The sequence below is a fragment of the Benincasa hispida genome, chromosome 8 (assembly GCF_027475165.1).
Source record: "Benincasa hispida cultivar pf3 chromosome 8, pf3_genome.v1.1, whole genome shotgun sequence".
NCBI classification, from domain to species: Eukaryota; Viridiplantae; Streptophyta; class Magnoliopsida; order Cucurbitales; family Cucurbitaceae; genus Benincasa; species Benincasa hispida.
Window position 1 is genome coordinate 6170729 of NC_143485.1, and position 72089 is coordinate 6242817.

At 36.0% G+C, this 72089-nt stretch overlaps 1 protein-coding gene and 1 long non-coding RNA gene across 16 annotated transcripts; one reads left to right on the plus strand and one right to left on the minus strand.

Annotated features, from left to right (window-relative positions):
* Positions 1-3605: 3605 nt before the first annotated feature.
* LOC120083707 (uncharacterized) lies at positions 3606-28734 on the plus strand. 2 transcript variants are annotated; one of them, XR_016531582.1, is made up of 4 exons: positions 3606-4270; positions 4345-4613; positions 5165-5607; positions 28260-28734. It is a non-coding gene; the product is annotated as an uncharacterized LOC120083707 (long non-coding RNA). The 2 variants fall into 2 exon arrangements; XR_016531583.1 differs by lacking the exon at positions 28260-28734 and adding an exon at positions 5752-5925.
* A 13584-nt stretch (positions 28735-42318) lies between these two features.
* Positions 42319-47494, minus strand: LOC120083084 (Phospholipid/glycerol acyltransferase family protein). Of its 14 annotated transcripts, none has more exons than XM_090316439.1 (8): positions 47064-47475; positions 46935-46968; positions 46797-46857; positions 45462-45706; positions 45145-45272; positions 44626-44711; positions 44055-44192; positions 42319-42680 (listed from the first exon to the last, which is right to left on the minus strand). In XM_090316439.1, the coding sequence occupies exons 4-8, from the start codon at positions 45668-45670 to the stop codon at positions 42654-42656; spliced, it is 588 nt and encodes a 195-aa protein (XP_090172565.1). In that variant the 5' UTR covers positions 45671-45706; positions 46797-46857; positions 46935-46968; positions 47064-47475; the 3' UTR covers positions 42319-42653. The 14 variants fall into 14 exon arrangements, with proteins under 14 accessions (XP_090172565.1, XP_038894552.1, XP_090172561.1 ...); XM_039038624.2 differs by having other exon boundaries at positions 42319-42709; XM_090316435.1 differs by having other exon boundaries at positions 42319-42709; positions 45462-45782; positions 47064-47424.
* Positions 47495-72089: the final 24595 nt, after the last annotated feature.

The window sequence follows — 72089 nt, forward strand, 5'->3', positions numbered from 1 at the left end:
AGAACACAACCAACTAAAGAGAGAAAAGAATAACAATAATAACAAGCATACACTGGCTTGTAAATTAAAGGGACTCACCATGATGAAAGAAAACAAGTAGTCTCTGAAATTGGGATCGCCACTAAATTTTTGGGTAAATATCAACTTATACCTTTAAATTTTGTGGATTGTAACCGTCTAAACTCTAAACTAAGAATTGTATAAATTTAAACATTAAACTTTGGGGGTTATATCAATTTAAACCCTGAACTTTGAGAGTATTAATTTAACCCTTAGACTTTCATAAGTGTATCGATTTAAACCATAGACTTTCTTATATGTATTAATTTATGCTTGAATATTCATAAGTATATCTAAATAAAACATAATAGAAGGTTTAAGTTAATACAATTATAAAAGTTCAATATTTAAATTAATACACTTGTAAAAGTCAAGAGTTTAAATCGATACAATTATTAATTTGAGATTTAAATTGATACAATCTCCAAAATTCAGAATTTAAATTGATACAATTATTAGTTTAGGATTTAAATTGATACAACACCCAAAATTTAAAGGTATAAATTGATATTTACCTTTTGTGAAAATAAAATGAAAAGTTGAAGTTTAAGATGTTGAAAGCTACATTTGGGTATGAAGTTGTAGGAAAATAAAATTGAAGAGGGCTAAATGAGCCCTTTATATATATATGTATATATATATATATATTTTTTAAAAAAATCTAAATGAAAAAACATACTTTGAATAAGGACAAGAAAAATTAGGATGTAGAGGTGGTAATTCAAACTGCAAAAACCAAATCGTTTTTAAAAATCGAATCGAACCGAAAACTTAGTGAAACCGAACAATTGAGGTTCGATCCGGTTTGAAGAAATTTTGAAATCGAATTAATTCGGTTCGATTTGATTTCACTTTCGAAAACCAAATTTGAAACCGAACTGAACCATTTTCAACTAATATATATATATCTATCTCTCTCTATATATATTTATATAAAAAGTAAAACCGAATCGAACCGAACCGTTTTTAATTAAAAAATAATATAACATGGATTTTTTTTTTTAAATGCGAAAACTGATTTTGAAACCGAATCGAACCATGGTCCGGTTCGGTTCAAACTAAAAAATCGGTTTGGTAGTCAAATGGAACGGAACCGAACCGCTTCCACCCCTACTAGGACGGTTTGGTAGGTGATTTGAATTATGTTTTATGTTTTTAGATAATTAAGTTTAGCGGATACACGTTTGATAAATAGTCTTAATTCTGTTTCTGAAAATTGTTTCAAAATTTTGGGATCCAAACAGTGTGAAATTTTGAAATTAACATTTTCATATTTTGTTTGAGTGTATTCAAATTTTGAATTTGAATTTTGAAATTATAGAATTATATTAGAAAAGATAAAAACATTAACAAATATGGTATTTAATCGGTAAACTCAATTATTTTTGTTAAATAAAAATATGTGTTAAATATATTATAAATTATAAAAGGTTACAAAACAATAATTATACAAAACTTTTTACAAAAAACGAGTTCATAAATTAATTAATAATATTTTATATTCAATTTAGTGTGTAACTTTAATTTTTATAATTTATAAAATAGATTATTTTCAAATAAAAGAAAACGAGCTAATTTATTTATAAATATAGCAAAATATCACTGTCTATCATTAATAGACTATAATAGACATCTATCAGTATTAGTGATAGGTGTCTATCGTGGTCTATCACAATATCATTGATAAACATTAACATTTTGCTATACTTGAAAATACTTTCAACACTTTTACTATTTAAAACAATTACCCTTATAACAATAATTTAAATTATTATTTAATTTCCAAATTTGCTACAAAACACATATTTAAAAACATGAAATACAATTTTTTTAATTGAATCCCTTGTTTTTAAATTTGTATTTTATTGACTACCAAACACAACATTTATGACATGTTGGAACCTCATGATTTTGAGGGATTTCAATTCATAACGGATTTGAAATGAATTATATTGTTTGGTACGACACGAAATTGAATGATTTTGAAATCAGAAGTGATTTGAAATCTCATTTTATTTAAAAAACTTTCATAACTAAAATGCTCGATGATAGAATTTGAAAGTAAATTACTCAATTAATCTCATCAAATTCTAATTTTCAATCAACAGATCATAGTTAAAAGTTTATATTAATAAATTTTTAACTTTTTTTTTTCTTTTCTGATTATCATTCAAACACAAAATTTTAAATATATTTATTTTAAATCTTTTCCATTTCGAATAATGTAATTAATTTAAAATCATTAATCAAATTTCAAATTCTAAGATTTAAAATCATTTCTTAAACTTTCGGGAATCCAGTCCAACTAAAAACCATTTTTTTTTACTAAACAACCATTTGTGTTTGATTGATTGATTAGGGGAAAAGAAATTGTAAAGAAAAGGCGTTGGACAAGAAAGTGGGCAGAAACTATAAATTGGCTCCCATCTCCTTCCTGCGTAAATTAGGGCTCTGCTCCTTTCACTTTCACATCTTCGTGGCGCCATCTATACCTTTAAATCCCGGTAAGAGCATTCTCTCTCTCTCCGTTTTTCTATCTACCATTTTCTGTATACCAGTTTGTTCCTACTCCCGATTCATGAACATGAAATTAAAGGAATCTGTGTGCCCCTTTGATTCTTTGAAAAATAGACACCTGACCCAGATTGCCAATTGTATATATTTTTGGGATGAAAAATAGACGTGTTGGCCTTCTTCCAGTGTGTTGTGCTTGACAATTTGTGCCCATTTGGTTATAATCTCTGCAGTCGAAGGGTTTATGTTAGATATTATAATTAAATTTACCCTTATCAACTAGCTAAATTGGTGATTTAAGAGTTTAGTTCATTGTGTCAATTCTGGCTGTTACCTGAATATAATGAGATAACAGTGTTGCAAGGGAAAAACTTCGTTTTTATAAATTCATTACCAACTGTTTGTTCAGTATATTTGAGCTATGGGAGGGCATTTCACAGGCTGTTTGGTCACATTCTTGGTTCATCTTTTCAGTTTTTAGAAACAGAATCATTTAGAAGCAGTAACAGCTCTTTTTTCTCATATCTCATTTGTCAGAAACGCCCTTCTTTTTCTTGTTATTGCAGTATTTTATCCTCTTTTTTACTTATCAAATGCACAATAAATATCTAAAAATAAATAATCATAAAAATTTTGGGTATTTAATTTAAAAAAAAATAATTTTCATGAGTTCAAAGAACAAGAGACAAGAAGTGATCACCAAACCTCTTTCTATTTATCTTTTCGATAAAAAAGAAAGAGCAAAAGACAAGAAACAGTTACTAAAATTGGTTCTATTTTTCTTAAATAAAAAAAGTAAACGGAAACAAGAAATGAGAAGCATGATTCGAGAAGCAAGAAATGAGAATGTTACCAAAACGGACTCTTAATGACTTAGAATGTTTTATTGCTTCCTGAAAATGAAAGAGGAAGAATTGCTTCAGATTCTTAACATAAAAACAAAAAGTGCTCAATCTTTTGAACTTTTCATTTATGGATAAGTTTCGTCCCATTCTGATTCCCATTTGTTGATTTCTAAATGCTCAAGCCAGGGTCTTAAGTCGAACTTGAGAAGTTAAACGAGATATAATGCCTGAAGACTGGACCGTTGTTGGTCGTATATGATGATCCCTCTGACCAACAGTCCTTGTCTTTAGATGAAACCGGCAGCACGGAGGAGTTACCTGCTGAAACCAGGCTGTCCCTGGATTCAAATAATGATGCAACTCCATATATAGGGCAAAGGTTTCCTACTCATAACTCTGCTTATGAGTTTTATAGTGAATTTGCAAAGAGATGTGGCTTCCCAATCCGAAGACACCGAACAGAGGGAAAAGATGGGATTGGGAAAGGCCTTACAAGGCGCTATTTTGTTTGCCATCGTGCTGGGAACACACCTAATAAGACACCAACTGAAAATAAGCCTTAAAGGAATAGAAAATCCCTCGGTGTGGATGTCAAGCATATATGAGAATAAGCAAAACAATGGAACTAGGACCACCAGAGTGGCGTGTCATTGGTTTTGCAAACCACCATAATCATGAACTATAGAACCAAACCAAGTCCGTTTCCTTCCAGCATATTGAACAATTTCTGAGATAGACAAGGGCCGAATTCTTATGTATGCCAAATCAGGAATTTCTGTGCAGCAAATGACGAGGTTCATGAGCTAGAGAAAGGTGTGGAGCCAGGATATTTGCCATTCACTGAGAAGGATGTAAGAAATCTACTTCAAACATTTAGAAAATTAGATAATGAAGAAGAGAGCATTGACCTATTGCGAACGTGCAGAAACATTAAGGAAAAAGATCCGAATTTCAAATTCAAGTATGTGATCGCCAAACAACAGGTTAGAGAACATTGCCTGGTCATGTGCCTCATCCATTCAAGCTTATGAGACATTTGGTGATGCAGTGATCTTCGATACCACACATCGATTGACTGCATTTGACATGCTACTCGGGATATGGGTTGGAATTAATAACCATGGCATGCCTTGCTTCTTAAGTTGTGTACTTCTTCGGGAGGAGAATTTGAGATCATTTACATGGGCTTTGGAGGTACCAGAATTTTAATATTATTCCTTTGTCAATCAGTGTATCACACTGAGCATGTAACTTTTTCTGGTAATTATAATATTACTTATCCTTGTCTTCAACTCTAGACAATAAAACGAAGTATTCTCAATGGTAACATAATCGGTAGAAGATTGCAAGTATTTGATTGTTTGATCTGAATTTGAATAGTTAGGCAAGAAAATGGATGCACAACCCGTGACTTCAATGATGTATACAAAAGTCATCTTTATCAATTTTAATACTAGGCTTTAATTCTTGCATTATATCTTCTTAAATTAATTATAATTAGAAGTTTTGAGGAATCTGAAATTGTCAATGCATCTGCTTTCCTTCTTATCTTATGTTAGTCAACTTGCAAGCTCTCAGGTTTCATCTACTATTATGAAATAATGAAGTTTAGTATCCATGTCATTGCCATTTTTAATATCAAATTTCCTTCATTCATTATGGCTGAGGGGGTGGACATGACATCTATTTAAATAGTTCACCACTCTCAATTATTTTATTTATTTGTTTCTTCTGTGCTACGAAAGGTAATTCATGGGGTTCATGAATGGGAAGGCTCCACAGACAATATTAACCGACCGGAATGTGTCTCAAAGATGCCATAGCGATGGAACTGCCAACTACTAAGCATGCACTTTGTATTTGGATGATTGTGGCGAAGTTTCCATCCTGGTGTAATGCTATTCTTGGAGAACATTACAATGAGTGGAAAAGTGGATTCTGTCGATTATATAATCTGGAGTTAATTGAGGATTTTGAAATAGGGTGGAGGGACATGGTGAATTCCTTTGGTCTGCATACTAATAGGCACGTAGCCAACTTGTACAGTCTGCGTTCTCTTTGGGCATTGCCATTCTTGAGAAACCATTTCTTCGCTGGAATGGCAACCATTGGCTAATCAAAAGCAATCAATGCTTTTATTCAGCGATTTTTGAGTGCACAGACTCGACTTGCTCAGTTTATTGAACAGGTATGCTGATTTATCTCACTGTTTCCATTGCGTTAGATATATCTGACCTACCGTGACAATATTTATCCAGTGCAGTTTTGGAATTCATAGCTGTTTGTTTGATAATTCATCTCTTTCATTTCCTCTTTGTGATTAAAAATGTAGGGCCAAGTTAGCCTATATTGAGCAATGTCAGTGCAATGCAGGCAATCATCGTTGATGTTGGTTTTCAGTGCTATTATTATTTTCATATCATAGGATTTGAAGATTGCTTTCATGTATTATGAACAAATATTGAGTCTATCCTTGGGTATTGTAGAATTACCAAGTTTCAAAATACTATTTTGGAGTGTGATTCTTTCAAACATAAAAAATCCATAGGAGAAACGTTAAGTACAAATAATGAAGGCAAACCTACCGATATAAAATGAAACATAATTACATAAACAACTGTATAATCATAGTCAAAGTTCTCTTTTGTTATATGTATACATATATATTCATTGAAAAGTGGGGCTATTCGGAACCTACTCCTTGGTTGGATTATGCTAATAACCCACCTCACTTACCTTCAAGGAAGGTTTCACGGTCCAAGACCAGCTGTATGGGACAAAAGTTTAAGGATACAACTGCATAAAATAACCAAACCCAAAAAAAAGGGAGCCAAATTAAAGAAAAAGGTTTCATCATCATTATTATTATTGATAAGAAATAAGGAGTATATTAGTAAGGTGAAGAAGAGACCACAAAAGAGCAACTTAGGGTGAGGTTGGGAAACCCCCACCTAGCAAGCTAACGAATAAGGGTTTTCCAATTGTTTAGGATTAATAGAATGACTGTAGTTATAAAAGAATTTAGGATTGTTTGAAACCCACCAAAAGAAGCAGTATGTTTTGTCGAAAATAGCATTTTACCCTAGGGTTTTTTTAGTAATTTCATGTACCCTAGGACTTCCCACTGTCTATTTAGTTGGCTTGTTCTCTTGTACTTTGTGTATCAAACCAATAATAAAAAATAAGTCTCAATCGTGGTTTTTTCTCCCTATTCTAAGATTTTTCACGTAAACTGTGTGTTCGTTTCTTGTTTTCTCTTTTCATCATGGTATTAGAGCAAGGGGACGAAACCCTAGCCGTCATCGACGAGAATCGACCATAACCTTCTTCAGCAGTCATCGTGGGGATCAGTGGGGCTGCGAATGTTGATATCACAGCAATCGTCCTCCAAGCAGCCGTCGAGCGTTACCTCCAAGCCACGTTGCCTCATCTTATTCCAACTGTCGTTCATGTCCAGCAGTCGGTCGAAGGAAGCCAGCCGAGTCGTTTGCCTCAGATCGGAGCGTCGATCAGTGATCAGAACCGTTCAATCTTCGAAGCCCAGCCGATTGGAGTCGCTCCTCAGCAGATCGCGTCGAGCCCAGCCGATGCGTCGTACCCAGAAGTCGCAGCTGGATACCCTCGATCGCGTCTTCCACCTGCGCAAACCCTAGTCGATGGACAGTTTCAGATGATTCCGGTGCAGTCCCTTCAGTCGAGATTTTCTCTAGTTGAGCCGAGCCAAACAACTTGTCGGTCAGAGGTTCCTCATTTAGCCGCACCAACTCTGGCCCTTCTTTCCCTTTGGCTCCTTCCGCAACGTTTGATGCTCGGGGCTGGGCTCCCTCAACCGATCTCTTCCAACCAATGATGGGATCGGGGTCTAATGAACAGAAAATTCCAGTCGCACCTTGTAGCAGCGGCACGACTTAATGTCCTAGCGAGATTCAACATTGTTTGCCTATCTCCAACAACAAGTAGCAGACTTCGGAACAATCCTTGGCACAAATCCACAACCAGAATTCTACTTTGAGAATCTGATAACCTCTTTCTCTGTTTTACCCAATACGAATTATTTGTCTGGTTTGATGGTCAATTTTGCAGGGTTCATCATTGGAGAAAAGTTGAATGACCAGAATTATTTTTCCTGGTCACAATCAATCAGAATGACACTGGAAAGGAGACATAAGTTTGGGTACTTGATGGGGAGATACTAAAACCCCAACTGAGTGATCCACAAGAACGTATTTGGAAAGGAGAAGACTCTTTGTTATGGTCAGTTCTTGTTAACAGTATGGAAACCTAAATTGACAGACCATTATTGTATGCTGCAACCGCCAAGGATATTTGGGATACTGTGCATAAGCTTTACTTAAAAAGGCAGAATGCGTCTCAACTGTACACTACGCAAGCAGGTCCACGAATGCAAATAAGGGACCATGGATGTAACATCCTATTTTAATAAACTACCCCTGTTGTGGCGAGAAATGGATCTTTGACGAGAAATAGTTTGGAATTGTGCACAAGATGAGGCACAATATTTGAAGATTGAAGAAGCTAATCGGGTCTATGACTTCTTAGCTGGGTTGAACTCTAAATTTGATGTCGTTCGAAGTCGAATATTGGGCCAACGACTTATACCCTCTCTCATGGAAGTGTGTTCAGAGATACGGCTGGAAGATGACAGATCGAGTGCTATGAACAACCCAGTTAGCACTTCAACTGAGGCTGCGACCTTTGCTACAAAATCTTCCAGCTCTGACGGCGATAAGAAACCCACCCCTGTCTGTGACATTGCAAAAAGCCGTGACATACAAAAAACCAGTGTTGGAAGCTACATGGACGACCTCCGAACAGTAAACGTCGCCAGTCACATGACAAACCAAACCTTGGACATGCCCTTGTGAGTGATTCAACAAATGAGAATTCTCAGCATCAATCCCCAACAGATAGTAAGACCAATCTAAGTACAGTTGGGGTCAGTGCCATCACATAGTTATTCAATCTTTTGGCTTTATTAGTATTAATGATAAAAAACCTTGGATTGTTGACTCAGGGGCTACATATCATCTTACTGGCTCATCTGATCAATTTCTTTCATACTGTTCGAGTGCTGGTAATGAACGGATTAGAATCGCAGATGAGTCATTTGCCCCTGTTGCAGGGAAAGGATATCTGTCTCCGTTTGAGGGTTTGGTACTGCGTGATGTATTGCATGTTCCTAAGATCTCATATAATTTATTGTCTATAAGTAAAATTACAAGAGATCTGAGTTGTCAGGTAGTTTTTTCACCCGACTCTATTTTATTTCAGGATCTGAGCTTGGGGACGACGATTGACACTACCCAACACGATAGGAGGCTCTACTTCCTGACTGATGATACTTCCTCTAGGAATGATTATAGGACTAGTCTCGTTTCTTTAAATTTTTCTACTTCTGAGAATGACTTTTTGTTATGATATTATCACTTAGGACATCTAAATTTTCAATACATGAAATATTTGTTTTCGCAATATTAATATATCTTCTTTAAACTGCGATGTTTGTATTCGTGCCAAACAGAGTCGTGTCTCCTTTCACTCTCAGCCCTACAAACCGTCCAGACTCTTCACCTTAGATCATAGTGATGTCTGGGGTCTTTCACCAACCACTACCTCCATAGGGAAACGCTGGTTTGTCACCTTTATAGACGACCACACTCGGCTTACTTGGATCTTTCTTCTCATTGATAAGTTCGATGTGTCGTTTGTATTCCAATAATTCTATGCTACTGTGGAAACCCAATTTAATGCAAAGATTGGTATTCTGAGAAGTGACAATGGGCGAGAGTTCTTTAACACCTCTTTCTGGGACTTCCTCACCAAAGTTCCTCACTAAAGGGATTATCCACCAAAGTTCGTATGCTTATACTCCCCAGTGAAATGGGGTAGCCGAGAGGAAAAATCGTCATTTGGTGGAAGTCGTTCGTTCCTTAATGCTATCCATATCTCTCCCATCTTACCTATAGGGGGATGCTATTCTCACTGCCGCTCACTTAATCAACCGAATGCCCTTTCGAGTTCTCAACTTTCAAAACCCGTTGGATTGTTTTAAAGAGTCATACCCAACTACTCGTTTAATCTCAGATGCGCTTTGGGTATTTGGCTGTGTTGCCTTTGTTCATTCCCATGGTTCAAACCGCACGAAATTCACCCCTCGTGCTAAAAAATGTATCTTTGTTGGGTATCCTCTCCATCAGCGTGGGTAAATGTTAGCACCCGTCATCTCGCAAATATTTTGTTTCCATGGATATCATCTTTCTTGAGGATCAACAATTCTTTCCCATTAGACATCTTCAGAGGGAGAACTCTAGTGAAGAGGCTAACTGATCCACGTCTATAGTTCCCTTAGAGTCATCTCCGATTCCTAAACATATCGACCCTGTCCTTCCTACCAACCAAGTCCCATACTATAGGAAGAATCTTAGGAAGGAAATAGCGCCACCTGTCGCATCTCTGGCTCCAGTCCATGAGTCAAACCCAGCATCAGGTACATGTATTCCTGAAATTAATGATATTGATACTTGTGCTGAGACTAATGGTTGCAGAGAGAAAAAAGGTGAAGAAGGTGCTGACAGCACCACTATGGCAGATAGAGAGACAACTGCGAATAATGATCAGGAAACAAGTCCGGAAAATGAGAATGATACTAGAGATGGTGATGATATGAAGGGGACCTCTGAAGGTGAAACCCTAGTTGAGGAGACAATCGATCACAATAGGAAACTTGACAGTATGGAAGAGCATGATGCATCCCTCGATCTCCTGATAACCTTGAGGAAAGGCACTCGATCATGTACGAAGTACCCTATGCACAGTTACATGACGTAGAGTAACCTGTCACCCGAGTTTAGGGCCTTTCCCACCAGTCTAGATACAGGGATGGTACAGAGTAGCATACAGGATGCGATGGAAACTCCTGAATGGAAGGCTGCTGTCATGGAGAAAATGAGGGCATTTGAGAAAAACGGAACGTGGGATCAGGTGATTCTACCCAAAGGACACAAGACGGTTGGGTGTATATGGGTCTTTACTATAAAGTATAAGTTTGATGGAACGATTGACCGATACAAGGCCAGGTTGGTTGCCAAAGGCTTTACTTAAACCTTTGGTGTGGATTACCCCGAGATGTTCTCTCCCGTAGCTAAGCTTAATACTATCCGGGTATTACTGTCAGTTACAGTGAACAAAGATTGGCCTCTGCATCAACTGGATGTAAAGAATGTATTTCTCAAAGGGGAACTTGAAGAGGAAGTCTACATGAGTCCTGCCCCCGAATTTGAGGATCAATTCAAACACCAGGTATGCCGACTAAGGAAGTCTCTATATGGGTTGAAACAGTCTCCGAGGGCCTGATTTTGCAGATTTACCACCTTTGTCAAAGGACAAGGATATACCCAAGGACACTCAGATCACACACTGTTTACAAAGAAGTCAACTTTAGGAAAGGTTGCAATTCTCATTGTGTTTATCGATGATATTGTGCTTTCTGGTGATGATGATGATGAAATTATGAGACTTAAAGCAAAGATGGCCAAAGAATTCGAGATTAAAGTCCTACTATTGACTTACTAAAAGAAACATGAATGACTGGGTGCAAACCCATTGACACCCCGATTGAGTATAATTCAAAGCTTAGTAATACAGGTAACAGTGTCTCTGTCAACAAAGAGAGGTATCAGCGGTTAGTTGGGAAATTGATCTACTTATCTCACACGAGACCTGCTATATCCTATGCAGTTAGTATTGTTAGTTAGTTTATGCAGGCTCCTTATGAGGAACATATGACAGCAGTTGAATGCATTCTACGATATTTGAAGGGAACACCTAGTAAGGGTTTGATGTTCAAGAAGTCTGATAAACGTTGCATTGAAGCTTACACTGATTCTGACTGGGCAGGGTCTGTTGTTGATAGAAAGTCAACATCTGGGTATTGCACATTTGTCTGGGGTAATTTATGGACTTGGAAAAGAAAAAAACAGGGAGTTATGGTAAGAAGTAGTGCTGAGGCTAAATATCAGGCCATGAGTTTAGGGATATGTGAAGAAATCTGGTTGATGAAAGTGTTGTCAGATCTTCATCAAGGTAGCGAGCTTCCAATGAAACTGTTTTGTGACAATAAGGCAACAATAAGTATTGCAAATAATCTAGTTCAACATGACAGAACAAAACACGTTGAGATTGACAGACATTTCATCAAGAAAAGACTAGACAATTGAAGTATATGCATTCCAGCAAGTTGCAGATGTGCTCACAAAAGGGTTGTTCAGACAAAACTTTGATTATTGTGTAAGAGTTGGGCCTTATTGATATTTACGCCCCAACTTGAGGGGAGTGTCAAAAATAACATTTTACCCTCGGGTTTTTTTAGTAATTTCATGTACCCTAGGGCTTCCCATTGTCTATTTATTTGGTCTGTTCTCTTGTACTCTATGTATCAAACCAATAATAAAAATAAGTCTCAATCGTGGTGTTTTCTCCCTATTCTAAGGTTTTCCACGTAAACTGTGTTCGTTTCTCGTTTTCTTTTTTCATCATGTTTCACATTGTTACAAATGAATCAAAAGGTAAAAACTCGTCTTAAAAAACCTGTTTGGTTTATTTCTCTTCAGATGTGTCAAAGAAGTCATCTAGCCGCACAACTCCAAATAACCTTGGCTTTTTCTTTGAGATTCCACCCACCAAGCTTCATTCATCAACCACTCATCTATTTTGGTACGAAGGCAAGTTTGGACCCTAACTTCAAACTCCAAAATTCAATCTTTTAGGCCATAGGGAAATGTAAGAAAAGATGGTCTACGTCCTCATCCTCTTTGAAACTGCAAACACAAACCGAAAGAGACTAGTCCCACTGAGGGATTTTTCTTTGCATTGCAGATTATCCATTCCATTGTATTAAGATTTGTGTAAGTTAAGCATGAAACGAACAACTTCACCATTTTAGGGATCCAATACGTCTAAATCAAGTCAATTATGGGTGAACAAACTCCTCTAGGGGTGGTTAAACTTTATAAAGGCTGACTTGGATTTTAATCCCCCCGAATCTTCAAGGCTCCATCTCATTTTAGCATGATCAGTGTTCATGATTATCCAATTAAGCTTATCAACCAAGGATAACTGCCCAACGCCCAATCATACAAGCCCTTTCCCAGGTCGGGGTCCCAAGTCTGATGATGAGGAACTCAATAATATGTGACAATGATTCTCTTAAATGGAGATAGCATACAAATCAGGGTAGGGTAGGTAAATGAGCAAATGGATTAGGGTCAGCCCATTTATCCTCCCAAAAACAAAATTTCCTCCCATTTTCCACTTTGGAAGAAATTGACTTGAGAAAGCCCGCTTTGTCCTTATCAATCTGTTAGGATCCCACCTAACAAGAGGGTACTCAAGAACACATTAACAACTAAAGGACACTGAAATGTAAAATTATATGGATTAACAATATACTATAATATCATAAGAACGGATAACAAGATAAACCCTAGCCTTTCAAGAGGGCTAGTCTCTCCCAAATTCTGAAAGGAAATTCCACAAAATTCTTCATCCCTCCTCTCAACCCACTCCCTCTAATTATAACCAAAACCCTAACCAAATCACTATCTAATTACTAATTTGCCCCGTTTAATACTTATCCTAATATTTACTAATAATCCTACTATTCCTAGAACTAGGGGTCTTACATTATTCTGCCCTTCGAAGACACCTTGTCCTCAAGGTGTGCTTACAAAACACAACAAAAATTTAAGTTTGTTTGTTTGGTTTTTTTTTTTTTTTGTTTTTTTTTTAAAATTTATTTATTTAACATAATGAAAATAAAGAACCTAAACCAGCAGCCTTTTCATCAACCTTGACCACAAATTGGGTTTCAATTTCTTCCCTTGGGCTCAACCAGGCCCAGTCCTCAACCCGTGAATCCATATTCTTCTTTCTTCATTTCCACTGGCGTTGTTCTTCTCTAATGGGCTAGGCCCATTCTCAATTTGTTGCCCAAAACAACACAGTAGCCTTTTCTTAAGTAATCCCCACTTTCTATATAGAATATAACAACCCCTTATTGCCCCAAATGTTTCTTCAAACGACGGGCCCATACATCATTATCTTTCTTAAATGTAACCGTGGACTTCTAGTCATCCCAATCCATAATCAAGCTCAGAACCATGCAATCTTTTGTTTTTTGTTTTTTTTGTTTTTGTTTTTGTTTTTTTTTTAAATTCCGTGGCCTTGTCTCCAGATACAATTTCCTTCTAACCTCAAAAACAAGATGGGCTTCCATTGATTCCCTTGTCTTCAGCCCGTAAAACAGCCCACGAACACAAAATTTCCCAATCATCTTTCTTCTCATTAGACATGTGAACGAGCCCATCTTCACGCCATCTGTGCTTGTGTTGAAAATTGAAGTTTCTCCTCTCTTCAGTTTTGGAAAGCCATTGGGCTTTAACGAATGCAATTGGATATGGCCCAATAAGCAACTAAAGACTCCACAATAGTTTTGGACCTTTCTTCTCACAATACATGTGATCATGGTAAATAGATAAATAGCCCAAGCAGGTCCAGCCCATTTATGAAGTCGAAAATCCTGCTGCCACCGTGTCCCTTTAATGGCTCCACACACGATTTTCCTCTCCAGATTCCTCAATTTAAATTCTACTTCCTCAGTTGAGATCAGACCAAAATAATGGGCCTCAATTGTATTTGAAATAAACTCAAGCCCATCCGAAAAATTACCGCCCACATCCACATAATTAGGGTTAGTTATTTTTGCCTCAAATTCCCACTTTCTTATCATCTTTTGCCATATCATTGTCTTTTTTTTTCCTCCACGAAATTTATCCCAACCTTCATCCATCGCGTCGTCGTCTTCTTCATCTCTAACTGCATGCCTCCTTCTATCGTTTCAAGCAACGCTGTTGTCAATCTCTCTATCTTACGCCAATAACCATTGATGTTCGGCAGTTCAAATGGTCGTTCAACTCTGTCGCACATCATCCTAACCTTTTCTTCTTGCCATCGGCCTCCCCTGTTATATGTCTCCTTATCCGACAACCATAACTTGACCTTGTCTTTGCTATTCAGCGCCTCCGATCTCATCGTTCTCCCACAGTCTTCGACTTGCGCAATCGTTAGTGAGTCCTTCAGCCGTCGTCGTTTCGTCTGTCGATTGCTTTGCCATCTCAGCCAATCAACCGTCGGCGTTTTCTTTCTCCCTTGTGGCCAATGCTTTTTCACTTGAGTCTTCATCTTTGGCCCCATAAGCAACCCTAGCTGACCTTCCTCCGAATTTTCTCGATGGTTGCCCTTCCTCGATCCTTTCACTCACTCTTCACAGAACTCGCACCCACTCCTTCCTTGAAATTTCACCTCTAACCATGTTGGTTTTTGCCGTCGGTAATGTTCTCCCTTGATTTCTCCTTCATGGTCGTTGTTCTCCAGGCTCTCCACAATCCTTTCATGCCATTTCCAACGACCTCTTCCTTAAAATTTCATCTTTGCTCGATTCGTCATTTGTCGCCTTTTTTTTTGGCCACGTCCTTGGTTTTCTAGTCATTTGCTCGTCGGATCTCCTTTTCTCACGTTTCTTCTTCCGCACTCTCCTTCGCCTCTTTGAACACAGGTTTGTCGTGATGTTCTCCTTTTTTTCACGCCATTCTTGTTCCATCCCTGTTTTTATCTGGGGCTTCTCCTTCCTTTTCTTCTTGCCTGATCGATCCATTCCCCCTCGTTTTTCTGGAGGTGCCCTCGGGTAGGACCTTTGTCTTCAGGCCACTTTTCGAACTCGTCTAGGTAGTTTTCGAACAATGTTTTCCTTCTCTTCTTTGATGGCTGCTGGTCTTCTTTCTTCTCTCTCTGTCTTCACATCCTTACAGGTAACCCTTCATTGTTTGTTGCATTGATTCTAGGATCTCAAACACCTTCAAAAGCTTATCACACATTGCATCTGAATCCTTAGCGATATTCCCAGAACGAACGGGCTCTGATACCAATTTGTTAGGATCCCACCTAACAAGAGGGTACTCAAGAACACATTAACTCAAGGACACTGAAATGTAGAATTATATGGAAATTTATTAACAATATACTATAATATCGTAAGAACAGATAACAAGATAAACCCTAGCTTTTCGAGAGGGCTAGTCTCTCCCAAATTCCCAAAGGAAATTCCACAAAATTCTTCATCCTTCCTCTCAACCCACTCCCTCTATTTATAACCAAAAGCCTTAACCAACTCACTATCTAATTACTAGTTTGTCCATTCTAATACTTATCATAATATTTACTAATAATCCTACTATTCTCAGAACTAGGGGTCTTACACAATCTCTTTCCATCATCTATTACCCTTTAGGTACTTGTTCACAATAGGCAACCACTCATGAGAGTTGGGAAATTTGTACGGATGACCCAATGTCAAATGACCAATTTTTTAAAAATAAAGTCAATTGACCCTTTATTGACATCATTGTCATACCAAATTACGTAAATTGCCCTCACAAGTGCCTCACGAGGTAAGTCTCGCTCTCGTCTGATTAAACACTCTCGCTCTCGCTTGAAATTCTTTGGTTTGATGTGATTGCTTGTCATTGTACGAATGATTTGATAATTTTCATGACGGAAGCCTCAAATCAATAATACCCAACACAATACAATGATGATTTCTTTAAACTCTAAACTCCATTTCAACGGTGATTACTTATCTGGTTTTTGACGGTGTTTTATTGAATGGAGATTTTTCGAACGGGATTTTCAAGACGAGATTTTTTCAGAACGGAATAGGTTTTTCAGAAAGGTGTTTCATTATTTTGAGTCTGTTTAATTATTTTTGCTGTATTATTTCTGGAAAGGTAGCATTACGAAATTTTGTATTGGGAGAGAGAGAGCGAGAGATAGAATGAGAGTGAGAAAGAGCAAGAGTAAGAGTAAGAGTAAGAGTGAGAGCAAGAGTAAGAGAGAGTGAGATTAAGAGAGCGAGAGTACACTTCAATTGCTTGTACAATTTAATGACAAATGTTCTCTTGTTTTGTATGATGACAGAAAAGTGTCTACTTATTTGATATGGAGGTGATTGGGATGAGAATGAAAGTTCGTATATTGGGGGAAAGTTAACAGGAATCATTGTGCTTGTTTTATTGAAATGTGAAGAACTTAAATCTCACATTTACAGGGTTACAAATGTCAGTTTATCAGAGTTTGATCTTATATTGAGAGTTAAATATAAGCTTATGTTGGGCGTGAATGCCAAGTTGATTGTATTCATGTGTTTATTGTACTCATACGTAACATTAATTTCTCACAGTTAAATTCAGCATCATTTGATCCTACTAGGAGTTTTAGTCCAAGTGGGAGTTTGTTGGATGTTATGTCCTAAAACTCGTAGTTTGTAATATCATATTCTTGTTCAATAAAACTGTTATTGAAAATCTTTAGTAAAATTAAATTCTATATTCATAAATCCAATAAACTAAGGATCCGAGACTATTAAGTTTAAGTTTCAACTTTATGTGGTGGCATAAATGTGGATCAAGTTCAAATATATTGCCAAAATGGTCTATAGTATATGAATAAGGTTGGGCTCTTATTCTGGGGATAGTATGGATGCGTCCCATTTTGTAGTTAGTACAAACGATGTGATCCTAAACCGTTCATGTGGAGATATGAAAGTGGGGACATCCTATATAAAGAGTTTACATAAGACTGAACCATGAAATAGTCACTTTTTACGTTCTAAATACTGTTTTATGTATAAAATTGACTATTTCGTTAATTGATGACCTATGTAACTTAATCTTAATCCTGAGCTAACTATGAACTCCTGTTCACTCGGAATTATCCTTAGATCTGCATAATTGAGGGCAGCTCATTAGGGTAAGATCAGGTGGATAGTTGGGAACATAGGGTGCAAGACGGAATTCACTCTTACCCGTTATAGGAATAGTAGATAGGTTGTTCCCTTTAGTACTGAATCCAGGTCTTAAACAAGGGGCCCCACCCTCTCCTTGGTTGGAGAGGGATTTGGTTTATAGGTTGGACCTTAAACCAATTGTTCATTAGAGGATCAGTGGAACTTAAGAAATAAGATGTAGTATTGGGAGTAAAACGATTTTTATGACTCAGCCGAGATTACGAACAACCTGTGAAAGATTAACTTACTAATCATGGTTATATCATATGGACACACATATATCTATAGTGATGGGAGTGCAACTACGAGACTATAGTGGAATGATCTATAGGTCCATTAGGTTTCCCTACTAGCTCATATTGAATAAACTTAGAACAGTATGATAGAATGATTCGAATTGTTCGAATTAAATGAAGAGAGAGAAACCGACAAGTATATATGATATAGTGGTCGGTTTTCAGTTTAGAGATACAACTTTAATGATTAAATATGATTTAAATATAAAAAATATGAATACGTTCATATTCGGAAGCTCGAAAATAATGGAAATGGTCAAAGAGGTAAAAAGTCAAAGAATTGACTTTTGACTTTGAAAAGTCAAACTTTAACTGATTTTATATTCAAATGTGATTTGAATTTCGAGAAAATGAATATGGATTCATACTCGGGAGGTCAAAATTAGTCAACACAGAAAAATCATAAAAAGTCAAAATGTCGACTTTTCAGTCAAAATTTGACTTTGACAAAATGACCATTTTGCCCTTTGACTAAATGTGGGAAAATCCAAACTTTTTGTTGGATAATTCCACTAACAAGATAGTGGGCTAGGTGTTGGCTTATAGTGGAGACATCAAGCCCACTTAGATAGTGAATTTTGAGGTGTTGGGTTTTATGAATTTGTTTCATGCAATTTTTGCATGGTTTTTTCTATAAATTTGGGCTTTCAATTTGGATATAAGACTTTTTGACAATTTTTCCAAAATTAGTTTCTAAATTGGGTTGGAAAAAATCAAATTTTTCGAGAAATAACAAAACCCAAACCCAACCCAAAAAAAGATCCATCTCCTATTTCCATCTCCTTCTCTCTTTTGCTTTCTTCATCCATCGGGTCCCACAACCCGGTTCTAAGTCCAGAGAATAGTAGGTCAGCTCTAGTGGTTGCTCGGTTCGTGTTCAGGCGAAGATAGAAGTATTTTGGGAGTTTCAAAGGTAATATTTCAAAAAACCCTAATTAATTAATTTAGGGTGTATGTTATTTTTTGTGCAATTAAAGTAAAATTGGTCCTCAATTCTGTTGCAGCCATCAAAGAAGCATAAAGAATATTTCTCATATCCTCAACTTCTTGAGGTGTCTTAGGACATTGTTCATTTGACAGATGAATTCCATGTTTGAAAGGCAATAGATCCTTTTTGGAATTTTGCATTTTATATCTAGACAACATTTTGTCTATATAAGATGCTTGAGACATGGCTAGTGTCTTGTTCTTGCGATTCCAAACAATTTGGATTCTAAGAATATACTGCGCATTTCCTAAAACTTTCATTTGGAATTGTGTGTATCTAGCCATTGCTTGACGTCAGTAAGATATCATATATCATTTCCAATGAGTAGAATATTATCGACATATAAAACCAAGAACACTACAACAAAATTAATGATTTTTTTGTAAACACAAGGCTCGTCAACATTCTGTTCAAAACCATAAGATTTGATTGCAGTATCAAACCTTATATTCTAGGATCTAGAAGCTTGTTTTAATCCATAAATAGATTTCTCAAGCTTACAAACCTTTTGTTCTTGATCCTGAACTATAAACCCCTCTGGTTGAATCATATTGATACTCTCTTCAAGATTGCCATTAAAAAAAGGTTGTCTTGACATTCATTTGCCAAATTCATAGTCATAAAAAGTTGCAATGGATAAGAGTATTCTTATCGACTTTAACATTGCAACAGGAGAGAGAGTTTCTTCATAGTCCACTCATTCTCTTTGGGTATAACCCTTTGCCACAAGTCGAGCCTTAAAAGTCTGTATTTTACTGGCTTGATCTCGTTTTCTCTTGTAGCCATTTGCAATCAATTGGTTTTACATCACTTGGTTTATCTACAAAAGTTCAGACTGAATTAAAGTACATTGACTCCATTTTGAGGTCCATAACTTTTATCCACTGGTCACGGTTCACATCATTCATTGCGATCAATGGATCCTCTACGCCTTCATCAGGTATGATGATCTGAGTTTTAGCTAAACCCAAATAACGGTCAGGCTGATGAACAACTCTCCCACTACATCGAGGCACTCTCAACTCTTGAGAAGGATGTGACTGACCAGAAATACTAGCTTTATCTACTACTTTAGTAGATGAACTAGGTATATTTGTAGCGTCTTTTGAAATTTCTTTCAACACTATTTTACTGCATTTGATGATTTCTAATGTGGTCTTCCTCTAAGAATGTGACATTTGATACAAATACCTTGTTTTCTCGAGGATGATAAAACAGACCAACCCTTGTTTCCCTTGGATAACCTACAAATAGACATAACTTTGAACGATGTTCCAATTTCTTGGGATTTTGTACCAACACATGTGTTAGCAACCCCAAATTCTAAAGTGACGTAAACTACTTTTACACCATTTCCATAACTCATAAGGTGTTTCTGAAACACCTTTAGAGGGAACGTTGTTCAAAATATGGACAACAGATTCAAGTGCATATCCCTAAAAGGAATCAGGCAATTGAGCATAGCTCATCATAGAGCGAACCATATCTAATAAGGTTCGGTTTTTTCTTTTTGATACATCGTTCTACAAAAAAAACTTAATTTAATTGCCAAAACCTAAAAGCCATTTTAGTTTCCAATCTCAATTTTATCTAATAAATTGATACACACCACATGCAATTGAGTAAAATTAAAACATGCTCTGATACCATATGATTGAAAAATAGGCATGCGCAGCGGAATTGAGGACCAATTTTACTCTAATTATACAAAAAATAACATACAACTCTAAATTAATTAATTAAGGTTTTTTGAAATATTACCGTTGAAGCTCCAAAAATGCTTCTATCTCTGCCCGAACACGAACCGGATAACCACTAGAGCTAATCTACTATTCTCTGGACTCAGAACCGGGTTGTGGGACCCGATGGATAAAGAAATCGAGAGAGATGGAAATAGGAGATGGATTTTTTGGGTTGGGTTTGAGTTTTGATATTTCTAAAAAAATGGGGATTTTTTCCAGCCAAATTTAGAAACTAATTTTGGCAAAATTATCAAAAGTTCTCTATTCAAATTGAAGACCCAAATTTATAGAAAAACCATGCAAAAATTGCATAAAACAAATTTATAAAAACCCAGCACCTCAAAATCCACTATCTAAATGGGTTTGATGTCTCCACTATAAGCCAACACCTAACCCATTATCTTGTTAGTGGAATTATCCAATAAAAAGTTTGGATTTTCCCACTAACTTTAGTCAAAGGGCAAAATGGTAATTTTGTCAAAGTCAAATTTTGACCGAAAAGTCAACATTTTGACTTTTTATGATTTTTTTCCGTGTTGACTAATTTTGACCTCCCGAGCATGAATCCGTATTCATTTTCTCGAAATTCAAATCACATTTGAATATAAGATCGGTTAAAGTTTGACTTTTTAAAGTCAAAAGACAATTATTTGACTTTTTACATCTTTGACCATTTCTATTATTTTCGAGCTTCCGAATATGAACGTATTCATATTCTTGATATTTAAATCACATTTAATCATTAAAGTTGTATCTCTAAACTGAAAACCGACCATTATATCACATATGCTTGTCGGTTTCTCTCTCTTCATCTAATTCGAACAATCCGAATCATTCTATCATACTGTTTTAAGTTTATTCAATATGAGCTAGTAGGGGAACCTAATGGGCCTATAGATCATGGGCTCCAACAATCCGATATTAGCTGGCTAAACTCTTTTAGACGGAGCTAATCAACATTCATTAACTAACGGGTTATTCCACTATAGTCCCGTAGTTGCACTCTCCTCACTATAGATATATTTTTGTCCATATGATATAACCATGATTAGTAAGCTAATTCTTCACAAGTTGTTTGTAATCTCGGTTGGGTCGTAAGTTCCACTGATCCTCTAATGAACAATTGGTTTAAGGTCCAACTTATAAACCAAATCCCTCTCCAACCACGGAGAGGGTGGGGCCCCTTGTTTAAGACCTGGATTCAGTACTAAAGGGAACAACCTATCTACTATTCCTATAACGGGTAGAAGTGAATTCCGTCTTGCACCCTATGTTCCCAGCTATCCACCTGATCTTACCCCTGAAATGGGAGGCTTATTGGGGCTAGCGATAATGAGCTGCCCTCACCTATGCAGATCTAAGGATAATTCCGAGTGAACAGGAGTTCATAGTTAGCTCAGGATTAAGATTAAGTTATCTAGGTCATCAATTAACGAAATAGTCAGTTTTATACATAAAACAACGTTTAGAACGTAAAAAGTGACTATTTCATGGTTCAGTGTAAACTCTTTACATAGCATGTCCCCACTTTCATGTCTCCACATGAACGGTTTAGGATCACATCGTTTGTACTAACTACAAAATGAGCCGCATCCATAGTGTCCCCAGAATAAGGCGCCCAACCTTATTCATATACTATAAACCATTTTGGCTATATATTTGAACTTGATCCACATTTATGCCACTACATAAAGTTCAAACTTAAACTTAATAACCTCGGATCCTTAGTTTATTAGATTCATGAATATAGAATTTAATTTTACTAAATATTTTCAATAATAACTTTATTGAACAAGAATATGATATTACAAACTACGAGTTTTAAGACATAAAATCCAACGGCTTGAATATGAAGTCCCTCTACAATACATAAGGAATGATGATGATGTTCGCTTCCTTCTTTTCGAGAAGACCTTAATAGACTTCAGTTATCTGTAACACTGAAATCAAATCAGGACAAAAATATTAGAATGGAGTTTGGAAATGTGAGTTATGATGATACAACTGTGGACAAACAATACGAGGAATCATATCAGTTTTGTCAGGAAGAGGAGGATATTCCATTGTTTACCAATGCTGTACAATCAACATTATCACTAGACAACGACCGCACTAATCGAACAAGATTGAATTCAAAATTGGGCGGTACTTCGGTTGTTGGTAATTAGAGACCATCTAAATTCGATTATATGTATTGTGGTAATTCAGAGCAAAGTTGTGGTCCTTCATTGGATGTTAATGAGCAACCAACATGATTGAATGAAATGGATCGTGATCATAGAGATGTGCATCGTTCTACAGCAGTTTCAGTGGTTTCACCATTTGTGTATTCAAGTCATAGGGCAGAGTTGATTATGCCTGATACCTCTTCATCTTGGACAGAGGACGTTGAAGTTGGTCAACTATTTTTGAATAAAAAAGACTTGAAAATGAGATTATCTATTTTGTCCATCAACAAAAATTTTGAATTGAGAGTCGGGAAGTCAACCAAATCTTTGTTCACTGTCAAATGTATTGGGGAGACTTGTAAGTGGAGCATTCGTGCAGTGCAAATGGTAAAGTTTGATATATTCAAGATCACAAAGTACTGCAGTTCGCACACATGTTCCATTGGAATTCTGAATCACGACCATAGACAAGCAACTACTACGGTTGTTGGTCAGTTGATTAAAGATAAGTTCACGGGAATATGACGTATTTATAAACCTTGTCATATCGTTGAGGATATGAGGAGAGATTATGGCGTGAACATAAGTTATGATAAAGCGTGACGTGCAAGGGAAGTTGTGTATGATCTCATTAGAGGTACATCAGAATACTCATACTCCATACTACATGATTATGGAGAAGCGTTAAAAATAGAGAATCCGAATACAGTTTTTGAGATCGAACTTAAAGATGAGGTGCATTTCAAGTATATGTTTATGCATTAGGGCCGTGTATTAGAGGTTTCGCAATTTGTCGGCCTGTGATAATTGTTGATGGGTCGCACTTGAAAAGAAAATACAAAGGCACCATGTTGGTTGCGGTTTATATGGACAGGAACAATCGATTATACCCACTAGCATATGCAATAGTGGACAATGAAACTGATCGATCATGAAAATGGTTTATGTCAAACTTGAAATGCAGTATCGGAGAATTCGATAATCTTATGTTTGTGTCTGATCGATTGGTATCTATCAGCAATGCTATTCGTGCATTTTTTTCCACGACATTTCATGGATTGTGCACATGGTACATAGAACAAAATCTTGTTACAAACTTTAAGGATAACATGGTTATTGGTATATTTAGAGATGTAGCAAGGACATTTCGCATGACAGAGTTCCAGAAAAAATCGGACGAATTCCGTAGTTTTCGAGACGGTACTGTCATGAAATATTTAGAAGACATTTGTCTTCAAAGGTGGGCACAGGTTTACCAAATAGAACAAACATATGATAACATGACATCCAACAGTGCAAGGTGTTTCAATTCGTTGACTAAAGAGTATCGACTATTGCCCATAGTATGCTTGATTGAACATGTTAGAGGAATGCTCTAATCGTGGTTCTACGAATGGAGGAATTACTGGGCATCTCGAACGACATTGCACTCTGAGTACTGTGAAACTCGATTGGCAAGTGAGGCTGATAAGGGCAAATGATATCGGGTTGAGCCTATTGATTGTTATCGGGTCCACGTGCGAGATAATCGATTGACGGTATTGTCAATCTTCACAGGAAGGAATACATGTGTAAGGAATTTGACTCACTTGGTATCCCGTGTTCACATGCAATTGTTGCTGCCAAGGAACGAAATATACCCATTCAGAGTCTTTGCAGTCGATTTTATACAATGGGCTCTCTAATGACTACGTATGCAGAGCCTATAAAACCACTTAGGCACATCTGAATGGAAGAGACCTCCTAGATATGTAGAAAAGACTATCCTTCCTCTGAAGTTTGTGGTACAAGCCGGAGGACGGAGAGTGAGAAGAATACCATCTAGAGGAGAATTTTGAAGACAAATGAAATGTGGTCGGTGTGGGAATTATGGGCATAACCGCCAAAATTATAGCGAACCGCTCAGATCCGTGCGACGTGATGAAAATGCCAGAAACCGTGACACAAACACCTCTCATCTAGTTTAGTTTATAACTAACTTCCGTTCGTAGAACCACGATAGGCATAATTAATCGCGATGGGACAAAAAGCTGATGACAGTCGAATCCGAATTAAGTTGACAGCCGTTAACGATCACAAGTACGATCAGCTTTTTGTTCACAAATATTCGGCGCATCAGTCATGAATTAAAGTCGTCCCATCTGTACAATCATGAGAGAGAAGCTGCCGTTCACCTTGGATTTCTATAAATATCAAGGGTAGCCTTCACCATGGGTAATAGTTGATACTCTTTAGTTAACGAATTGAAGCACTCTGCACTGTTGGATGTCATGTTATCATATCTTCGTTCTATTTGGTAAACCCGTGCCCACCTTTGAAGACCGATGTCTTCCAGATATTTCATGACAACACCGTCTCAAACACTACGGAGTTCGTCCCATTTTGTTTGACACTTTGTCATGCGAAATGCTCTTGCTGCATCTCTAAATATCCCAACAACTGTGTTATATTTAAAGTTTGTAACAAGATTTTGTTCTATGTGCTATGTGCACAATCCATGAAATGTCGTGGGAAAAAATACACGAATAACATCGCTGATAGATACCAACCGATCAGACACAAACACCAGATTATCGGGTTCTTCGATATTGCATTTCAAGTTTGACATAAACCATTTCTATGATCGATCGGTTTCATTGTCCACTATTGCATATGCTAGTGGGTATAATCGATTGTTCCCGTCCATAAAAACCACAACCAACATGGTGCCTTTGTATCAAGTGTGACCCATTAACAATTATTACAGGCTGACAGCTTGCGAAACCTCTAATACAAGGTTCTAATGCCATAAACATATACTTGAAATGTACCTCATCTTCAAGTTCGATCTCAAAGTCTGTATCTGGATTCTCTATTTTTAAAGCTTCTCCATAAGCATGTAATATGGAGTATGAGTATTCTGAATTACCTCTAGTGAGATCATACGCGGCTTCCCTTGTACGCCACGCTTTATCATAACTTATGTTCACGCCATAATCTCTCCTCATATCCTCAACGATATGACAAGGTTTATAAATACGTCATATTCCCGTGAACTTATCTTTAATCAACTAACCGACAACCGTAGCAGTTGCTTGTCTATGGTCGTGATTCAGAATTCCAATGGAACATGTGTGCGAACTGCAGTACTTTGTGATCTTGAATATATCAGACCCTTCCATTTTTGCTGTACGAAGGCTCCATTTACAAGTCTCTCCAATACATTTGACAGTGAACAAAGATTTGGTTGACTTCCTGACCCTAAATTCAAAATTTTTGTTGATGGACAAAATAGATAATCTCATTTTCAAGTCATTTTTACTAAAAAATAGTTGACAAACTTCAACGTTTTCTGTCCCAGATGAAGAGGTACCAGACATAATCAACTCTGTTTTATGACTTGAAGACACAGATGGTGGAACCACTGAAGCTGCTGTAGAACGACGCATATCTCTATGATCACGATTCATTTTATTCAATCTCGTTAGTTGCTCATTAACATCCACTGAAGGACCACAACTTTGCTCTGGATGACCACAATCCATATAATTGAATCTAGATGGTCTCTCATTACCAACAACTGAAGTACCGCCCAATTCTGAATTCAATCTTGTTGGATTAGCGGTCGTTGTTTAGTGATAATGTTGATGGTACAATGTTGGTAGACAATGATCCTCTTCCTGATGAAACTGATATGATTCTTCGTATTGTCTTTCCACAGTCGTATCATCATAACTCACATTTCCAAACCCCATTAATATTTTCGTCCTGATTCGATTTCAGCGTTATAGATAACTGAAATCTACTAAGGTCTTCTCGAAAAAGAAGGAAGCGAACATCATCATCATTCCTTATGTATTGTGGAGGGGCTTCATATTCAAGCTTATATTTAACTCTCAATATAAGATCAAACTCTGAAGAACTGACATTTGTAACTCTGTAAATGTGAGATTTAAGTTCTTCATACTTCAATGAAACTTGCACAATGATTCCTGTCAACTCTCCAAGAGAACATTTGTTATTAAGTTGTACAAGCAATTGAAGTGTACTCTCACTCTCTCTTAATCTCGCTCTTTCTCTTACTCTTGCTCTCTCTCTCAATACAAAATTTTGTAATGCTACATTTCCAGAAATAACACAACAAAAATAATTAAACAGACTCAAAATAATGAAACACCTTTCTGAAAAACCTGTTTCGTTCTGAAAAAGCCTAGTCTTGGAAATCCCCGTTCGAAAAATCTCCGTTCAACAAAACACCGTTGAAAACTAGAGAAGTAATCACCGTTGAAATGGAGTTTAGAGTTTATATTGTGTTTAGGTATTATTGATTTGAGGCTTTCGTCATGAAAATTGTCAAATCATTCGTACATTGACGAGTCATCACATCAAACCAGGGAATTTCAAACGAGAGCGAGAGTGTTTAATCAGACGAGAGCGAGACTTACCTCGTGAGGGAAATTTACGTAATTTGGTATGACGATGATGTCAACAGAGAGTCAATTGACACTATTTTTTAAAAATGGGTCATTTGACATTTTGGACTCAAAAAATAGGTCATCCGTACAAATTTCCCATGAGACTTCCAATCATAAATAGTAGTGACAACCCTTCCCCAAAGGGCTTGATCTTCAAGCATAAACCTCACCTACATTAGGAGCACTCTATTTCTTTTTCTTTTTTTCTCTAATAAGAAAAACCCCACTTCCTGCCACAAAAACCTCTTCTCTTGGTGAGAGTTCTCTTGGCGAATCAGGTGCCATTTTCCCATTTCTTCATTTTGATTGGTGGTGTCATTGCCAGTTTCCATATGGATGTTTGGGCTACCATCGCAAACACTGTATTATAGAAATGAACACTTAGCTTTCTCATCCATAGCAACCAACGGACTTGGCTTTTTCTTGTTTAACCTATAAATTTAAACTGCAGATCCGTTGTGTTTTTTATTCACTTGAGATGTGCTTTGGCACTTGTTCCTTGTCATAGAACCTAAATATCCCCCTCTCCCTCCCCATTGACTTCTCTCACTCCCCCATCAACTTTGGATTTGATTTTTTTTTCTTACATCACTTTTCCCCCCGTTACTTATTAGTTAAATGCATTCCTACCCTGGCTAGATCATGTTCATAATTGTTTCCTAATTCTTCTGCTTGGAGTCTGAATCAGTCTAGGGTAGGTGGTGGTATATTGAACATCCATTAGAAGGACAAAAGAACGAATACAAAGGGTGACAGTCACACAGAAAACAAGGGATGAAGATAGCACAAGGATACAATAACCAAAACAAGTGAATTTGTAAGACTCCTAGTAGTATAATTAGTAAATAATTAGTAGCGAGCATATTCTAGTAATTAGACATGAAATTTGTTACTTTTTTTGGGTTATAAATAGTATGTGAGAGGAAGGTTAGAGAGTGAAGAATTTAGCAGGATTTTCTAATTTGGGAGAGTCTAGTCCTCTCAAAAGGGAGTTCATTTTTCAATATATTTCTATATTGAATTGTTCTCGAGTTTATTCCAATGCATCCAAACTAAACTAGTTGATTGTTTTTGGGTTTTATACTTCAGAAAACTGAACTGACCTATAAATGGTCAGTCGGCTTGCACTCCCATCTCCAATTACGAGTAAACAAGACAGAGTAATGTCCATAAAATACACTCCTGATCCTTGGTTGGCTATTTACTCAACTACAGATAATGAGAAACCTACGTTTGGTTTGGATGCAAGTATGATATTGGTTTCTCCTTTCCAGATACCAGATAGCTATCTTCCCGTACGATGGAGAAGGATAAGCATGCCCTGGGCAAAGCTCCTTCCAAGTACTGAAATGATCGATCATGCTGAAAGGATTCAGGTGTTGCAGAGCATGGTGACAAATCTTGTTACTACTGAATCTGCAAAGTCCAGAGAGAGGCTTGATATCACAACCGAGCAAGTGTCGCTCCTCTTATCCATCCCGCACGGCGCGAGGGAACATCCCACATCATTGCCAGCCTCAAAAGGGATGTTTCTACCCTACACAGCAACTTGTAACTTTTGTTGTAAACTAAAACTAGGAAACAGAGTGAGTTACGGGAAGAACATTCTGCATGGAGCGAGGCCGAGTGATCAGTTTAAAGGCTAATGAGGTTAGTTTCACCTGTCATTAATTTTACAGGAATGGTGTTGTGCCATAAATATTTACTTGCAATTCTGTGATATTTATAGTAATTTGACCTTAGTAAAAACACTTTTAATACGTAATGAACCAAACAAATTTATATACAAAATACTTTTGAGAAAAAAATTTCACATATGAGTATTTTTATTTTACACTGTTTTTATAAAAAATGTTTAAACGAAAATTAATTTTCGAATAATATATTTTTTTGAAGTCAATCAAACAAACCATTAATTGGTTTTTAACGGATGAGAAATGTGTGTGAAACACGAGTTGAACTTGGTGATTGAATCTTGAAAGCTTAAAACTTCAAAATTCTTTCATTTGTCTTCTTGATGTTATCCGTTGGTTTCAAAACGTTTTTGGAGGCTTCAGAAAAGGTGCGACTAAGGGTGTGTTTGTAATACATTTTCAAGTGTTTAATTTAAAAATTAAGTTATTTTGAAAGAAATTGGAATGTGTGGTAATCACTCAAAATTACTTTTCAAGCGTATTTTAGTTATTTTTTTTTTAATAAAAATGAGTTTTTTTTTTAAATCAATCCAAATGTGCTCTAACACTATATAGGCAAACTTGAGAAATAGCTAAAAAGTTGTTTTTCACATAATATTCAGACAGTTAACCTTATTCAAACTCGTTTTGAAGTGAGGAATTGGATCATGCAACATGTTTTTAGTTTTCATTTTGAAAAAATAGGCAAATAAAAAAAATTAGAAAAATAGCATCTAACACCCAACTCAAGTGCACAGAAATGTATGCATCAACAATGCCCTCAAAATGAAGACTTTTGTTTCCTTTAATTAAAATATTTGTATCCAAATATCCATGTCCATATATTTCAAATATTCAAATACTCATTTCAAATTTTAATTTGATATTGAAGATTTGAAAAATTACATAAGATTTTGATATAATATTTGGTAAAGATAACTGAATTTAGAAATTTTGAAAACATATAAGATTTGGTGGGTGAAAAATAACTAGTTTAACGAGTTTCTAAAAAGCATGCTATTTTTGAAAAGTAAAAACTTGAAAGATCTATTTTTGACAAATTTTCAATTATGTTTGGTTGTGCATGAAAAATGTTATCAGAATTTTATGAAAAAAATTAGAAAAATTTTTATAAATAGAAAAATCCAAAAAATATTTACACTTTATAGCAAAAAATTTCAAAAATGCACTTTTGGAACTTTTTGTTATAAAGTGTAAATATTTCTAAATATTTTTTTATATTTAAGAAAACCTTCAAAAATAATGTTTATATTTAGTTTATGAAATTAAGACGGACAGTTTATATAATTTAACAGATTAATTAATTAAACAATAAATATCATTCAATATATTGATAAAAATATTAATTGATTAAGAATCGATAATAACTTAATTACAAATATTCAATTATTTATAATTAAAATTAATCAATTAATATATTTAATGAGTAACATACTAATTATAATCTAATACTTAATCATTTTTGATTAATTAAGTTCATTAGAATTTTAATTTTAATTAAATAATATAAGAACATATATTTTAATAAACAATATATTATATAAAAAGTGAAAAAATTAGATAAAAATACGATATGTCAATAAAGAATATTAAAAAAAGTTTATAAATATGATATGTTAATAAGGAATGAAGTATTAACTTATTATAAATAATCAATAATGCTCATATGTTCATAATGAATGATCAAGTTAAAATTAATCTCAATAAATAATTATTTGATTATTAAAAATAATAAATAATCAATTATCATTATTAATAAATGAATTTTTGTACCAACTAAATTTAACTAGTCCTAGTTTATTAATTAAATATATTTAAGATATTGTTAGCTAATTAATTAATAATTTATGTAACTAAGTAATTGTATTCATCTGATAAACTTTTATTGTAAAAATAAATTAAATAAGCGTTTTAATAGATTATTATTGAGTGTTTAAAACAACTATTTATATTAGCTTTGTTAAATTAATATTAATTAATTAATTAACTATATTTCAACTGAAATTATATATAAAATGATAAAAGAAAATGGGAAAAAGAGAAAAGAGGGAAAAAAACAATTATTGTTTGCAGGGAAAGAGAATAGTTGGAAATAACTCATTCCTAGGCAAAATGTTAAAAATTGTGAAACAAACGTGAATTTTAGATGTCCAAAGAGTTGGAAAAATTGTGTCAATTACCATCTAACAAAACGACCTCTAAGGGGATGTTTGACCCAAAGAGTTGGAAAAGTGGTTAATAGTATGAATACTGTACCAATCGAGCTACGTTCTTGTTGACAAGAATTTTGATAATTCTCTATTGATTTCTCTTCCTATTCAGTTTTTTCCAATTAAGGGGATCATAAACTTTTTCTTTCTTTTTCTTTTCTTTTTTTTTTTAAAATTAAAATCCAACGTTGATATCAGAGCCAGGTTGCAAGGGCTCCAGTATTGTTTATGTACTTTTTCTTTGAATTTAAAGTATGAATGCTAAGAACTCTTTAATCACATCTTTTTGTATATCCATCGAAGTGTGATGAAATTTGGAAAATTGTTAGAAATAGTACGTTTAGATTTTCACCTTACAAAAATTAGCATGTTTTTTGAAAAATTGCCTCTGTCCATCTCGAATGAGATCGACCACCGAGAAATAGTACGTTTAGATTTTCACCTTACAAAAATTAGCATGTTTTTTGAAAAATTGCCTCTGTCCATCTCGAATGAGATCGACCACCGAGAATTAGTTAAAAAAATCAAAATTTCTAACTTATCGATTGTTTTGAGCCTTTTTGGTATATCTCGCATGATTATAAATCGAGATTTGCTATTGGCATGTTAAGTTCATTTATTTCAAGTTTTGATATCTCTTTGTCTATTTTTTTAATCGATTAAATTACATGAGTGTTATTGATAAATTATATGCTTAATTTGGTTAAGTATCGAAGAAGTTAGGACCATTCGAATTTCTGGAAGCATTTACCATTTTTTGCAACTTTTTTTTGGTACATTGTCTTCACTATTTTTTTGTGTGTCATAATCGTTCGTTGATTAATTTTGTATTTGTTATAGAAACTATGCGAATGATAAAGATACCAAAAATAATTTGTACAAAAGTTCAAAGGATTAATGTGAAAAAAAAAACAATAAAAGATTTGAATGTGCTTTGAATTAGATTTGATGCATATAGTCAAGCATGTTATCATAGTGAATGGCAAGTTCCAAAAGATTATTTGGGAAGGTCTTCTAGCAATTGACAAAAGACTGAGTGTCTTTAGATTACTTTTGCTCGTTGAAAGTCTAAGAAACCTTCTAGATCACATCTCTAACAAACTGGAAGGTGGATTTCGTCGTCCAAATTCGCTCTAGATAATTTGGTTGAATCCACCACTACAAACTAGTCTTAGTGGCAAGATACGGTCGAACATAGGGAGTTCTTGAATTTCTCAATTAAATGATTTATAACCCGAGGGTAACCGATAGGAGGGGGAATTGGTTTTGATGCAATAAGTCATAAGTGCATAAAACAAAAGACAAAGAGCAAAGAGTTAAAATTCAATATTAAAAAGTCTAGCTTGGATTAAACGGAATTTCCTATTAATGCATTTGATCATAGAATTCTCATCACAAAAGTTAAGTAATTTTTCTTTACCCAACCAAATCAATTGGAAAATCCTATTGATTTGTCTCACTCAACTAATTAATACCAATTGAACCATTGAAAAACATGCAAACTCAATTAGTACTAACTGCATTAAGTTTTAGGGCAAAGTTAGGTTGAATATCTAATTTCAAGCGCTTAATTAAATACTCAGTTGGTAAAATTCTAAGTCGGTTAGTAAAATACTCATTCACAAGCTATCCTAACTTATTGCTTCTTGGAATTAACATATAACAAAGTCTCACGAGCCATACATTAATTCAAAGCAGTAATCATACATCCACAAGCGCTCGATAATATGATCAAAATATAAATTCAAATAGAATTGAATCCAACAATTACATAACTTAGTTAAAAAAATTCACAAATATATTAAAATAAGGGAAAATCTTTACTCAAGCTAGAAACGATTACCTTAGCCCATAATCGACATATTTGACATCGTTTAACTTGATTACAGAAAGAAGATGGAAAGAACTATAAAATCTAATACTGTAGATTGATAGAGGATGGAAAAAATGAAGAAAAAAGAGTGGTAATACGCCCAAAATGGCCACTCGGATCAAAAGATATGACCTAAAAACCGAAGTACAACTTTTATACCGTCGCAACGCTATCAAAATACTTTGCCTCAATGGCATTTCATAATTTTGACATTTTTTGACCTAATTGATTCATTAGGACTCCAAATTGATCTGTTTTAGCTCCATTTACTTCCTAACGCTCGATTCTACCTCTTTGACAATCGAAACCTATAAAACCAATAAATAAACACATAAAATCCAAGAACAATCTCGAATTAAGTGGAGCAAGATAGCACATTTTTGGTACTATCAAACACCCCTAACTTAATTCTTGATCGTCTTCGAGCAAGGTAGAAATAAGCAATCAGTCACACAAATACATGCTCACTCAAGTTGCATGGTTCGTTACTCAAGTCTCAACAATCTCCTAGAATTTAACTTGCACTTAACAATGAAATCAAATTATAATCAGTCAATGAAGCACGTCTTAAAACTTATACCAGACTTATTCATGTAAGAGTGAGTTCAAAGCCCTCTAATTAAGTCCTAGTATCTCAAAATAGCATTATATGACCTTCACTTTGTTTTCCCCTATACTGGCTCATGCACTAACCATCAAGTGTAAAAAAAAAAAAAAAATAAAAAAAATAAAAAATAAAAAATTCAAAGTATCAATATTTCAATTGTGGTGCTTGAAATTAAACTCTAAGGTACCCAAACTTGCATCTATTTTACCTAAGGGAGTTAGCTTTCACACATCAATGCAAGGAACTATACTCACTCTTTTCTCGCAAGTGTCCTAACTAATCACAGTAAAGGTAGCTCTTTCAACCCTTAGTCATGCATAACATTACAAGTTAATTTTCTTTTCAGCACAACAAATAGATCAACTAATTCAAAACAGGCATATAAAACATTTTTACTCCTCAGTATTACATTACAACCTACCATGCAAAACACTACCTAATCAGTGAGGCCTATTAGAGTAACAACAAAAATAAAAGCTACTAAGACAAAGAACTTAAACGTGCATGAAAAGTAAGAAATTTTTTTAAAAAAGGCTATAAATCATGATTATTCATTTCAAACATCATTTCAAACAAGAAAAATCACAAGGGAGTGTGTCGTCGACTAGTCATTATAATGAACCAACAAAAATGAGCAAACAAGCATAAAAAGAAGACAAATAGCCCGAGCTCAGATGCTCAAGGGTTCCAAACAGAACACAGACATCCCTCACCCCCAACTTAAAATCCTACATTGTCCACAATGTGATAAAGAAATAGAAATAGAGGGACAAAATAAAAGGAAAACAAAAATGTTCTTTGAAATTTTGGCACACTAGATGGCAATGATATTTTCTCCATCTTCTCATTGGGCTACAGAAATCTAAAAATCAAGAAACATAGAAAAAATTAAGCTTAGGAAAAATAAAATAACATAAAAGAAACCTATACTAAGAAAGCAATAAAGAGATAAATCCTGCTGCCTCCAGGTAGCGCAATTGTTTAAGGTCGTTATACTCGATCCCACTTGACTTCAGCATCCAAATTCATCATGAACCACCGAGTTACGATCTCCCACTAGGGTTGGCAAAAATTCCCATGGGGTTGGGTCCCCGCCCCGATCGGGACGGGGAATCCTCGATTTAACCGAGGATGGGGGTTAAACCGGGGATAAAAAATGGGTCCCCGACCGGGGACGGGGATGGTATCCCCTCCCCTCCGTCCCCGATCCTGACCCTACCCCGAATATTTGTTTTTATATAGCTTAGCTACTGTTTTATTCTTTTAACCTTTATTTTTTTTATTTTTTAAATTTATTTCATATTAATTTAAATAAATAAAACAATAATAACACTACTTTGTTATATTAAATATTTTAAATTTGAATATAAATTTCAAAATTTAATTGATTTTAAATAAATAAATAATTAAAAATAAAAAATATAAACGAAATTTTTTTTCCTGCGGGGACTCGCTCCCCGAACGAGGATTCTTCAATTCCGACCTTGACTCCCCAAAACGGAAAATGAGGCGGGGACGGGGATGGGGAGTACATCCCCAGCCTCGCCCCGCCCCGTTGCCAACCCTATCTCCCATCCCAACTTAGAGGGTTGACCACTATCCTGAAAAATGAAAGAACTAGAACACATGGGATTAGTGTTAGTAGAAGTACTAGAAATAAAATATTTTCAAATCTATTATCACACCTAAGAGTTAGGAATCCTGTATCGAGATCAATATTAGCCCTAGCAGTCTTTAAGAAGGGCCGACCTAACAAAACAGATAACCTTGAAGAAGAAGAATCAACATTCATATTTATGACATAAAAATCAGAAGGAAGGTACGACCAATGACTCTAACAAGCACATCTTTTACCATACCAACTAGCCTAACAAGGGAATGGTTAGCTAACTGCATTAAAATATCAACAAGGTGCAGGATGTGAGATTGAAAATTAGCATACATTGGGATAGACATTATATTTATTGCAAACCCTAGATTTAACATGGCATGTTCAAATTTCCTAGTACCAATCTGACAAGGTACAAAAAACGTACTTGGGTCATTCTACTTAATAGATAAGTTACCTGGAAGGACTACCTCTTGCTTGTCCTTTTTCTCTTGTTTCTTTTCCTTTGAAGAAACCTCAACCTAGACCTTTTTCTGGCCCTTTTCAGTAGAGCTCTTGTCACCGAAAGACTGAACATAATGCATCTCCTCATTGTGCACATCTTTCTTAGTAACAGAAAACCTGTTAGGGAAAGGAGAAATAGACACATAAGTACTAAAATCAAGAGGTGGATCAAAACTTACTCCGCGCCTCCAAGGTGAGTTGGTCATCTCATCCTCAAAATCTACAACCTATAAAGGCTCCACAGGCTTAGACATAGACGTTTAGGAGGTCTCAAGGTAACTCACAACAGAGATAACACTGACGTTACGCACATTAAGCACTGGTTGGGAAGAAAGCTTCCCATACTGAGTGTCCAATCGACTGACCATTGGCCAGCTGGGATATTTGAATAACCATACTCTGAATGTGACTGGAGGTGGTCTGCTGGAATAATTCCTGATTCTTCTGGATTTGCATAGGATTCAGCTAGGCTCTTCACCATGTCCTTCAGAGGCATATTGAAGTTGCTCAGGTTCTGGTATCTCTGATTTCCCCAACGAGTGTTGTTGTACGACCTACCACCTTGCTGATTCCCTGCATAATTCGCCTCAACAACGAGCTCTTTAGTAGAGAACCCGTTTCACAAGTGTAGAAAGTTCAACAAGTATTACTCTAAGTTCACTTACCTCTTGTGTAGATGTAGATGGTTGAATAATACGATCTTGCGTAATGAATATCTGGTTGTTCTTAGCTATGGTGGAGATCAACGCCTTAGCTTGAGTGGGAGTTTTGTTCACCAATACACCACCAACTATTGCATCAATTTTATTTTTATCTCGTTGAAGCAGACCCTCATAGAAATAATGGATGAGGAGGCGATATGAAATTTGGTGGCTAGGGAAGCTAGTGCAGAAACGCTTGTACCTTTCCCAATACTCATAAAGAGACTCCCTTGAACCCTGTAAGATGTTGTAGATCTCTTTCCTGATTTTGGCGGCATGGGAGGCTGGAAAGAATTTTTTCAAAAAATTCTTCACGAGGTCAGCCCAAGTGGTGACACTCCCTGATGGTAAGTAATAGAACCAATCCTTAGATTGTCATTGAGAAAGAAGGGGAAAGCTCATCAATTCAATTGCTTCTCGGTCACACTATGGGGCTACATCATGTCAAACACGATATGTAATTCCTTCAGGTGCTCGTGGAGATCCTCATCAACACGACCATGAAAAGCAAGAAGTAAGTGAATGAGACCAGTTTTAAGTTCGTAATTACTTGTCATCTCTGGATAGGTAATGCAGAGGGGTTATTGATTCAGGTATGGGGCCAAGAGGTCCCTCAATGTGCGCTCAACAGACTGCACCATTATCTCTTGCTGATCAACTTCCTTTTTTGAATGCTCTTCTTTTTTAGTGCCTTCTATACGGATTTGCTCTTCTTTAGCTCGTTATTTCTTCGTTTTCCTTCTACGTCACCTCTCATCCCTGCCTAATTCTTCAAAATACAATAAGGAACTTGGATTATGAGAGGATGAGGTTATACACATGTTGAGTTTTTATGCCCTAAAACTCGTAGATAGTAAGTGCTATTAATTGACCATCATCAATAAAGAGTTATAGATGTTAGTTCATTGAATTTTATTGTGTTGTTTTCTATTTTGTCTTAATAACACTAAATCTATTAAGCTAATATCCAAGGTTGCCTTATGAGTCTTGAACTGTATGTGGAGACATACAGGGATCAACGTTTAAGATAAAGCCTAAAGAATTTATAGTATAGGGATAAGGTTGGATACCTTATCTTGGTAACACTATGGATACGACCCATTTTGTATTTGATACAAATGCAATGATCCAACGCATTCATGTAGATGGCATACGAGTGGAGGTATCTTATGCAATGAGTTTGCATAAGACCAGACTGCAAAATAGTAACCACTAGATGTAACACAGTTGACTAGTTAGGTTTCTATTTCACTAGGATGACCTAGGCAACTTAGTCTTAATCCTGAGTATATTATGGACTTCTATTCACGAGGGATTGTCCTTTAATTCGTATAGGTGAGAGTGACCAGTTCACCGACTCAATAAGTCTGCCATTTTGGGGACAAAACTGAGTGGGAAGCTGGAAACATAATAATATAGGATGGAATTCACTTCTTCCCATCTTTAAGATAAGTAGATATGTGTTCTTTTACGTGGTGTCTCTGGGACTTGAACAAAGAACCCTACCTTCTCATTAGCCCGAGAGATGTTTCTATTTATTGGTTGGACTATAATTAGGCTGTTCGTTAGAGAAGTACTAGTACTTAAGGAGTTAGAGGTAACCCAAGGATAAAACAGTAATTTGATCCAGTTAGAGTTACGAACACTTGTGAAGGACTAACTTGCTATTATTGGTCTATATCCGTGGATATAGAAATATATATGTAGTGAGAAGAGTGCAACTGTGGGTCTTTAGTGGAGTGTATCCACAATTAACAAATATTAATTAACTTGGTTAATGAGTTTAGTTAATTAATCTCATATTCTTGGAGCTTCTAATCTAAAAATCCATCAAGTCCCCTTGTTAGCTCATTAAAGGATACTAAAGAGAAATTCAAATCAATTTGAGGAAATTGTATATTAATATGATTAATATGTAATTGATTATGGATGTGATCTATAATTCAAATTAAGTTGGAAATAAATATTTGAATGAGATTCAAAAAATTAATTGAAGTGAATTAAATTCACAAAGAATTAATTAATAAATAAAGAGGTGTTGCACATAGACATACGATGTTTAGGATAATCAAATATATATGCGTTAAATTAGATTTAATGTATAACTAGTTATTTAATTAATGTGCTAATTAATTACATGAATGTTATTTAATTAATTATGCACAAGGGAAAATTGGAAAAAAAAAACTTGGAGAAGGGAGTTGACCATCCTCTATATAAAATCTTCCTTATGGCCCTTTTGGGGCAAACATGTATTGTGCAAATTTTTTCTTAAGCCACAAAAAAAGAAATCCTCTCTATTTTCCCAAAGGTTTTTCCTCCTCACCCCTTCCAATAGTTGGATACCACCTATCATTCTATTGGACTCCTTGAGAATAACAAGGTTATTCTCATGGTCGTGTTCAAGATTGTTCGAAAAGACGTTCATGTTCAAGATTGTTGGAGGAGTTGTTTATTGGATTATCGAGAGGATCGTTCTAGGAGCTTGAAAATATTCAAAGGTGAGAATGATTCTTTTCTTTCTCTAAGGCATGCTGTTTCACATGTTTATTATACATATATTATGTTTTAGTACACTGGTTTTGTTTATATAAATATTGATTTGCAGAATGTAAGGTATTTACACGCCTCCGTTCGGGATTCGAATCCCATCAACATAGATAAGAAAAACAAAGTATGATGAAAGAACCGTAAACTCTTTAAAAAAGAAATTTATTGGCTCTTCGACAACGACGCCAATTTAGAAGGCGGATTTCATTGCCCAAATCTACTCCAAATAATTTTGCCGAATCCATCACTACAAACTAGTTTTAGTGGCATGATCAAGTCGAACATAGGGAACATAGGGAACTTTTGAATTTCTCAATTAAATGATTTATAATCCGAGAGTAATCGATGGAGGGGGGATTTGAAATTGGTTTTGATGCAAGAATTTGTAAGTGCATAAAATAAAATGCAAAGAGCACAGAGTTAAAATTCAATATTAAAAAGTCTTGCTTGTGTTAAATGGAATTTCCTATTCAATGCATTGATCATGAAATTCCCGTCACATGAGCTAAGTAATTGTTTTTTTTACCTAACGAAATCAATTGGAATTGATTTATCCTAATCAATTAGTTAATACCAATTGAACCGATGAAAAGAATGCAAACTCAATTTAGTACTAACTGCATTAAGTTCTAGGACAAAGTTAGGTTGAATATCTAATTTTCAAGCACCTAATTAAATATTCAATTGATTTAATTCTAAACCGATTAGTATAATGCTCATTCAAGTTAATTCGCAAGCTAACCTAATCTATTGCTTCTTGGAATTAACATATAATAAAGTGTCACAAGCCATACATTATTCAAAGGGGTAATCAAATATCTACAAGTGTTCGATAATATGATCATAATATAAATTCAAGCAGAATCGAATCCAACAATTACAGAACTTAGTTAAAAAACTCACAAATACATTGAAATAAGGGAAAATCCTAATTACTCAAGCTAGAAACGATTACCTTAGTCCATAATCGACATATCCGACATTGTTAGACTTGATTACAGAAAGAATATGGAAAGAGCTCTATAAATATAATATTTTAGATGGATAGAGGATGAAAAAAACAAAGAAAACGAGTGGTCATAGCCCAAAATAGCCATACGAGACAGAGACGCAGCATTGTCAAAATGGGCTGCCTTAGTGGCAGTTTTGTAATTTTAACCTCTTTTGGCCTAGTTGCTTCATTAGGACCCCAAATTGATCCGTTTTAGCTTCATTTACTCCATTAATACTCGATTCTACCTCTTTGTTACTCAAAACCTATGAAAATAACAAATACACATATAAAATCCAAGAACAATCTTAAATTAAGTGAAACAAGATAACACATTTTTTATATTATCACAAACCTAGAAAAAATAATACTTATGACAATATAATCTTAGCCTCTATTCACGAGCTTATTTCTCGAGCTTAAAAAATGTTTTAATTTCATATTGTATGGAAACATGACTCATCCTAACTGGAACAATCCTAGGATAATAATTTTTAATCATGAACTCATACTTGTATTTAAGCTTTAAAGCTTCATTCCCTATTACTTTTGTTGTACATGAGATAACTTTCATAAGTTATGTATATTGCATTTGTTGTTAACTTACAAATGTTAAACGATATATGTGTCCATTTTGGGATTTTGAAAGTGGGTGATAAAATAATGAGTATATCTCATTTTTAAATTCATTTAATACTTGATGAAAGTACATGATTATTTTACAATGTGATAAATTGTGAATGATAATTTTTACATGGTCAATGATTTGAGTTTAACTCAATATAAGGTTAAAATGGTTATGATTAAATTTGTTTGAAAATTATAAAGTACTAGGGGTCATGTGTTTTACATATGATTTATTTATTTATTTTTGCTCGAATGTGTCTTATAGACTATGGCAATATGACATCTGCTTTTAAGAATATAATTGTTGAATTTAACAAAGATGAGAACAATGAAGATAGATATGAAATATGGGCTATGAAAATACAATATGTCCTAGAAGCTTTAGAAGTTTTGACCCATGTTTCAAGTGGCCCAAGGAAGGAAACTCAACTCAACATAGAAGGAACCATGAGGCCTATGTTGTCTGAAAAAGAAAAACTCATTAGCTCGAATCAATTTATTAAGCAACATGGACAATAATGTCATGCTTAAGTTTCAATCTTATGATCTTGTCAAAGATATATGAGCTGTATTGAACTTGAAATTTGGTGGAACTTCTGTCATCAAAGTTAGGCAATTCACAATAAAGTTTGACACATAAGAAACGCCTTAATCATAACATGAGAAAACATATGAGAGATGCCTAACATGATTAGTGAATTGAAAGAAGTTGGCTATGTCTTGACTAATGAGCAACAAGTTCAAGTTGCTATTAGATCCATTTCACACAATTGGGAGCACATGAAAGTGCATCTTACCATAATTAGGGTATTAAGAATCTATTGATATTGCACATGACCTTGAATTAGAGGAAGATTACATGGAAGCATCGAGGCTTGGCAATGTTGACGTGTATATGGCTAGACTTAGTCCTCATGGGCTAAGAAGTACATACACCTTAGTTTGGCTAGCGTGTCCGTGTCTAACACGTGTCAGACACTTGGACGCTTTGATACTTGTTGGACATACATGAGACACTTGTTAGTGCAACAAATGTGTTAGACATGCATAGAACACTTGTTGGGTAGGTTAAAAAGAAAATTATTTTATATTAGTGTATCTAACATAAAATAATTTTTTAACAATAATATAAAATAATTATTTTATATTATTTTAACAATAAGGAAAATTATTTAAAATGACAAAATTATTAAAAATATTTACAAAATATATTAGTGTCTATCATTGATAGATTCTGAAATTTTATTATATTTTGTAAATATTTTAATTCATTTTTCTATATTTAAAAATAACCCTTCAAATAATGTAATAAATTTTTTTAGTATTGCAAGCTTCTCTTTGGAAAAACACGTTACAAACCATTTTTTCTTGAATTGTTTTTGAATGACCTACCATGAATTTTTTTAGAACAGTGTATCTAAGTTGACAATAATTTATGTCATCGTGATCTTGACCTATACTTGCCAACTAACACTACTAGATATATATTTTTGTGTAATATTATGGAATTAGAAATTTGATTGTTTCTATACATCTCCAAATATGATTTTTTTTTTTGCTTAATCAATTATATTAAATTTTAACCTAGTCTTATGCATGTTCAACAATATTACTACATTTTCAAAATGATCTATCTCAGACTAAAATAATTTACTCCTAAAACATAAACTTCTTACACACATCCTAAAATAATTTGCACCCAAACTCATTTTTTTAATCTAGATTAATATAGTTTGCACTTCAAATACAAATTATCTGAACCCAAATTAAAATTATTTACATCTCAAATACAAATGACTCAACTCCACCGATTATTATAATCATATAGATTATAATAACAAGTACTATTATAACCAACCCCGTATAAAAAAAAGGACCCCTTTAACGTTAATAATGGTATACCTTCAAAATAATGTTCCAAGAAAAAATATATGGATTTCATAAAGAAAGAGAAATGAGTTATGAACTTAAAGTAATCAAATAACATTTTCATTTGATATAAATTAAAGCGTTTAATCTAAACAATCCAATGAATTTATTGAAAACAATGAAGAAGCAAATTCAAATCTTCAACTTCTCTAATGATAGAGTACGTAGTTTCTCCATAACACCTCGAATTTGATCTGAGATATGAGCATACAAGAATCTCTGCGCAGCCTCATCCAACCTCGTTCCTTCTCCTTCTCCAGTGGCAGGCCATCCTAGTAGAGGAGACGACCAATTACGCGACATCGAAATTGCCATCTGCTTCATGCTAGGTAGGTCGAATAGAATTGGCTCACCCACAATAATCTTAACCTTCTTACACCACAAAGGAACAGGAGGCCTCCTACCAAAGACAGATTTTTCAGGCATTATCTGAATCCACATAGGTAATCATAAAGTGAGTTGGGATGAAAAGATAAATATTGGATTTCTATTCAAAGAAACAACATATACTCGTAGATCCAAGCGCAAGATGAATTTTTAAGACAACTATTTACTTCTTGAAGAAGGGGCAAGGATATCTTAAAAATGAATGGTCATTATATAATGTAGAGAATATTAAAACAAAAAACAAAAGATGCATCGAGCAAATCCCATCACATGAATTGGACAGATGCATCAAATATACAAGGACACCTAATCCACCACTAACTAATGCCTTTGCAGTATTAGCACTCGTCTTTTAGTGAAAACATAGAGACCTTAACATATGAGAATGCTTAAACAGAGCCCATTTGCTTAATAGTCGTAAAGTCCTTGTAGAAATCAATGAGGTCTTTTCGTTTTTCTTTGTTTAAAAAATATATCAGAAAAAATACAAGTACAATCACAAGCTGCGTGTTATTTGATCAATGCCTAAGCAAAAGGATTCGTAGAAACCTACTAGCTTTTGATACACCTGGAATCAGTAAAACCCAACAAGGACACAAGAACAAGCACAGGGAAGACAATCCCTATTTTACAATACACTGAGATAACGATTCAAACTTCATGGATAACACTAAGCAAAGCTCAAGGTTCCAATTAACAAAAGGAAATCAAACGTTCAAAGAAGAAACAAAACCCTCCAACACAGTCGAGAGAGTTGGAAATCCTCTCCTCTCCTATCCTTCAGCCTCAACCAAATTCTTCACATCACAACACAGCACACAAACCCCTACAAAAACCCTTAGTTGGTCCCCACCTGCAGCGCAACAGTCATCTACCTCGTCCTCCTAACCGTTTGTCACTCCTGAATTTCCTCTATTACCCATTCTCACAAATATGTGCACAATTGGGGTCTCACAAAACCCTACTCCCTCTTGAGGAGAAATGGAAAAACAATGGGAAAGGGGCAACGAGGATCCCAACACATCTTCAAACACGTAGCTACCTTTGGTTACCCATCTACATAAACGGGAGGAACCTAGATGTCAATTCCATGGTCTAGATGAACCCTATCCAAAGAAATACCCCAGAAGAAGCTAAGTTTTATGCTCTATTAAGGAAATGTAGTTTTATTTTCAGTTCTAAAAGGAAATTTAATCCTTTTCAATAACTATTGCTTTAGACAGCTGGTATCTGACTGACACACATAATTTAGCAGCATGGTTTCATCTCGTTTCAAAAAATAAAATAATAAAAATACAGAATGGTTTCATCTAGACACAAAATTGCAGGATTAGTAGAAATTTTGATATAATTTTGCAAAATGATGGACATGAAGAAAAAAATTTACCTCCTCAAAACCACGATGGACAATGGGCAGAACTATTGGTGTTACAGGAGAACGAACAATAAGACTAGCTGTTCCCCACTTTAGTCGTCGGATGGGCACATCTTCTTGGGTCACTTTACCTTCGGGAAATGTATGGAGCTGCCAGATGTTCATGAGCAGAAGATAAAAGGAAAAAAAAATATCACTGAGGTGTGCTTGCAATCCAGTGACTAAGATTTAAAATTGTCAAATCACTGATCGATCCAAAAGCTTAAGCCGGTGGGTGAAGATAAATTTAATATGATCTCAACACTTTAACAAAAATGAAGCTTTTTTTTTTTATAAACCTTGGCACATATATCAACTTAATTTGAAAGATTTCTATTTCTTTTATAAATTCTCCGGTGAAAAGCCACATTTTCATTGAGATCAGGAATACAAGGAGAATACTCAGAAAGAGAGAGAGAGAGAGAGAAGGAAAAAAAAAACAACTCAAACTCCAAGAGGAGTCCAATTAAACTATAATTAAATATTACCTAAAATCCAAAATATAATTTCATAGTTACCGAGACATATACTTATAGAGAAGTACCCATTCTCCATTCCTTAAATGCTCAAGTGCTTCATCCATATATTCTTGATGAATTCCAGCACCCCTGGTGATAGGTATGCATTTTCCTTCACAATTTTATGTGTAAAAGAGAATCAAACATTTAGAAATTTTGAAAATTGTAGTTCACATAACATTCTAGACACTTCTCATAATTATGTATACAATCATATGAATTCTCAAAAATTAAAATGCTACGATGAATATGAATATGTTTCTGCATGCATGCATAGGCACATGTCATTTCCTTCCCATTTAATATTGATTTCCATTTGTTGGGTCTTCTACAATTTTTCAAGCTCATAAATGAGGGGTGTTAAAATGTTGATATAATTAAATTAATTATCATAACCCATCGACTTGAACTTTTGGGTCAATGATGATTTAACACTATTTTGTAATCACCTTTCACTAACCAAGTCCTACTAATGAAATAAGATAGCATAAAAAAGAAAACTGTAACAATGAAGTAGAAAAACGTAAAGTGTAGATGTCTAGTACCTAGTCGGAAGAAATAAGATAGCACAGCATTTTTAAAGCATATATCTTCCGCAGCTAGCACCCACCTACCCAATGTTGCGTCAAAGATTGGAAAACCTTTGAATCCCCACATGACTGGATCATCTAACCTGTTATATCCACCAAAGCAACATCGACTTAGAAATTCCACATAGACAAAGAGAGTGAACCCAACAAATTAGGGTATACACAGATGGGAGGTTATGCGGGAAGGGGAGATAAATATCGTTGCGATTTCATAAACTTCAGAACTTAAAAGCTAATGAAAACAACACAACAGTAAGGGGAAAGCCACAAACGTCGACATATGATTGCTAACAGTGATGAGGGGCACTCCGGGAGGTCGGTATCGAACATTTCGAATAAGAGTATCAGCATTGTGGACAGAAGTGGTGTTTAGAAAATTTGCCACAGTCTTGGCAAAAGCACCCACTGCCATGAACATCATTTTCCTCGGAATTCCCCACATGTGGCTCATTCGCCCTGCCCACTCCATATGTCGTCCCATGTCCACCGTAGGGCTCTGTGAACATGCCTCAAGCCCCTGTGTTTGGCTTCGAAATCAGCAAGAGGATGATGTACAGTAAAGATCCACATAATGCCCAGATGTAAGGAACCGACTATTCAAGACCAGACACAAGGGTCATTACACATGCATGCAACCAACACTAGACAAAAATAAACAACTTAAATGCAGAAACTCATGAACTTTGCAATCATGAATCACCCATTTCAACGTGAGAAATTTAAATTTGTAATCCATCCCAAAACAATGTTCAGTTTGGGATCCCAAAATTTAGAAAACATAACATAAGTTTTCAAGTAGTGAAACAAATAAGTTGACTTAAATGCGGAAAATCATGAACTTCGTGGTCATTCTAACAAAACTCTACCTAAGTTGCCCTATTCTTACCTAAAATGTTTATTTGGAAAGGGTGAGTACTAAAAGAATACTCGGCAAGAGACCCCACCCCGCTATTGGAGTCAGAAAATGAAAACACATGCAACGAGACTATGTTTATGTGACTGTGGTGGGACCTAAACTTACTTTCTACAGTTTCCATTCCTTTCCCTTTAATATGTTGGGATGTGCACCACTTTCGTGCACATAAATTGTATACATCACTTTCACATACACATAACCCACTGGGCGTGCATCACTTTCATACACCTCAAACCTTTCTAGGTATGCATCACATTCAATTTCATACATACAGACCCTAGAACATCACTTTCATGCACTAGAGCCCTTAGACATGAACCAGTTCCGTGCATTTAAATCATACAAGAAAAAGGGAAATTGAAAAAGGGAAATTGTTCAACGTTTTCATGCGGCATTCACACATGCATGAGGTCCCATATAGAAATTTGATTTCACAATATGTGCAACAGAATAAATCTTGCAGCCATCATCAAATCAAACTTCACATATATGACGTACATAACATAACGTTCGTGGCCTTCACATGCTATAAGATTCACATCTCATGCCTTACTCAATTGTAGATAATTTTCGTAAATGACACTCTCAAAACAAAACATTCAAATTCATATTCATGACATCTAAAATACATGACTTTCAAGGTTTAAGACTAACTCAAGAATTCACATAAGATGTACAGTAAACACCCCACCTCGTCCCTAAGTCATTCCAACAGAAAATTTTCTTCCGCTTATGTAACCTCGATCAACGTCCTAAGCCAAAACTCAATTTAGTACCAATTCAAGCCGAGTAAAAGTCCACTGGGTTCCAATGTGCTTAGAATAGTTACCCAATAGAATTTTTCTCCCAAAAATTCAACGAACCTTCCAAATCCAAGCACAACAACACCCAAGACTAATCAGAAAACATACAACATAAAATAATGAGTCCAAGAGAAGACCGGAGCCTAGAAACCCACCAAAAATTCCGCCAAAAGTCTTAATCTCTTGCTGGTCAGTACACTAAACTCCTCCAAACTCGAGAATCTAAGTTAAATTAAAGCCAAACGGGTTATGAGTAATCAACGATCAAAGCACCCACATTAAACTTACCAAAACTCCAATCCACTGCTCCTAACCAAATTCCGGAGGCGGCCGCGGCGATCGACGATCGACGGAGGCCGACGGCTGCGCTGTGAAAGAGAAAAAAACCCTTGAATCACAGAGACAGCCTACAGGCGAAAAAGGCACGAGCTGCAGCGTTCGGCAGCAGTCGTCGGCGTGGCTGCTGGCGTGAGGGAGTCACTGACGCAGAGAGAGGGATCGGGGAAAGAAAAGAGTGAGCATAAGTGAGGAAAATGGATAAGAAAACTTGTTCAGCTAACCCATTTTGGAGGGCAAAACGAAAGATACGTCCATATTATATTAATATCTTTAACTTTTTATTTTAAAAAGCTCTATTTTCACCAATATTAGTGGTTATTACGATCCACGATCTTTATCAGTCAGGTAGAGACATGTGAGTGGGGTATCATATATAAAGAGTTTAAGGGCATGTAGGGTATCATATATAAAGAGTTTAACGGGACTACGAAATGATTAGTCTCTCTTTATAACACCGTTATTTGAAGAGATTAACATTTCAATAGGACGACCATAAGTGAGTTATGAACTCCTGTCTACGAGAGCAATCATTTTATTTGTATGAGTGAGAGTGGGTTGAGTCACTGCCTTAAGAAGCCTACCACTTTGGGATTTGTCTGAATAGAGAGCTGAGAATATAATATACAAGAAGAAATTCACTCATTTTCGATTCTAGTGTAAGTAAATGAATTAGTTTTTTGAGAGTTGATTCCGGGTCTTGAACAATGAAGGTCATCTTCCTCTCGGGCTAGAAAGGAGTTAGTTTATAGTTGGACTATAACTAACGGTTCATTAAAGGGATCAATGACACTTAAGAAGTTAGATGTAACTATAGGGGCAAAACGGTATTTTGACCTAGTTGTAGTTATGAACTATTCGTGAAGGGTCGACTTACTGTTGATTGGTTATATCTATAGACATAGAAATATATCTATAGTGCGAAGTGCAACTGTCGATCTTTAGTAGAGTGACCAACAATTAATGAAGGGTGATTAATTTAATTAAAGAGTTTAATTAATAAATCTCGTATCACTGGAGCTTCTAATTTATAGGTCCATAAGGTCCCCTTACTAGCTCAATAAGGATTAAACAAGAATAAATTAATTTTGGATTAATTTGAATTATTCAAGTTAGATAAAGGAAAATAATTGTATGAAATGTAATTAATATAATGCATAATGATACATTATAAATTTTCATGAGAGAGAGAAATATTTGAATATAGTTCAAATATTAATTATATGAATGAGATTCATATAAATATTATAGGTTAAAATTTAATGTGATTATGATTCATATTAAAATTATAGGTTATGTGAGAGAATATAAACTATAGGTTATATTATATATGATATAATATAAATTATGGGTTATATTATATATGATATAATATAAGGTTCTTGGGAATTATTTTGTGTGTTGAAGGGAGTTATTCTGAATAATTCCCCTCACCCTTCTTTCATAACAAACAAGACACTTTTGAGGAAGAAGCAATATGTGAATTTTACAAAAGATTGATTTTTTTCTCACTGCTTTTTGATGTGTTATTTTATGAGGTGAAAATATGGAATGAGATGCGGTGATGGAATTGCGCTGAGCAACAAGTTTTCTTAGTGGAATCCAAATATAAACCCCACAGAGTTTCCTGGTAAGTTTAGGGTCGAACTCAGGGACTTGGGAAAACGGTATGCGATGGTAATTTTCAGGAAGACTTTGCGGTAACCGGTAACTCAAATAGTTGTTTGATGTTGTTGTTTGCGGTAATAAAATAAACGAATACGGCGGAGTTTCAAAAAGAGTTAATAATACGGAAGATGCGATGAGTATACGGTGAACAAGTTGAGAAGGGGTTCGACTAACACTTCCTAGGATGCTTTCATGTTATGCGATCATGCAACACACATACAATAACAAGCCATTTCTCGACGCGAATGCTACGGCTTCTAATACTAGAACGCATGCGATATATGTGATGAGTCTATAGGACCTACACATAAGTCTTTATTCTTATCCATGTGATGACAAAATGACACATACACAAATAAGGCGACCACATAATATCATACCTATCTCTAGGATGCATGCGATGCAGGTTGGCAAATAGAGCTTATCTTTAAGTCCCTATCTCTTGCTTATGCAGATCTAATCTTGCTCTCTCGAGTCTAGATTCTAACCTAGCTCTCTCAAGTCTTAGATTCTTTCTTTAGACTCTCTCTCGAATAGCTCTAAAGGGGTGTTGGGCACAACATAAAACAAGATAATCGCATGCAATGAAGATCCTAGGTCATGTTAGCTTAGTACTTCTCAACCCATTTGATAAGTTTAGCTACTCATGCGTGCTTTCAAGAGAGTGAACAAATGTAGATAAAGAAATTCCATTGTATAAATATAGAGTTGAAATACAAAATAACAATGCAAGATGAGAATAAAGAGTCTGGTAGCAATCTCTTGCTTCCCAAGGCTTTTACACTGTCTTTTCTACTTTGTTCAAAAGATAGTCTCACTCTCGCGAGAGTCGGCCTGCTTCTACTTTTCCACGCCTCCGGGTTCTCTCTCGAGTTGTCCTGAGCGATCTTCCAGTGTCTTTTCCCTTCTCTCGCTCTGCCTTAAAATAAAAGAAAAACTAAGAACAAGGCTATTCTAAACAAAAATTCTCTAAGTGTTCGAACTTGCTGAACCCCTTTTCTGAAGGTTGCCTTCGATATTTATAGAGCCTCAGGGTGAAAGGCGACTTCTCGCTTATGATTGCACAGATGGGATGACTTTAATTCTCTAACTGATGCGCCGAATATTTGTCACCGGAAAGCTGAGTGTACTTGTTATCGTTAGCGGCTTGTCAACTTAATTCGGATTCGACTGTCATCAGCTTTCTGTCTCATCGTAATTAATTATGCCTTTCACCCAGATGCGCTCACCAAGTTGCGCCAGTTCTATGCGGCAATCCTTCTTGAGTAGATTTTTGCGTGCACAAATCACCACAAAGCCTTGCGGTAATGCTGCGCTCGTCCGTTGATTTCTTGTGATCACACTTTCCGCCTTGCGTCAACACATATTCTGCATAAAAATACAAAAGTTAACTGTTTCTATGTGATGGACGAATGCGACCGCAATGTTATAAACTTAATGCTTTTTGGACGCAATGTAGCATATTTTATCAACGCAAACCTTCATTGTTTAATAACTTAGCACTGTAATAACGTGCATTTCTGCCCGTTATCACACCCCCAAATTTAAACAATGCTTGTCTTCAAGCATAAGCTCAAGATTTCCTTTAGAAAGTCGACCGCAATCTCTTTTCCTAGATTTCTCAAGGATACTTCATTCAAATCCTATACACCAAATTTTCCTTAATTCTTATTCAAGTCTCTTCTTAAAAAATTTCTAAGACCTCTCAAGGATACTTCATTCAAATCCTATACACCAAATTTTCCTTAATTCTTATTCAAGTCTCTTCTTAAAATATTTCTAAGACCTAGGGACCGTAAGATTAACCTTAAAAAAGGACTTTACTAGATTCTAAGACATCGCATGATTTATTTCAAAAACACTTTTTCACTGGGTGTCAAATGATTCTAAAATATTTCGTTTTGGCTTGCCCCCACGTGTGTCATGCGGACATCCAACTACGAGCAAGGCGCTCTTCCTCAGACTAAACTCATACCTACTTGGCAGCGGAGTTGTGGTCATTTATTTATGCGTTGATCCTGGCGACTTACTTTCTTTTTGGCTTTCCCCCACGTGTGTCATGCAGACATCCAACTACGAGTAAGTGCCCTTCACAACTTAACTCTTATCAACATGGGTTTCCCCATTGCGCTGACAATGGAGTTGTTATTCTCAGAATTTTTTCTCTTTTTTTTAAATAGATCTAAAAATAGCAAGGTCGAAAATAAATACCTCATCCTCAAATTTAAAACGTAGTAATGTTCTCATTGCCAAAAGATTGAAAGAAGTCATGCGATGTTCTTAGGAAGTTTGGTAAATGGTCAGTTTGGAAGAAAGCTAGCAGATCACTAACTTCTAGAAATATTTCATGAGGTGACTTGTCCTAAAATTAAGTTGGCTTTAGTGTATATGAAAAAATAGAAGCATGTGTTTCATCATTGAAATCATAATTGGCAAAGAGACAACATGCTGTGACTTACTAAATTTATCAATGTTAAATGATTGCGGTAATTAAAGAGGATGCGGTGATAAAACTTTAAAAATCAAAATGTGATGCGATAGTGCAAAATTTGGAATAAAGTGAAGGAAAAATACAATCCCCAAATTTGCGCTGTCGCCCGCATTGTTTGTTGATGCATCCTGCTTTGCGGCGATCTTCTTTCTTTGGATTGCGGTGACAGAGTAAAGTAGTTGTATCTTCGTGTAGCGCCTCCGCAATTGTTCGCCTCGATCGTTGCAAGAAAAACATCGAGAGAGTCAATTATTAAAAAAAAGCAAAGTTAAAAAAATCGCTTACCGCATTTTTTTTAAGATAAAGAACTAAACATATAGTGAAATGAAAATACTAAGAGGTAGAGAAAAATAGAATATTTAATGATTCCAACGGGTACTTCACAAAACTTACATCCCTGATGAATTTCGATCGTTTGATAGCGTAGGGACCACCCACTTCTTCCTTATTCAGAGTTTCTCAGTTCCACGGAGTCGACTTGGTGATGCCAGCCTTCTCCGTGATACACTTTTACTCGATACCCATTAACTTTGAATATGTTGGTTCCATCATCATTAGATAACTCAACCGCACCATGCAGGAATACCTCTCTGACTATGAATGGTCCAGACCAACGTGACTTTAATTTCCCAGGGAAGAGCCGCAGTCGTGAATTGAATAGTAAGACCCTCTGCCTGACTTGGAGGTTATTGCCACATATGTGTTTGTCGTACCAGCGCTTTGCACGCTCCTTATAGATCTTTGCGTTCTCATATGCGTTAATCCTCTATTCTTCCAGCTTGACCAATTGAAGTTTTCTCACTTCTCCTGCTGTTTCAAATCAAAGTTTAGCTTCTTCACCGCCCATAGCGCTTTGTGTTCCAGCTTCAATGGCAAATGACATGCTTTACCAAATACCAATGCATACGAGGACATATCTATGGGTGTCTTAAAAGTCGTCTAGTATGCCCACAACGCATCGTCAAGCTTTGTTGCCCAATCCTTTCGTGAAGGCTTTACCACCTTCTCCAGTATTAGCTTGATATCTCGATTGGAAACCTCGACTTGACCATTCATCTACGGATGGTATGCGGTAGTAACTTTATGGAGGATGTTATATTTGCGCAGCAATTCTTTTACAGTATGATTGACAAAGTGAGTCCCTTCATCACTTATTATGGCACGAGGAGTGCCAAAACGAGTGAAAATTCTTTTCTTCAGGAATTTAGAGACTACTGCCGCATCGCTTGCGGCGCATGCCACTGCTTTTACCCATTTGGACACGTAGTCGACAGCTAACAAAATATAATTTTTACCATTCGATGGTGAGAATGGTCCCATGAAATCAATGCCCCAGACGTCGTACAACTCAAGTTCTAAAATGGTGTTCATAAGCATCACATGTTTCCATGAAATGTTATCTATGTGTTGGCACCAGTCACACTTCATCACGTAGTCAGCTGCATCCTTAAACAGTGTCGGCCAATAGAATCCATTTTGCAATACCTTAGCTGCGGTGTGCTATTCTCCAAAGTGCCCACCATAAGATGAATCATGACATTGCGATAATATGCGTTTTGAGCAGCATTCGGTACACATAATCGCAGAATCTGGTCTGCCCCTTTCTTGTACAAATTTGGCTCATTCTAAAAATATGATCTATATTCGTGCTTGAGCCTCCTCCTTTGGTGATCAGTATACTCTTCAGGGAATTTCTCACAAACCAGATAGTTGACTATGTTGGTGTACCATGACAATTCTTCAATATGAAACAGCTGCTCATCTGGGAACATCGCACTCATCTCTGACTCATTGCGGTCAATCTCAGGATTTTCCAATCTGGATAAGTGATCCGCAACTTGGTTCTTCGTCCCTTTGCGATCAATTATTTCTATGTCAAATTCCTGGAGGAGGAGAACCCATCTGATCAACCTCGGCTTTGCATCCTTCTTTGTCATTAAATACTTTATCGTCGAGTGATCAGTGTGGATGAGTACTTTTGTTCCCAGCAAGTATGCTCTAAAATTTTCTAACGCAAAAATTACCATAAGTAGCTATTTTTCGGTGGTGGTGTAGTTAGTCTGAGCAGGATTCAAAGTCTTACTCGCATATGCGATGGGATGTAATATTGTTTTTCTCTTTTGTGCCAGAGCTGCTCCCATTGCATACTTGCTTGCATCGTACATTACTTCAAAGGGAAGTGTCCAATCTGGTGTGATCAACACGGGTGCGGTCGTCAATGCATACTTCAGAATTCTGAATGCGTTAAGGCAATTTTCGTCAAAATCAAATTTTCTTTCAGCCTCCATCAACGCACTCAGCGGTCGTGCTATTTTCGAAAAGTCCTTGACAAAACGTCTGTAAAATCCAGCATGCCCCAAGAAACTTCTTACAACCTTTACGCTTGTTGGAGGTGGAAGTTTTTCAATTGTGTCTATTTTTGCTTTGTCCACCTCCAACCTATCCCGAGATATTTTGTGCCCCAGCACAATGCCCTCCTTCACCATAAAATGACATTTTTCCTAGTTAAGTACGAGATTCGTCTCCTCACATCTTTTCAATATCTTCTCCAGGTTGGCAAGATAAACTTCGTATGTGTGCCCATAGACAGAGAAGTCATCCATGAATATTTCAACAGAGTCCTCAAGATATTCTGAAAAGATGGCCATTATGCACCTTTAGAATGTACTTGGCACATTGTAGAGGCCGAACGGCATGCGGGGAAAAGCAAAAGTTCCATATGGACAGGTGAATGTGGTCTTATCCTGATCTTTTGGAGAAATCATAATCTGGTTATACCCGACATACCCATCCAAAAAGCAGTAGAAGTCATTTCCAGCCAGACGATCCAGCATTTGGTCAATGAAAGGTAAAAGGAAATGATCTTTCTTCGTTGCCGCATTCAGCTTGGGTAGTCCATGCAAATACGCCACCCGGTGACGGTTCTTTGTGGTATCAACTCATTATTTTCGTTGGGGACTACCGTCATGTTGCCTTTTTTTTGGCATGCACTGCACGGAGCTGACCCACGTGCTGTCTGCTATTGGATAAATAATGTCCGCATCTAACCACTTGATGATCTCCTTCTTAATGACCTCTTTCATTGCAGGGTTGAGTCTGTGCTGATGTTTGATCGATGTCTTGTGGTTTTCTTCGAGACGAATTCGGTGCATACAGTATATGGGGATAATTCCTCAAATGTCTGCAAGTGTCCAGCCAATCGCTCGCACATGTTTTCACAGAATGCGTATAAACGCATTATTCTGGTCTTCATAAAGTTCTGAGGAAATAATTACTGGCAGCTTTTCGTTCTGCCCCAAAAATGCATACTTTAGGTGATTCGGCAGGGTCTTCAACTCTATTATTGGTGGTTCTTTCAAGGACGGTTGCGTTGTTTTTCTTTCTTCATTTTCTATTGGCTCTTCTTCTTGGGTTGCGATCATCTCAACTTCCTTGTTTGTTTTTTCTATGATCGCATTACATGCAACAATGGATACACTTGCATCCTCTTCTTCATTTTCATCGTCAGGATTTTCTTCTTCAGTCATATTCTGGTCGTCGTCAGATTCATGTAGGTCTTCTTCGTTAGGAAACTTCATGGCACAGATGATGTTGAACTTGAGCTTCTGTCCATTCACGCTCAAGGTAATCTCTTCTTTGTGCACATCAATCTGGGCACGACCTGTTGATAAAAATGACCGCCCTAGTATGATGGGCACATCTTTGTCGGCTTCGTAATCTAAGACGATGAAGTCGGCTGGTAATATAACTTTGTCAATGGTAACTAGCACATCCTTCACCTTCCCCTCTGGATGCACAAGAGATCTATCTGCTAGTTGAAGAGTCACGGTCGTGGGCGCAAGTTGCCTTACATTTAGCTGCTTAAAGGTTGACAGAGGCATCAAGTTGATGCTGGCTCCCAGGTCACACAATGCTTGCCCGATGTACAATCCTTCAATAGAGCAAGGTATAGTAAAAGTCGCAGGATTGCTCATCCTTCGGTGGGATTATTGATTTCGAGCTCTGTGTCAAAGCCATCGTGGAAAACTTACCAGTGCCTCTCTTCTTGGTTACCATATCCTTCAAAAACTTCGCATAAGCATGCATCTTCTCAATCATTTTACTGAACGGAATATTAATATGCAATTGTTTTAACATAGTCATGAAACGTTGGTACTGTACTTCGTCATTCTTCTTCTTTCTGAGTCTTTGCGGGAAAGGTGACAACTGTACTCTCACGGTCTCCTTTTCTGTCGGCTTTGAGTGGACGCAATTTCTAGCTCTATCACTTCTTTTTCCCCTTCTTCTTCCTGAGTCGCTGCAATTTCAGGTTCTAGCTTAATTGGAGCCGTCCGGCTAGGCTTCTTCCTTTCTCCCTCCACAATTTTTCCACTCCGCAATGTCACAACTTGACATTGCTCTTTATCTAATCCCCCTGGGTTGCGTGGGAGTTTTGTTGAACTCGGCAGGGCCCCTAGAGGTTTGTTCTTTAGCTCACTTGTAATCTGGCTCATCTGTAATTCCAAGTTGTGGATAGACGTCGCCTGGTTTTGAAGCACAATTTCGTTTTTCTCGATATACTGCTTCAATAGACTTTCTAAGGAGGAAGATTGCGGTGGTTGCAAACTACTGGCTTGACTGCTTGTTTGACCGTTATTTCGTGGGAAGAATCCGGATGGCCCTTCATTTTATGCCACAGATTGGAAATTTTGTTGCTGATTTTTTCACACAAAGTTGGGGCCACCCGGGGTTATAAGTGTTAGAGAATGGATTATTTTTCACAAAATAAATAGACTGTGGATTCTGTGGGCATTCTTCCATTGCGTTTCCTTCACCGTAAGTCGCATACCTTGCGCCAGTCTGATTAATTGCGTTTACTTGCCTATTATGCGGCGCTGGGCTGTTGATTGTGATTCCTTGAATTAGGTTCATCATTGCGGTCATCTGACTCTGAAGTGAAGCAATAGCACCATTGCTTGCGTCGTTATCTTTTATTCTTAGTCTCTGATCGCACTCTCTCCAATCCTTGTGATTTTTAGAGATGCGATCCAGAATGTTCTTAGCCTCATCATACGTTTTGTCTAGTAGACCACCAGCGGCTGCCGTATTAGCAGCGGTCTGTGAAGCGGGATTTAAACCGTGATAAAAAAATTTCCATTTGCAGGTAGTTTGGCAATCCGTTGTGTGGACAGTCCCTGACCAGCCTCTTAAACTTATTCCAGGCATCGCTGAGCGATTCGTCCATGTCTTGTTCAAAATTGGTTATTAGTTTTCTTCTTCTAGCATTCTTAGTAGGTGGAAAATATTTCTTCATAAACTTTTCTACGACCTATTCCCATGAAGTGATATCTCCCTGCTCGAGGGAATACACCCATTTTCGTGCCTGATCACAAGAGAAAATGGAAAAAGAGTTAGTCAAACTTCTTCAGCAGAGATATTTAGGAACATAAAAGTGTTGCAGATTTTTATAAAGCTTTGGGGGTGGGCGTGCGGGTCCTTGCCATGCCGTCCTCCGAATTGTCCTGCAGTCTGGATCATCTATAGCATCACCGGTTTCATTTCGAATCGGCTTCCATCAAGGGCAGGCCTCATGATTTTTAGAGAGAAATCGTAGAGGTTTGGCGATGCATAGTCCCTGATGGGTCTATTACGATCGTTTGCCAGTAGGATTGGATTCGCCATGACGTTGTTTTCGTTTGGTGCTCTGTTTCCAAGCTGCTCCACCATATCGTCTTTATCTGGCCGCTGTTGTTGGCAGTTGTTTCTTAGTCTCCGTCTGAACGTCCTCTCAATCTCCAGGTCGTAATTCGCCAGAGATTGAGAGTTGTAAAGAAATCAGAAAAATTACTGTTAGCACATGGATTTTTTGAAGTCCCCAAAAACAGCGTAAAAAACTTGATGATGGGAAATTAGATGTCAATTACTCAACAACTAAAATTCTGTGGATGCAATATGCGATGCATGTCCTTAATGTATGCGTTGATTATCATGCGTCGTGGTCATACGTTGGAAGCATTAATCAATGTATGCGATGACCATGCGTCCTGTCACAAGTTTTCTTGCACTCACGCCAAGTATAACGCGAATGCAATTTTCTTGGGTGATCCGAGGTCAAACTCAGGGACTTGTAGCTAGACGAATGTGATAATGTGCATGCGGCAGTTTGAATAAAAGAATGATGGAGGGGTTTCTATGCTAACACTACTCCTACTCCTAAGTAACAGACAACGCAATGGGAGTGTGAATGAGAGGTAGAGACACGACAACTCTTGACATGGAACAAATGAATGGAAAAATAGATAAAATGTGGATATGTCTTCATTGCAACCCTTAAGAGTGACCGCAAGGGCAACCTTAGTCAACGCAAGCTATACGATCATGCTACACACACTTGAGCCTAACTCTAGGACCTATGCGATGTATATGCAATAGTGTCGGAAAGCCTATGCCTGTCTAAACCTCCATAACCTGCTCACGTGCTCTCGCCGCATGAGCATGATGGCCACATACCACCGTATCCTACTTTCTGAATGCATGCAATATCCTATCCGTAGGGTGCATACGCTATGTAAAAGCAAACGGAGCTTATCTCTAAGTTTCCCATTCTTGCTTATGCGTTCCAATCCGCTCTCTCGAGTTTTAGATTTAGATTTTAGACTACTTTCTCAAGTATGCCTAAATGATGAATGATGTGCTCATAAGACAAAGTAACCACATGAACTTTGCTGACATAAGATTTTTCCTATCTCTAGTGAATAATAGCTTACATTGCTTAATGCGACCAGCCACTTACCCTCCCGGGCAGTTAGTTGTTGTTGACTTTACTCATAGACAAGCGTTGCATCCACCTATAGATAGGCGTAGCTACAGCTTCACACTAAGCAAATAAGGTTTACTCACACACTCACGTAATGCACACCTTTCGGTGATTTGCAACATGCTTCATTTCCCTAATTCACATGACTAAGTATGCGATACTCTAGAAATCTCACTAAGTGATGCAATGAAAGTTAAAGATGCTAAGTAAAAAAGATGAAGATGGAGTCGAAGGAAACACAGAAATGCATTGAACACATCATGTATTAATTCTTTAATCACAAAATGTAATATAATACAATATAAGAAAATAAGAGAAAATGAAATGACCAGTTGGAAGCAATGACTTGCTTCCTGCAGATGTGCGTCAAGGTTGCCGGTGGTGCCATAAATGGGCGAAGGAGCTAACTCTCTTGAGATCTAGCTCCGATCGAAGGCTCCGGTCTCACTCGGAATGGATGAAGGAGGTGAAGAACTCTCAAGTTTCTTCTTACGTATTTGTCTGGATCGCAGAGATAAACCCTGGATAAGTTGAAATTCTGCTCATCAACTGCTTTATATAGAGCCTAGATCATCGACAACATTAATGGACTGCTCTGATTTTGACATTTGCGGTGCGTTTAGTTTTTTTCTGAATCTTTGCTGCTAACGTCGTGGTAGGTGAAATGTCAACATCGGCTTTTGATTTTCCTAAAATGTACGTTGATGCGTTCATTCCATCAATCTTACGTTAATCCCTCTATTATACGTTATCGTGTAGCTGCAATCATTCAGTGACCACATTCGCTTAATACCGTAACTTCGACATGATGACCGCAATTGCTTGACGAGTGTAACTCCCATGCGATGGACTTATGTGGCTGATTACCGCAACACCCATGTGTTGATCGAACATGTTCGCCTTCATGATGGAGAGTTTCTCTGCATGCGGTCGTTTATGCGATGGTTCGTCTTCCGCATTTGCGTCCATTTCCTACGTTAGCTACAAAAATAGAACATTGAACACATAATAACGCATAATAATGGGTTAGCTGAGATTCATCATGCTGAACGACGCAAACTCATTTTCTCATGAATTCCTAACATAATTGCCACATATTCTGCTTAACAACCCTCATAATTCTAATTAAAAGGCCTAAGATGACATGCATTTCTACATGTCATCACTTTTCTTCTTCCTTTCAATAACTCTCTCAAAGAAAATCCTTTTTTCTCAACAAAATTAAAGTGAAGAGCCCACAACTTCTTCCGGTTCTTGACCTTGAAGATAACAAGGAAGACTTCGTAGTCGTGTTTAGAAGGTTTTCGTTGCCGTGTTCGTTGAAGAACAATCCGTGACTTGGGAGATAAGTTCGTGATCTTTGGAGAAAAGAAAGGTTTTTTTTACAAAAGTGAGTAAATCATTCTTCCATCAATCTCTGTCATTTGTAGAAAGCATGCTTAGGTTATGTTTATCCTTTTGTATTATTTTCTCTGTTTTTTAGTTTGTTCCAAAAAGAATTCATTAACCCAAAGGCGATCACTCACTTCAGTTGAGAATTCAATTCCTTCCATTGGTATTAGAGCCAAATTGTGTCTCTGAATTTCTTTTTGGTAACGAAAATCAGAGAAATGGTAGATAATTTTACTACATTGTGAGTGTGGGTTTTACACTTTGGATGTTTTCAAAATTTGATACTTAGATTTACTGCTTTAAATCGTTTAAAGTTGTAAGGGCCAAGCGCTTTGAGCGTTTAATTCTTGCTATCAAGTCTGTAAGTTCGTGTCGATCATGATACAAGTATTGCTGAGAAGATCGGTGCAATTTGGAGCAAGAACGGACTAATTATGAAACAAAAATTGCATTATGTGCTAAGCATGACGGGAGAGTGTTGTTACGTTGCCCTTTACGCTAGAGCACAGAAGGACAAGTGTCATTACACTCTAGTCAAGAGACGAATGGTAGTGGCATAATGGATGGCGCGAGAAGGTGGTGCGGTGGATGGCGAGAGATGAACGATAGTGACATGGTGGTTAACGTTGATGGAGGCTACCGACGATGAACAATGGTGTTGCCGTGGGCGAATTTAGGTAGCGACACATGCAGATTTAGTAGGTCGACGACATAGCTGGGCATGGATCTAAGGCTGGACAGTGGGGTTTATTTCAAATAATCCATATATATATCTGGTTGATGGCGCGGGGTGAGAAGATCCGGTCGACAGTGCGGGTTTTGGACGAGATGAAGATGAAGATGGGAAGAAGAAGAGATGAAGATGGGGAGAGTTCTTGGACACACAAACCAAGGAATAAAAGTACATATATATACTGTGATATATATAATCGTTTATTTTATATAAACGATGATGGTTTTTGTATTTAGATTTCTTGTTTATGATATATATGCTTATATATATATATATATATATATATATATATATATATATTCAGTGTTGAACATTAAGTCCGTCTGTGACTTATATACTTTGGTAGATATTTATGTTTATTTTTGACTACTTTGAATTTATCATATAAACTGTGATTTATATTATACTGTTATGTGGATACGGTTATATCAGAACTTTTGAAAGGTACAACAATATATTTGAGTACACTTATATTTCATACATTGGTTAGAATATTTGCAAGCATCTAATACAATGTTCTAAGGAATATTTAAAAATAACCATGAATCCATCAGAAAAACCAATAAGTTGCCATGAAACAGTTGTATTTGAGTACATATCAGATATATTTACCAGTATATTTGAGTACATATCAGATAATTTACCAGTCTATTTCATATATTTGTTAGAATATTTTCAAATAAATAATGGAATATATTACATAATATAAAAAATCAACATGAAAAATGAAATGGAAGATAAAATCATATTAAATGTCATTTTCTCCCTCCAAATAAAAATGAAAAAAAAATATTAAATACATTTTCTCTCTCCAATTGAAAATGGAAAAAAATTATAGTAAATGCATTTTCTCTCTCCATAATAAATATATTTCTCTCTCCATTATTAAGGGAACTTCAAAAATAGGAAATACATAAATGTATTTATGATGCATGTCATAAAATGCATGTTTTCGGGCTTTTATCTCGTGTTAAAATTGACTTTTGCATGTGTTTTCCCCCTAAATTTAGTCTTATTTGGTTAAAATGATCTTGTGAGGGTTTGTTTTAGTTTACATGGTGTTATTTGTTGATTTAGAGTTGTTTTTGGGGATCTTTTTAGGAAACTTAGGCTAGACTACGGTTTTTTGGTTTGATGCGATTGTATTACTAAAAGTATTGCGGCTGCATCAGTGAGCCCTAATTTTCCAGATTTCGACCCAGTCAAGGGAGTTGCGATTTTCACGTTCTAATAAGTTGGGTAACCTTGATTTCGGCTGGTAACCCCTCTAAGCATGGAATTCGACCCTTCCCAACCATTTTGGGGCGTATATAAGATGGATAAGACCTTTATTTCAAGATACAACTCTTTACCTCCGAATTCATCACTTTCTTCCTAACGTTTCTGTCATTTCCAATAGTTCTTTTAGACATATTCTCAACTTCTCAAGTCAGTAGCCTTAAGAATGAAAGTTCCTCTTAGATATAGTGGCTCTAGTTCATGAAGGAGTAATATAACATGCAACAGAAGAATTTAGAATCAATAAGCACTTTAACTATACCTAATTTGAGTTTTAAACATGCTACTCATGAGATATTTATAAGAGGGTTTGAACAAAACATTACCTTTGTAGATCTCTCCACGAATTCAGCAAAATTTCCATGAATTTGAGCTTAATTCTTCAAGTAGACCACCATTAAGATCTTCTCCACTAATCTCCAAGAAGGAATGTATGGTAACAAAACATTACCTTTGTAGATCTCTCCACTAATTTGCAGCAATTTAGGTGTGAAACTCAGATTCATCTCTCAATTCCTTGGATGAAGCTTCAATTCATAGGCTGGATTCATGTAGGAAGAAGGGCTACATGTAGGGCATCTCCTACTTGGAGTTTAATTGAAGATCAAAGTGGATTTTGGTGATTAACCACCCAAATGAGGTTAGTGGATTTTTTCAATTTTTGGAAAAAATCCACTAACTCTAATCAATTTTATTTAAATTTATTTTTCTTTTAAATAAAACTATTTTATTTAAATTTTAGTTTTATAAAATTAATTCAAAATAATTTATTTAAATAAAACTAATTTCAATTTTAATTAAACCTTTTAATTAAAAATTATTAATTTAATATCTTAATATTAAATTAATAAAACACCCATTCGATCAATATGATTAAATTTCATATAACTAATATTTAAATCATAATTTAAATATTAATTGATTCTCCAATTTCGTTTAATTTCGACTAAATTAAACGTTTTAATTGTATCGTATACAATCAATTGAAAACCCTAAAATTATTCAAATTCATAACCCTAAATTCAATTTTCATCCGATCAATACTCAATTTATTATTCCAATTTATGAGCTAGTACATGGACCTAGTGGATCTACAGATCATGAACTCCAACGATTTATAATTAATTGGTTAAACTCTCTAAACCGAATTAATTACTATTCATTAACTATTAAGGCACATCACTATAGCTCGATAGTTGCACTCTCTTCATTGTAGATGTATTTATGTCCATGTTAACCATAATCGATAAGTTGAACCTTCACAAGTCATTTGTATTTACAGTTTGGTCAAAATTACCCTTTTACCCCTGTAAATGCATCTATTCATTAAGCTCCCACTGACGCTTTAATGAATAACTGATTCATAATACCACTTATGAATCATATCTTTCTCTATCACGAGAGGGTGAAGCCTCGATGTTCAAGATAAAAAATCAGTACTTAAGCGAACAACCTATCTGCTAACCATAAGATGGGTAGGAGTGAATTCCATCTTACAAGGCTATGTCTCCAGCTATCTATCCAGTCTTATTCCCAAAATGGGAGTCTTATTGAGCAGTGTTATTGGACTACTCTCACCTATGAAGATCAAAGAATAATTCTGAATAAACAAGAGTTCATAGCTAGCTTAGGATTAAGATCGAGTTATCCTAGGTTATTTTAGTATGAAATAGTCAGTTTTAACAGTAAACGGTTGTTATAAAGAAAAGTGACTATTTCGAAGTTCAGTCTTTATGCAAACTCATTGCATAGGATGCCTCCACTCACATGTCTTTACATGAATGATCTGTATATCACATCATATGTATCAGCATGCAAAATGGGCCGCATCCAATAGTGTTATCTGGATGAGATACCCAATTTCATCCATATACTTATAGACCATTTAGACTATATACTATTAACTTGATCCTATTATGTCATCACATAAAATTAAAGTATTCATACTATAGCCATGGATATGTTTATTAGATTTTCATAATAGAATGCAATATCAACAACTTTATCGAATAAGATACTCAATAATATTTTATTGATAAATAGAATATTTAACATGAAATTTACTAACTGCGAGTTCTAGGACATTCTCAACAGTTCACTCATCTCGTTGAAACGTGCAATGAGGCATGATTTTTCCTTGGAAAAGGGGAATCGCGTTAGGGAAATACTAACGAGTTGAAGGCTTATCTAAAGATCCCTTCTTGAGTTGTATTTTTCCAACATTTCCATTTCATTTATTTATTGTAGTTATTTTATTTTCCCAATCGGACACTATCTTGTAGCTATGGTTTATGATTTAATAAAGATGCTTATTTTTTCACTTACCATGAGCTAAATTATTTTAGGGATTCAATAAGGTGGATGCCCTAGGATTTTTGTGGCTTAAGCAATGTTGCACTGACACCAACTTAATTTCTGCATTCTCTTTGTTGAAATTAAAGATAGTATTGTTAAATAAACTGGCCACTTAATTTAACAATCTAGTGGAGCTTTAGTGATGAAAAGGCTAAAGCGTAAACAGATCTTACAAAGGGATATAGGACTAAGAACCTAGGAATAGGAAGGTCACGTTGTTGTTCCGTGCATAAGTGTGCTTATCTTTATTGTGTGCTATGTTGTGTTCCTAATCACTTAGTGAAATCTACTTAAAATGCACAAGTTTTACTCCTAACAGTCCAAGTATAAACTAATCAAGAGGTAGTCTCGGCAAGAACTGAGGTCGAACACGTGGATTTCAATTAAAATAATAACTAATCTAGCTGATGGAATTATTTTGTCAAACGTAGGGGAAGGTGTATGAAGTGGCAAAGATGATGTTGTGTGTGTGAAATGCATAACATAAACTACAATGGCGTAAATAGAGGTGCAATAGAGTGTGTGAAGGGAAATAGAAGTATGAACACGTAGAATAGTTTGGTTGTGAAATGAATGAGAAAATGGAGTTAGGATGAGCATCTCTCATACCTTTGAACCTAATGACAAGCTTATGTTCATGTTTGTAACCTTTATGACTCCACCTCTTGGTGAGTTAGCCACACTAGTCATGTCTCCATGATGCATGCATAGGTTACTTAGAACGTAAGGAATTACTTATCTCTAAGCATTTCTCTTACTTGGATGGATGAAATCCACAATCTCTTGCTTTCTCGAGTAGTTAATTGCTACCTTATGAATCCAATGGTTAGGGATTCACAAGTTGGATTTGTTTCATCACCCAAATGAACACTTGCTTACTCATTTAAGTTCATTGGCATGAGATTTAACTCATTACAACTTACTAATGATTTAGCTACTCATGGTGAGAAGAAAAGAGATGATAACGATGAAGGAAATAGTCATGATATAAATATTCAAAAGAATCCAAAATAGTTTGTTGCAATGATGCGAAAAAACAAAGGATGAAGAAGTAAAAGATGATAATGATGAGATAAGGATGTTGCTATGCTCGGCGGTGGATGATGGGGAAGCTTTTCTCTCGAGCTTGCTTTTTCGACGGGATGGGTGGTGTTTCTTGAGAAGGATCTTTTTGGAAATGGTGATGCGAAAAAATTCTCTGGAAATTCTCTCGAATCTCAGAGAATGTTCTCCTTGGAAAATGGAACTTTCTACCATCTTGTGTGAAACTGGGATTCTCTCTTGAGTCTCTATTTTCTCTCTCTGTTCGTATATCTATCTTCTTTGGGACGAGGCATATATATATAGAGAGAATTGGCCGGGGGACTACTTTTGCCACACAGGACTGTGGCAGGTACGTCAGGTGCTATTGCACATCCGGTTCTGCATTTGTAGGCACATTAGATACTTTTGTGCATCTGCTTCTGCAATTGTCGGTGGTCCCCCCTTTTTTGGATGCGATTAGCTCTTGGTTGCATCTTAGGTGGATTTGCCGCATGTTTCTTTTTGTGATTGCTCTATCTTTCAAGTCTTTATCGTCTTATGTTCACGACTTTCTTGGCCACATGGGTACCTTCTTGTTTCCGGTGCAAGGTTTTTCTCTCTCTTGAATTCCTGCATATGGAATGTGTTAGTGCACAAACTTTGCTAATGCATTCTCTTAAATCTAATGAGCACATAGGGAAGCGCAAGTTACAAATACGATCATCAATTTCCAATGATTAAACATGCATTCGATTCATGTGTGCACAATGACTTACTCCGCCTAAGAAAACTCAACAACGTTATAGGTAGTCGAATCATTCGATTAAAAAAAGAAAGCATCCTAATTATTTAATTGAGGCCTGTCGGGACCTCAAGCAAATGAATTTGTAAATCACTCTCAAGAGCTTTCCTAGTGGGAACAGGTCGTCTCTACAGAGAATCTTGAGTTATTTAAGCTAATTGATGAAGTCGAAAGGTAACGAGGGGGGTTTGGAGCTTGTTGTTTTGATTGCAATGAATTAAAAGTGCATAAAAGTAAAAGCGTAATTTAAAATTGGAATTTGATTTGATTAAAGGCCTAGCCTAGGGAATTTAGATTTAACTCATTAAGCTCCAAAGATTAATTGCATATTGATCGGGTGCAAGTGCATGCATCAAATTATAATATAGTTTAAAACGGTTAAGACCGAGTATCATTCTCTGGGGAATTGGTTTAACTCACTCTTAGCTATTCAGAGATTCTTTTAATTTTATTTAAGGGACCGGACTGTGATGAAACTAATCTAATCCTAGAATGCAAAACATATAACATCAGGGCAAAACTAGACAAAGACATGTCCAAGGGCGATGATTTCATTGATGGATCAACTAAATTAATTATTTAGATCTCGAATTCATTTTATGCTAATTATAGACCTCAGAATATTTTATCCAGGTATCCTCTATGGAGAAAAAGCCCTTTCTCACACCTAAATATCAACTCATTCTCATGCAATCGATTAGTTAGACGTAGCACTAGGTTCCTCTATTATCAATATTTGTTAACCTCCTATCATTTTCATGCATAGATGATTAATAGTTTGATATGCTAGTTTCCATCTAATGCCCTCTCTCTTAAGCACGACATCAAATTAAGATCATTCAAACAATAGCTAATTGTTCAAATGCATTAAACATAAGTATGGCAAAATAGTTTAAACATCCAATAAATTCAAGAATAGTTAACAAAGTTCATAATCCAAAAATTATATCAAAACCCTAAGGACTATAAATCAATCACTCATGGAAGCGATACAATAAAGACTATTCATATCCTATCCAAATGTAAAGGAACAGAAAATAAAAGAGGGAAGAAAATGCAAGCCGTGATATTGACTGTCGTCCTCAAGCTCAGGACTGCTCTCCAACGATCTCAAATCTCCACTCTGATGGAAGCTCCAAGATGTCACCTTTGTTTAGAAATTAGCTCCTTGTGGTGGCCTTGACGGACTCTGTCTAAAACCCTAAAATAGCCCCCAAAACCAACACCTTTTTCCAAATATGTGGAAGAACTCTTTTATAGATAGTAGTCGCAGCGTTGCAACGCTGTCTAAAGAACAGAGTATAACGCGCACCTATTCACAGAGCTGGAGTGTCACAACGCTGCTCTATTTTTCATTCCTCCTAGGTCTCCAGCGAAGCGGGGTAGCATTGTAACGCTATACGTGATGATACCCTATTTTTCATCCTTAACAATTTCTTCTGCTTTTCCCCTTGCCCTATGTCAAAATTTTGACATTTCTTGGGGGTATTTTGATAATTTTATCCTTGAAAATGCTTGGTCTGGTCCGATTTCTCGATTTCCTACAATTAAACATCAAAAGCATTAAAGATCTCAAATCAAGCATCAAACTAATAAATTCTAAGCCCAAAAAATGCACTTTTGGAGTGCATTTCACCACTCCAAACTTAACACTTTGCTAGTCCTGAACAAAAAAAGAACAAGAATATAGGGGAGTTCAGACAAGCATGCAAATGACTCAAAACCTCCTCATTTGAAATAGGAACATTAGATCCATTAGCAGAAACATTTCAAGCACATCCTAACATTAAAGGATTTCAAGGCCAAATCTTATTATCCCTCACGTGTATGTAAGCCCTTTTATTTAAATTTTAATAATTTTTCATGATTTTAAATGAACCTTTTTAGTTTTCCCCCTACTTTAGTTTGGTGAAACTTATTAGAATTTTCTTTATAATTTATGTAGCAAACAAATTACTAGATTGACAATTATTCTTTCTCTTTTTTTTTTTAAGGCAAAAGAAGAACATCTCATGACACACTACCTTCATTTTGGCTTGCCCACATAGGTTTCATGAATAGCATCTAACTATGAGCAATGTCTTAATCGAAATGCTTAGGCATACTCACTTCCTAAGCTACAATAGGAAGGAGGAGTAATCTTCTTTTAGACTATTTTCTTTCTTTTTATATTATATTTTTTCTCATTTTTTTTCTTCTTCTTCCTTTTTTTTTTCAATCTTGTAACAAGACTACAAAATACATAAAAAAAAAAGTTTCTAACTCATTTCAAGACCTTTTGGGTGACAACCTAATTAATTCAATGAAATTCATGCTTCACATTAGAAACTTAAGCAAACAAAGCTACGTGCTCAAATATGCAAGGGAATAAAAGCGAGAGTTAAAGAAAACTTAATTCAAGAGTATGTTATCTTATTTCCATAGCAGATCATCTAATGCACAAATACAAAATAACTCACAAGCAATCATAGTCCTCGCATACTTATCAATTTAACAATTAAAGTATACATCATTTTTGGACTCAAAATAGAAAAAAGAAATTCTCCAAAAATTTAGCCTCTCAAACATATTCATTTAATTAACATGCATAAATCAATTTTTTCCTATATACATGCATAGCAGGATAAATATAGACAAACAAGAAAAAGTACGCAATACTTCCCCCACTGCAAACTTAGAAATATTCATTGTTTTCAATGCACGAAATAAGCATAGAGAATAAGCGAAACTGGCCTGATTAGTGAAGTGATTCATGTGTGTCAGGCCTGTAAACTACTGCTTTATTGAGGGCTCCTGTAAGATAGAAACTCAAAATATATAAGACTGAACATCATGAGAGCTAAACTAAAAACAAAAACAAATAAGTTGAAGCAATTGAAAGAAAATAAAACTTGGGTTTCCTCCCAATAAGCGATGACTTTAACAACTCGAGCTAGTTGACATGGGAGATTATACATCAAGACACGTAAAACTTCTCCCATTTTTCAGGCCTTTTCTTACTTGAATCAATATAAGCTACAAAGTCTTGTAGGCTCACCATCTTCTCCTGGGCACCTGAAAGCAAAAAAGTTATCTTTGGTGTTTTTAATATAAGGAAAATTAAAAGATGAAAAATTAAATGCAGATTCATATTTAGAAGGCTTAAAAGAGAGAGAAAAATAAAAAATGAGAGAGCTCTCAAGAGATGGAAAACAAGGCTCTTCAACCTCAACCCCTAAACCTACATTACTAAGTAATTGTGTTTAAGTCTCTTTTTAATGACGTGCTTATAATGTTAGTAAGTGTTAATTTAAGTGTATGCTATGTAGAATGTATATAAAGGTTAAGAAGAATTTCTCTAAGTGTTAAGAAGATATGCCTCGGGTAGCTTGTTAGACAACCAAAACTCAGTAACGTATTGAGAGTTGCAAGTAAAGGGAAGTTCGGAGTGAAGTGAAGCCAAATGAGGGAAGGAAATTCCCTAAGTATGGAATATTGGAGCTCTTGGGTGAATAAGGAAACTTGACACTTGAGAGAAATGGAGAGCTTGAGAAGGAAGACATTGGCAAGGTTATGCACCCAAGGGTTAAAGAGAGGAAGTTGGATGGGCATGACATGAGGCATGCACTGATGGCTATATCAAGGTTAGTATATCTAGCAAGTAAGAACTTGGTCAAGGCTACCAAAGGAGGAATTAACCTCACAAGGAGGTTAGTGAAAGCCAAGGTAAATGGAAGATGAGTAGGCGAGCGTGCCTAGGTAATTTCTTTTTCTAACTTTTGAATTTCTCCCTTTAATATTGGAAACTTCGTCTCAATAAAATGACAATCAACAAATTGTGTAGTAAATACATCACTCGTTAAGGGTTCAAGATATTTAATAATTGATGGGGAAACATATCCAACATATATTTCTAACCTCCTATGAGGACCCATCTTAGTACGTTGTAGTGGAACAATTGGAATATATACTGCACATCCAAAAATTCTCAAATGAGAAATATTTAGCTCATGGCCATAAGCTAATTGTAATGGTGAGTACTTATGATAAGCTACTGGTCTAATGCATACAATTAACGTTGCATGCAAAATAGCATGTTCCCTACAGATGTAGAAAGCTTAGCTCTCATAAGTAATGGTCTAGCAATTAATTGCAAACGTTTTATAAATAATTCTGCTAAACCATTTTGTGTATGAACATGAGCTAAAAGATGTTCAACACTTATCCCAATTAACATACAATAATTATCAAAAGCTTGGGATGTAAATGAAGGAACTCTTATTTAAGAGTACCTACAAACAAAAGCGGATCTTTTCAATTCATTGTGACAGAATTACCACATATACATTCACATTAATATGCATTCATAATGCTAAAGAGATCAAGAGACGGTTTAAGACTTCTTCTTTACAGCGAGTCTAAAACCCAACCGTCTACCTCAATCAATCATCACTCGAACAGAAGAAAACAAAGATGACACCACCACTCAGAGCCCTCAGTATTCTTGAAGTGAGAATCCAAAGTGTGGGCTTTGTTCGGATTTGGTAGAGGGGAGAAGGAAGAGAGGTCGTACACAATGATCAAGCAAGAGGAAGATGAGCTCGTCTATCGCATAGATAAGATGCTTGATCGTTTAGGTGAAGTATACGATCGTGTAGGAAAAAGTAAGCAATCGTCTAAACGATCGTGTAGAAAAAGATAAGCAGTCATCTAAATGATCGTGTAGGAAAAGCGTAAGCGATCGTCTAAACGATCATGTAGGAAAAACTAAGTGATCGTCTATACGATCGTTTAATGAATATCAGGAGCTAAATGATCGCTTAGGAAAAGGTAAACGATCGTTTAGTAAATAGCGCGCGAAGGTGTAATCGGTAAGCGGTCGCTTAGCAATATCGTATAGGTAAGCGATCGTGCAGACACTATCATATAGGCACTGATTTTCTAAGCGATGACACACTCTTTAACACAATGTCTGCGCATCTCATGCTTAACACACCGTGAGCTATTTATGCATCTTTTCAACACACTTATCCTTTATTAGAACAGAAGAGATGTCATCCCATTTCCCTTTTAACCGTCCAATGAATGTGATCTCATCATATTCATAACACATAAATTAATATCATATATTAATTATAGTATTTTTTTTCTCCACTAGATATAAATCATATTTATATCCAATTTCCTCCAAATTATTGTATCTCATACACAAAATTAATTATATCATATATAATTAACTAGTTCAATTATATCATATATAATCGAACTCCCTCTTGTCAATTTGAACATTTCAAACTGACCCAAAACTTGACTCTCAACTTGTATCCAAGTTACCAAGGGGACCTTATGGACCTAAGGCTCAAAGCTCCAGTGGTACGTGAATAGCTGACTAAACTCTTTAGTCACGATATCCACCATCTGTTAACTGCCAAGCATTCCACTAAAGACCGACAATTGAACTCTTCTTACCATAGATATATTTCTATGTTCATTGGATATAACCAATCATCAGTACGATGACCCTTCACAGATGCTCGTAATTACAGCAAGCCAATTTACCGTTTTTTCCCTGTAATTACATCTTCCTTCTTCAGTACCACTGATCCCTCTAATGAACAATACAACATAGTTCTACTATGTGTGAACACCTCTCGGACCATGAGAAGGTGTGTGGCGTCACATCGTTCAAGCCCTGGGATCAACTCTTAAGAGAGCAATCTATTTACTAACCCCTGCTTTGGGGAAGGAGTGAACTCCATCTTGTGAAGCTGAATTCCCAGCTCCCAAATCAGACGAATCCCCAAAATGGTATGTTTGAGTCAGCGCTCCGGCCACTCGCACCCATGCAAATCAAAGAACCGCTCTCAATGGCAGGAGTTCCCAACTCACTTAGGATTGAGGTCATGTTACCTATGGTCATCCTAGTGAAGTGAAGTCTTAGTCATGAATGGAGTTATATGACAAGACATTAATACTTCGAGGTCAGGTCTTATACAAACTCTTTGTATAGGACGCCTCCGTTCGCATGTCCACTACACGAATGATCAGGATCAGACCATCTGTGACAACATTTGTAACAATTCCACAAAGCGGGCCGTGTCTGTAGTTATCAGGATAAGGTTTCCCTTCTATATCCATATACTACAGACTATTTTTTGTTGTCACTTAAGATATGATCCACTTGTATATCACTACATACATGCTTAAGTTACATAAAGACAACCAGGGATATTAAGTTTATTGGTTTGTGATAAAATAAAAAAATATCTAAATGTGCAAAGTCAATAAGTGAAGTAAATATCATATATATTATACATCACAAGTGTTC

Coding starts and splice junctions, on each gene's coding strand:
- LOC120083084 (XM_039038623.2), bottom strand. CDS start 45,670: ATGGGACGACATATGGAGTGGGCAGGGCGAATGAGCCACATGTGGGGA. Junction 45,273..45,461: donor GTTAGCAATCATATGTCGAC/GTTTGTGGCTTT, acceptor TGGATATAACAG/GTTAGATGATCCAGTCATGT. Junction 44,712..45,144: donor ATCTTATTTCTTCCGACTAG/GTACTAGACATC, acceptor AAAATTGTGAAG/GAAAATGCATACCTATCACC.